This window comes from Meriones unguiculatus, chromosome 10 (genome assembly GCF_030254825.1).
Source record: "Meriones unguiculatus strain TT.TT164.6M chromosome 10, Bangor_MerUng_6.1, whole genome shotgun sequence".
Lineage (NCBI taxonomy): Eukaryota > Metazoa > Chordata > Mammalia > Rodentia > Muridae > Meriones > Meriones unguiculatus.
In genome coordinates this window covers 16,238,191-16,308,395 of record NC_083358.1, presented here as the reverse complement: position 1 = coordinate 16,308,395, position 70,205 = coordinate 16,238,191, and the positions used below count along the sequence as shown (strand labels likewise).

The 70,205-nt window shown below is 51.6% G+C and overlaps 2 protein-coding genes across 6 annotated transcripts; both read right to left on the bottom strand.

Moving 5' to 3' along the window:
• Window positions 1-12,579: 12,579 nt before the first annotated feature.
• Window positions 12,580-17,327, bottom strand: LOC110554750 (chymotrypsinogen B). Its single transcript, XM_021647579.2, has 7 exons — window positions 17,260-17,327; window positions 14,925-15,028; window positions 14,759-14,838; window positions 14,574-14,652; window positions 14,231-14,411; window positions 13,185-13,318; window positions 12,580-12,796 (listed from the first exon to the last, which is right to left on the bottom strand). Exons 1-7 carry the CDS (start codon window positions 17,309-17,311, stop codon window positions 12,635-12,637), a joined length of 792 nt encoding a protein of 263 aa, XP_021503254.1. The 5' UTR covers window positions 17,312-17,327; the 3' UTR covers window positions 12,580-12,634.
• Window positions 17,328-35,180: 17,853 nt separating this feature from the next.
• Window positions 35,181-69,124, bottom strand: Bcar1 (BCAR1 scaffold protein, Cas family member). Of its 5 annotated transcripts, XM_060391942.1 has the most exons (8): window positions 66,301-66,345; window positions 65,463-65,525; window positions 46,487-47,119; window positions 40,361-40,522; window positions 40,039-40,155; window positions 37,996-39,093; window positions 37,255-37,344; window positions 35,181-36,107 (listed from the first exon to the last, which is right to left on the bottom strand). In XM_060391942.1, the coding sequence occupies exons 1-8, from the start codon at window positions 66,328-66,330 to the stop codon at window positions 35,595-35,597; spliced, it is 2,706 nt and encodes a 901-aa protein (XP_060247925.1). In that variant the 5' UTR covers window positions 66,331-66,345; the 3' UTR covers window positions 35,181-35,594. The 5 variants fall into 5 exon arrangements, with proteins under 5 accessions (XP_060247925.1, XP_021503247.2, XP_060247926.1 ...); XM_021647572.2 differs by lacking the exons at window positions 65,463-65,525; window positions 66,301-66,345 and adding an exon at window positions 68,958-69,124; XM_060391943.1 differs by lacking the exon at window positions 65,463-65,525.
• Window positions 69,125-70,205: the final 1,081 nt, after the last annotated feature.

Below are 70,205 nucleotides of genomic sequence, written 5' to 3'. Positions count from 1 at the left end.
CTCCAGCCCCAGGTTACCCTTGAACTCGGGGTAAACCGCCCCAGTATATCCTACTACACCCCACTTCCTCACTCCACCTCCCCACATCAGCCTCTCTAGGGCTGGGGCTCCATACATGACACAGCACACCATCTGAGTCTGCTTCTTGATTGTAAGTTTTGTAAAAGTTAAATACAGAGCAAGTGGACAGGCGGTGCTGTCACATGCCTTTTAACCCAGCACCTGGAAGGCAGAGAGAGGCAGGAGGATCTCTGTGAGTTCGAGGCCAGCCTGGTGTAAAGAGCAACTTCTAGGACAGCCAGGGCTACACAGAGAAACTCTGTCTCAACAAAGAAACATAAAAAGGGGCTGGAGAGATGGCTCAGAGGTTAAGAGCACTGGCTGCTCTTCCGAAGGTCCCGAGTTCAATTTCCAGCAGCCACATGGTGGCCTACAACCATCTAAATGAGATCTGATCCCCTCTCCTGGTGTGCAGGCACATATGCAGGCAGAATAATATATAAACAACAAATCTAAAAAATTTTAAACCATAAATTAATTAATAAAAAATAAAAACCCAGAGCAAGTGTATTTGATGAAAATTTAGCATGTAAGTAGAGAAGTGTTGGAAATACAGATTACACACTGGACAGAGCTTGGTGGTACACGCTTGTAATCCCAACACCTGGGAGGCAGAGGCAGGCAAATCTCTGAGTTCAAGGCCAGCCTGGTCTACAAAGCAGGTCCAGGACAGCCAAGGGTACTCTGAGAAACCCTGTCTTGAAAAACTATGACCAAGTAGGCTTCATCCCAGGTACACAGGGGTGATTCAATATACGGAAATGCATCAATGTGATCCACCACATTAACAAGCTGAAAGAAAAAAACCACATGATAATCTCCCTAGATGCTGAAAAAGCATTTGACAAAATCCAACATCCATTCATTATTAAAGTCTTGGAGAGATCAGGGATACAAGGCACATATCTCAACATAGTAAAGGCGATATACAGCAAGCCTATAGCCAACATTAAACTGAACGGGAAGAAACTTAAAGCAATCCTGAAATCAGGGACAAGGCAAGGCTGCCCACTCTCTCCATATCTCTTCAACATAGTTCTGTAAGTCCTTGCTAGAGCAATAAGACAGTTGAAGGAGATCAAGGGGATACAAATTGGAAAGGAAGAAGTCAAATTATCACTATTTGCAGATGATATGATACTATACCTGAGTGACCCCAAAAATTCTACCAGGGAACTCCTACAGCTGATAAACACCTTCAGCAAAGTGGCTGGATACAAAATTAACTCAAAAAAAAAAAAAAAATCAGTAGCCCTCCTGTATACCAAAGACAAAAGGGCTGAGAAAGAAATTAGGGAAACAACACCCTTCACAATAGCCACAAATGACATAAAGCACCGTGGTGTAACCCTAACCAAGCAAGTCAAAGACTTGTATGAAAAAAATTTCAAGTCTCTGAAGAATTAGAAGAAGATATCAGAAGATGGAAAGATCTCCAATGCTCATGGCTTCGCAGGATTAACATAGTAAAAATGGCCATCTTACCAAAAGCAATCTACAGATTCAATGCAATTCCCATCAAATTACCAACACAATACTTTACAGACCTGGAAAGAAAAATTCTCAACTTCATATGGAATAACAAGAAACCCAGAATTGCTAAAACAATCCTCTACAATAAAAGATCTTCTGGAGGTAGCTCCATCCCTGATCTCAAGCTGTACTATAGAGCAACAGTAATATAAACTGCATGGTACTGGCATAGAAACAGAATGGTGGATCAATGGAACCGAACAGAGGACCCAGAAATAAACCCACACACTTATGGACACCTGATCTTTGACAAAGATGCCAAAACCATACAATGGAAAAAAGACAGCATCTTCAACAAATGGTGCTGGTCTAACTGGATGTCTACATATAGAAAAATGCAAATAGATCCATATTTATCACCCTGCACAAAACTAAAGTCCAAGTGGATCAAAGACCTCAACATAAAACCAGACACATTAAATCGGTTAGAAGAAAAAGTGGGGAATACCCTAGAACTCATTGGTACAGGAGACAACTTCCTGAACAGAACACCAACAGCACAGGCTCTAAGAGCAACAATCAATAAATGGGACCTCATGAAACTGAAAAGATTCTGCAAAGCAAAGGACACCGTCATCAAAACAAAACGACTGCCTACAGATTGGGAAAGAATCTTCACCAACCCTTTTTCTGAGGGCTAATATCCTGTATATATAAAGAACTAAAGAAGCTGAAAAGCAGCAAACCAAGTAAATTAAAAAATGGGGAACAGAGCTAAACAGAGAATTCTCTGTAGAGGAATATAGAATGGCAGAGAAACACTTAAAGAAATGCTCAATGTCATTAGCCATCAGGGAAATGCAAATCAAAATGACCCTGAGATTTCACCTTTACACACATCAGAATGGCCAAGATGAAAAACTCAAGTGACAACACATGCTGGAGAGGTTGTGGAGAAAGGGGAACCCTCCTCCACTGCTGGTGGGAATGTAAACTTGTACAACAACTCTGGAAATCAACCTGGTGCTTTCTCAGACAACTAGGAATAGTGCTTCCTCAAGATCCAGCCATACCACTCCTAGGCATATATCCAAAAGGGGCTCAAGTACACAATAAGGACATTTGCTCAACCATGTTTGTAGCAGCTTTATTTGTAATAGCCAGAAGCTGGAAACAGCCCAGATGCTCCTCAACTGAAGAATGGATGCAGAAATTGTGGTACATCTACACAATGGAATATTACTCAGCAATGAAAAATAAGGAAATCATGAAATTTGCAGGTAAATGGTGGGACCTGGAAAGGATCATCCTGAGTGAGCTGTCCCAGAAGCAGAAAGAAATACACGGTATATACTCACTCATATAGACATATAACATAGGATAAACCTACTAAAATCTGTACATCTAAAGAAACTAATCAAGAGAGAGGACCCTGACTAAAATGCTCAATCCCCATTCTGAAAGGCAAAGAGGATGGACATCAGAAGAAGAAAACAGAAAACAAGCTAGAAACCCACCACGGAGGGCCTCTGAAAGGCTCTGCCCTGCAGACTATCAAAGCAGATGCTGAGACTCATGACCAACTGCTGGGCAGTGTGCAGGGAATCTTATGTAAGAAGTGGGAAATGGTAAGATCTGGAGAGGACAGGAACTCCACAAGGAGAGCAACAGAACCAGAAATTTGAACACAGGGGTCTTTCCAGAGATTCATACTCCAACTAAGTACCATGCATGGGGATAACCTAGAACCCCTGCACAGATATAGCACATGACAGTTCAGTGTCCAAGTGGGTTACATAGTAATGGGAAGAGGAACTGCCTCTGACATAATCTGATTGGCCTGCTCTTTGATCACCTCCCCCTGAGTGGGGAGCAGCTTTACCGGGCCACAGAAGACGACAATGCGGCCACTCCTGATGAGATCTGATAGACTAAGATCAGAAGGAAGGAGAGGAGGACCTCCCCTATCAGTGGACTTGGGGAGGGGCATGCGTGAAGAAGGGGGAGGGAGGGTGGGATTGGGAGGGGAGGAGGGAGAGGCTTATGGGGGGGATACAAAGTGAATAAAGTGTAATTAATAAAAAAATTTGTGAAAAAGCAATCCTTTAAATCAATCACTATCATAGGACATTCCTTAGGTAACAAGGAAGGTAATGGCATTCCAGACTGTAAAGATCCTATTGGCTGAATAATTTTATTAATTTCTTTAAGATCTGTAAACATCCTCCATTTGTTAACAGATTTCTTTTTGATGACAAATACAGAATTCCAAGGGCTGGTGGACTCCTTTACATGTTTAACCTCCAACTGTTTTTGTACTAACTGTTCTAGTGCCTGTAATTTTTCTTTAGTCGTAGGCCACTGTTCAACCCAAATAGGTTGATCAGTCAGCCACCTTAGCAGTAAGGCTGTAGGTGTTTTGTGAGCAGTGGCTCCCTGTTGGCATATTTTTCTTGTGGCATGTATGCCATTTACCCTTGCTCATTCAAATGCTGATTTCTCTACCCCACTATGTGGTTTCAATCTGGACATTGCATCATGATGCTCATTCTAAGCATCACCTGTCTCGACTCTGTAAACATGCCACCATTTGTTCTCTGTATTGCCAATAAAACAAACAACCAATGCCAAGCAATGGAGAGAAGAGGGTGGGACATCCTGGTCCTGAGGGGAGGAGACAGAAGCAAGTGGGAGGAGGGCTCTGGGAGAGAGATCTGAGAGGAAAGGATCTGGAAACACCAGGAGAGATGAACCAGACCTAAGATATGACTAAAAGATATGGAAGATCTGAATAGGAGGAAGCTATGAGGGCTTGGAGTTTTAGGATAGAGTAATTAGTACCCAGCATTATGCTCAAGGTTAATTAAGTACATCCTAGTCTCTTTGTGGGGACGTGGGTATACAGCTGGCTTAGGAATAACCAGTTTAACCAAAAGCTAAATCAATATTAAATATTAATCATCAAGAGCTCCCCAACATGAAGTTGTCCTATCTTGTTGATGGACAGCCTGGATACTCTGTAACTGTCCTTGATAACATTTTTAATTGATTTAAAATTCTCATCAGTAGTGTCACCTGTTTTCTGGCTTGTCTCTGAAATTGGAGGGATGTTGATTTACATTTTGCACTGTTGTAACACATCTCTTCCCCATAAGCTTATGGTTGTATCAGCCACTTATGGCCTTGACTTTCCTAAGTGACCTCCTGGCCCTGTACATTTATACCATCTGGTACTTTGTTTTATCCAATACAAAGTTCCAAGTCCTTGAAACTGGATATTTACCCTTTGAAGTGGCCAATCTGGTGGCCAGGATTTAGGAGAGATAATTGTGACGTCAGCTTCAGTATTTACCATGCCTTCAGTTTCAATACTCTTTGTAATTACCTTTAATTTTGGCCTTTGATCATCTATAAAAATTTGCCAAATATATGGGTTTTGGCCTCTTAAAAAAAAAAAAAGAAAAAGAAAGAAAAACAAAACAAAACAAAAAAGAAACAAATTACACACTGTAACGATATTTTTTCTTGTGAAAAACTATAATATTAATAACTTCAAAATAAAATTAAAATAGTTTAATGTTGAAGTGCTAATATTTGAATATATTGGTGTGAATATATTCTTAAAATTGATTCACCTATTTCTTTTTGGTAAGGCACAAAAGCCGGGTTAGAAATGGATTATGCAATTATCATAGTGACCACCAGGTGGCAACCGTGTCCCAAAGCTGCTGTGCTCAGGCTCTCGCAGAGATTACATGTCTGCAGGAAAATGGACGAACATGTTTGTTCTGTTTACATATTAATTACATTTATTTTAACTCTCTCTCTCCCCTATAGAGCTGCTGGACTTTCTTACAAAGTTCCACTCTTGTTGGAGGTGGAAGTGTGGGTCTGAGAGAAAGGGATTGAATATGACCAAAATACATTGTATGAAACTATAAAAGAATAGTTTTTTTTTTTTTTTTTTACTTTAACCCCTGAAATCAAAACAAACATATTGAACTTTTTAAAGTGTATTGTGTGGGTATGTGTGAGTGTAGGTGCTTGAGGAGGCCAGAAGAGGACGCCACGTTCCTAGGAACTTTACAGGCAGTTGGGGGCCACCCAGTGTGGGAGCTGGGATCTGGACTCAGGCCCAGTAAATGCTCTTAACTGCTGAACTGTCTCTCCAACTCCAACCTAAAACAGGATTATTATTAAATCTCTCTTTTTCCATTGGGAACAAACATGCCAGGCAGGCAGGCACTCTACCGCTAAGCTACCTCTTCAACCTCTAGTCCTGATGTTTGTTAATTAATTAATTGTAGTTTTGAGACAGGGTCTCACTATAATAGCTCCTGGCTATTATGGAAGTCCGTATGTAGAGCAGGCTGGCTTTGAACTCGCAGAAGGCTGTTTGCCTCCTGAGTGCTGGGGTTAACACCATGTTCTGTCTGAAGTGTTGCAATCTTACTTCAAGTTTGCAATTCCTCGGCTTGGCCTTTCTCCTTTTGTTTTACTTCTTTTCACAAACTCCACCCCAAATCAAGGCTGTTTTCATGTCCTTAATAAATTAAATTGTCCAGGCAGACTTACCTGGACATCAGAATGTTGATGCACTTTTAAAAAACTCTTTTACTTACATTTCTTATAGCTCTTTTTCCCTACTCCACCCCAATCCCTTTCAACACCCCAACACCAGGCAGGGGAAAGAAAGGGTTAGTGGGAGAGGGAGTCAGTTCTCTTAGCTGCTTCCTGCTGGTTAGGGTCATCGGGTTCCTTGGAGCCAGTCCTTGTTTCAGGTGATCTCCAACTTCTCTTCTCACTGCATCAACAGCAACAGGAGCTGCAGGGAGGAAGCGGAAGCAGCGAAAGCAGCAGCAGCAGCAGCAGCAGCAGCAGCAGCAGCAGCAGCAGCAGCAGCCACCGCCTTGTTTTTTCTCAGTGTTTCTCCACACTCTCTGGGCTCTGGCATTTATTCTCTCTCCAGAGTCCTCAGATTTAAACTACATGCAGCTGGCAAGGAGCTCCTCTCAGAGCCCACACAAGGCAAATAGTCTGCTGCTGTGGACCATCTGAATCAGTCTCACATCCCACACCTGGGATTAAGACAAAAACATGTTTCTAGCCACAAGATCAGAACATCTACTGTTCTACAAGGCAGAAAGAGGAGGATGAAATAGGAAGGAAAGCGCCCGAACCGGCTGTTTCCCTCCACTCTGATACCTTAGGCAAGAGGTGCCTGCCTCAAACAGCGTCTTCACTGCTCAGAAGACAGGGGTCAGGTGCAGCTGAGGAGCCAAGGATAACAGGAAGATCTCTTCCTTGTTCCCATCCTGTCCCTGCCAGTCCCCTCGGGTTGCCACTCAGAGACGATCCTTGGTGGGAGGGGGAAGTGTTTCCTGGAGTGGGGGTGTTCTGGAGTGGGGACTTTTCAAAGGGCTCACCCAGAACTTCTCCCTGCTTGATCTGGGGACACGGCCCTCTTCCCTCTCTGCTTTAGCAGAGTTTTAAATAACGAGAAAAGAAAATACTTGAAAAGAAAACCCACCCCTTGGGATTACAGATTCTGTTAGATATAGGAACATCAGGGGATGTGGGCAAGATTCAAAACAGCTGAAATAAACATAGTAAATAAAGGGAGACATTAGCAATATCAAATAATAAAAACCATTAAAGAATCCGATAGAAGCCACAGCCCCAGCACTCGGGAGGGAGAGGCAGGCAGATCTCTGAGTTTGGGGCTAGCCTGATCTACAGAGTGATCTACAGAGTGATTAAGAGCAGCCAGCGTTACACAGAGAAACCCTGTGCCTTAGCCAAGATTCTCTAGAGTCATAGAACTTATGGAATTAGTATCTTTCTCTACATATAAAAAGGGGATTTATTGGAATGCCTTAAGGGCTGAAGTCCAGCTAATCCAACAATGGCTAGCTGTGAAAACAAAACAAAACAAAAAACTCCAAGAAGCAGTTAGGACTATTAGTTGTTCAGTCCCAGAAGGCTGGGTGGCTCAGCTGGCCCAGCTGGTCTTCTGTCTATGTTGGAATCCTGAAGAAGGCTCCAATGCCAGGGAAGGGATGGATGTGCTAGCAGGGTGAAGGCAAGCGGGCAGAGGCTTCCAGCTGAAGGTGTGGGTCAGATTAAAGGCTTCATCTTCCTGCTTCAGGTTCTGAATCAGAGAGGTTTCTCCTACCTCCAAGGTCTGGATTCACCTGCTTCAAACCAAGCAGAAAATCTCTCACAGGTGTGCCCTCCATTTCTGGATGGTAGTTCATTCCAGATGTAGTCAAATTGACAACCAAAACTGGCCATCACACCCTGTCTCTCTCTTTTTTTTTTTTTTTGAGAGAGGGTTTCTCTGTGTAGCCCTGGCTGTCCTGGACTCACTGTGTAGGTCAAGCTGGCCTCAGACTCACAGAGATCCACCTTCCTTTGCCTCCCAGAGTGCTGGGATTCCAGGCATGTGCCACCATGCCCAGCTCACACCTTGTCTCAAAAAGCCAAGAGAGATGGCTCAGAGGTTAAGCACACTGGCTGTTCTTCCAAGATCCTGAGTTCAGTTCCCAGCGTGGTGGCTCACAACCATCTGTAATGAGATCTGGTGCCCTCTTCTGGCCTGTAGGCATACATTACACATAATAAATAAATTTAAAAAGAAGAAAAGAAGGAAACACTCTCAGAAACAGCAAAGAGAAACCACAAAAAAGACAAGTGATGTGAAAGATACAAGAAACAAGGTCAAATGCCAGTATCTAGAAAGCAGGAGTCCAGGAAAGGATAAAGAAAGTCAAAAGGGATCTCAATCTCCATTTCAGAAAATAATGGAGGTAAATTCCTCAGATTTCAGAAAAGATTCAATTTACCCAGAGGTAAAGCAGGTGGATGGAGCCCTGGAGACCTGTAGTTCCAGTTTTCAGGAGCTGAGGAAGATGGACAGGAGTGACCCTAGAAGGCTGAGACGCGCCTGGGCAAGAGTGAGATCCCATCTCTATCTCTCTCTCTCTCACACACACACACCACACACACACACACACAAATTCAAAACAGCGAATGCCCCCTGCTGTGTCCCAAATCACGCTACACTGGGCACAGCACCAGCGTCGTTCAGCCTAGGCATTGATTGATAAATAATAAGGTCTCAGGGTTGTTATTTTGGGAACCGGAGCGTTGGCGAAAAACAGGGTTACAAAGATTACGGGTGTGAATCGCCGCCCCCCAGCTTCCTAAGTCATTCTTAACCTTCCTTTCTCCAGTTTCCATTCTTCCATACCTTGGTGCTTCAGGCTAGGTCCCCCAACGCTTTGCTTCTTCTTAAGCCGTTCAACCTAAGCCCATCCACTGTGTTCTTAGCTTTCGTTTTTGTAGTTTGCCACTTCAGGGTCTCTGAGTGTTTTCGTGGCCCACCTGTAATTCCAGGCTAGGGAGGCAGACAGGGGATCCCTAGAGCAAGCTGTGCCAGGCTGGTCTCCACGAAAGCTCTGACGGTCCTGAAATCCAGACCCGGCCTCTATGAACAAGGTGGAAAAAGAGCTATCCCACCACCAACCCTGAGCCTCCGCACAGGCATGCACACACATAGAAACCCACAGGGGAAATATGCTAGCCCTCCATTATCTAAATACCCTGTAGACATTTCTTTTACTCAACCCCTGACCCACCTCTTCAGCCCCTCCTTTCCTTTCCTGAGACAAACCTCACGTGGCCCAGGCTGCTCTCCAGCTCCCCGTGTGACCGAGGCCGTCCTGATCCTCCTGCCTCTACCTCCCCAGGGCTGTGAGAGCCACTGCACCTGCCTCTGAGTGTGATGTAATCTGTGGCGCTCTTTCTTTATGAGGCCCCTTTATCACGTCAGGGACGTTTTCTTCTAGTCTCCCTTTCTCTGCCTTTGATAACGAAATGAAGTTGGCTTTGGTCCAAGGCCCTTTCTGCGTCAACTGAGACGATCGTGTGGTTCCTCTTCCTTCATTCTATTGACATGGTACATTACCCTGATTGATTTTCTCATGTCAAATCACCCTTTGCACACTTGGGACAAATCCCACTTGGTCATGGCACATGATCTTTTTAATACGCTATTGGATTCGCTCAGGTAGTGTTTTATGGAAGATTTAGTTTTGTCTATATTTACGAGGAACATTTGGTCTGTAATCGCCCTTTCTTGGGATGTGATATTGCTTTCCTGATTCATTTGCAAATTCCCAGTTTCTGGTATGGTGAGGATTACACCTCACATCCTACCAACTGAGTCTCTAGACTCTGTGGAGTGCGTGCTCGTGGGCCTATGTGTGTGTGTGTGTGTGTGTGTGTGTGTGTGTGTGTGTGCGCGTGTGTGAGCATGCGCATGCTCCTTTCCAAGCATGGAGGACAGAGGAAGCGTTCTGATGTTATCCTCTGTTACTTTCCACCTTATTTTGTTTGAGACAGAACTGCAGTTTGCTGTTTCAGATAGGCTGGCTGGCCAGCAAGCTCCTGGGAGCCCCCTGCACCCTAAAGCTGGGGTTCCAGGCACGTGCAGCCGTACCTGACTTTTAACTGGGCCCCAAGAGTTTAACAACTGTCCTCTTGCTTCCACAAGAAGCCTTCTTCCCACCGGGCAATCTTGCCCTCTTCCTCCCGTGGGCTTTTCAATGTGCACACCTCAGGAATGTACACTTGGATGAGCTTTTAACCCGAGCATACATTCATGCTACTACCAGAATCCCAGGACTGTGCAGTCACTGGAGTGACTTTCACGCCACAGCTTCCTTCCTTCGGCCTGGGTGGTGGAGCTCCTCCTCCCGCCTCCGTTAGTGTCTACCCTCATTTCCCTGGGCTCCCTCCCCCTTCCATAAATAAATAATCTTACTATTTCTTTTTCATTTAAGGCCATCCTCAGGTATATAGAAAGTCTGAAGCCAACTTGGGATACATACAAGGCTCTGTCTCAAAAACAAACAACACGGGGCTGGAGAGCTGGCTCAGTGGTTAAGAGCATTGTCTGTGCTTCCAAAGGACCTAGGTTAATTCCTAGCACCCACATGGCAGCTCACAGCTATCTGTAATGCCAATTTCAAGGGATCTGACACTGTCACACTAATGCACATAGAAAAAACAAAAACAACAAAAAAAGACTTTCTTACAAAATAGCATTTACAAGTTCCAAACACAAGGATGAAATGCCCCCAGTGGCCATCATTTAACCCGTTATAATTAATATGCATAAGTAGGTCATCATTTAACCCCTTTTAATTAATATGCATACGTAGAGTCCCCGAGGCAGCAGAGAACAGGCAGACTTAGTATTTGGGAAGAGGATGGTTCAGAAAACTTCTGAAATGAGTTTTAAAAAGCAAACAATGTTTTGGATGCTCTAATTTTTGTTGAAATTTATTATTATTATTATTATTATTATTATTACTATTATTATTATTTAATGTTTTTCGAGACAGGCTTTCTTTGTGTAGCCTTTGTTGGCCTGGTCTACAAACTAGAACTGAAGAGTTTCAGGTCAGCCAAGGCTACATATTAAGACCCTATCTCAAATTTATGTATGTATTTCAGTGAATTTCAAGAAGGATGAATCACAGAGGAAAATAATGGGCAGGGGACGTGGCTCAGTGACAGAGTACTGGCCTGATATTCACAAGGTGCTGGGGTGCAGTAAATGAACAGAACCAAACCTCAACCGGCTCAAGCCAAGCAGAGTCTTGGAAGCATCCAAAGAAAAACGCAAAAACCCTCTTAAATGCACCAAGGAGGCCTGATGTGATGGCGCACACCTTTGATTCTGCAGACAGCAGAGGCAGAAGCAGAGGCAGAGGCAGAGGCAGAGGCAGAGGCAGAGGCAGTTGCATTTCTTTTCGTTTGAGGCCAGGCTGATCTCCACAGTGAGTTCCCAGCCCTCTGAAATGACACAGTGAGAGAGACCATGTCTTAAAAAAACAAAACAACAAAACAAGTAACAGTGAGGGCTGAGTATATAGCTCAGTCATAGAGCGCTTACCTGGCAGGCAGGCCTTAGGTTCCATTCCCAGTACAGATGGATAGAAAGATAGAAAGAAAGGCGTTGGGCAAAGGCCAGAGGTAGGCACATTTAACTGTGGGGCAGTTTAACCAGGTCCTTTCCTGAGCTAGCCTTGGGCTGCCTCTACTGTCTTTGCTCTGGGACAACCTCTCAAGAAATAAGAGAAAACAGAGGGCAGGGGAAAACGTTCATGCAAACTATGGCAAAACATCCTTCAAAACTATGAGTGAGGTGGCCAGGCATGGTGGCACAAGCCTTCAGTCCCAGCATTTGGGAGGCAGAGATAGGAGGATCTCTGTGAGTTTGAGGTCAGCCTGATCGACAGAGAACCCTTGTCTAAAAAAACAAACAAAAGAAAAGAAATAATTCTGCAAAGAAAACAAACAAACAGAAAAACTGAACAAATAAAAAACAATAACAACAAAAAATTATGTGACTATTGAAAATGAGAGGCTGTGTGCTGACTCACACCTTTAACTCCCCCAACCCCCAACATTTGGGAGGTGGAGCCAGGAGGACTGCAAGTTCAAAGACAGCCTGGACTATGAAATGACTCCCTATTTTGCTTTGTTTGATGCCAGATGGGAGGCTGGCATCACACAGCAGCCTCTAAACTCCCCGGGGGCGGAAAATACTGTGGACCAGGAGAGGCGGGAGCATGGACGCCGACAGGATGGTGGAGTTCACGCGCCGGGCTGCGATGAGGAGCTCGCAGTCCGGAACAAAGGCAGGGGTGGGGTCTGAAGCAGGAAGGGCGCTTTTAGAATGTGGGGAGAAAGAGCCAGAAGGCAGAGGAGGATGTCTCCAGCATGAGGTTTGCCGTCAGGCCTTTGTGGATGGCAGACTGCCCCAGGACCACTGCCTTCCAGAGAATACTGTGGGTCTAGCTGGTTCCAGCAGCCTGAGTTCCGACCCAGGGAGGAAGGAGGTAGAAAGAAGGGCCGTCATGGTATATGTAGCCTAGAAAGGGACCAGTAATATGACCCCCTTGGTGGATGACGGGGTAATTCCAGTCTCAGGCCGTACCCCCTGGCCCACAAAGACGCACAGGGAGTCAGTGCTCTAATTCGATGGTTTTATTGTAGATGCTTGGATGGGGAGACAAAAACCATGGGCTCAGTTGGCTTCCAAGATCTGCTGCACCCAGGGCATGAGGGCTGTGACCCGGGCATACACAGCGGGAGTGGAAGTAGAGCAGACACCGCTACCCCAGGACACAATGCCCGCCAGCGTCCAGGCGCCATCCTTCTGGCACACAAGGGGGCCACCAGAGTCACCCTGCAGAGAGAGGAAAACGACTTGTCTTCCAATCTGACCTGGTGGGGTGCAAGGGAAAGGGTAGGGAAGTTCCTCGGGGTTCACTGACAGCCCCAGCTGCCCAGCTGTGCCCGTGTCCTCCTGGGCACGGCTAGCGTCCCTCTGTGAGTAGGAGACACATACAATTCACAGGGCTGGTGGCGAGAGTGCGTATTCTTTGGGTACTGTGGCACCAGACTGGGCAGAGCTGCCTCTCAGGGGTGCCTACCTTTTTCCGGGCACTGGGAAGGAATGAGGTTCAGTAGGGAAAGGCAGAGGGAGGTGGGAACAGACTACCGGGGGCCTGGGCTCCCCACTAGCCTGACCAAAGCTAGGTAGGTCTGTGAGTGGGTGGGGCGGGAGGCGGTACCATGCAGGAGGAGACACCACTGGCGCCTGCGCAGATCATGACATCGGTGATCTTGGAGCCCCAGAATTGCTTGCACTCAGCGGCAGACACGATGGGCAGGGCAGCCTGCTGCAGCTTGTCGGGAGTCTTGGCGGCTACAGGGACAGAGGGGTGGAGTCAGGGTCCCTAGGCCCACCAGCCTGCTCGGTACCACCACGGGTCCTTCCAGGCATCTGTTTGGGGCGCTGCTGTTAGGTTCCACACAGGCGGGGCCCAGGCCTCAAGCGGGGCTGTAGCATTGGTCCTGTGTGGTCTTGGGTAGGGACTGTGCAAGGTTTCAAGAGAGCACAGACCCCACCCTGCTGGAGTCTTAGAGACCCACGACCGGGCTTACAATCGGGTCTAGGGTCAGAGAGGAGAACACCTCCTGCTGAGCTGAGGGCTTCCTTCAGGCCCCATCTTATCAGCACCCCTTTGTGTTGGGTGAGTTTTAAAACATTAAGTCTTAACTGACACATGATAGCTGTTTGTTTTATAGATTACTAGTTAATAATTTTTCTTTTTCAGTGTCACATTATATAACTCTGGCTGGCCTGGAACTCACATGATGTGCCCGCCTCAGCCTCCCAAGGGCTGGGATTAAAGTGTGCCACTGTGCCCAGCCTTAATTAAGAAAATTCTAATTAAGAAATGGGGGAAATGGGCCGGAGAGACGGCTCAGCAGTTAAGAGCATTAGCTGGCCTTCCAGAAGAACCAGGTGCAATTCCCAGCTCCCAACATGGCAGCTCCCAACTGTCTGTAGCTCCAGTTCCAGGGGCTCTGACACTCGCAGACAGACAGACATGCAGGCAAAATACCAATGGACATGAAATAAAACTGAATTAATTATTTAAAAAAAGAAATGAAAAGATGTATTCATGTTGAAATTTAGACCAAAAAAAAAAAAAAAAAAAAAGGAAGGAAGAAAAAGCACCATGGTGGTCACAGCTGGAGAAGCCTGCCCCTCTGGGCAGCGGGACCCGAAGCCAGCTCCTGCTGTGGCCAGGCCACACAGCACACCACTCACCATTGTACTTGGTCTTGCCCCAGCCAGTGGTGGCACACAGGGTCCCAGCAGGGAAGTCATCGTCAGCGCTGGGCAGGCACACGGCAGACACAGTCTCAGAGAACTGGGCAGGGGTGGCCAGCTTCAGCAGGGTGATGTCATTACGCACGGTGAACATATTGAATTTGGGGTTCTTGAAAACCTGTGGGGACCAGACGTTCAGCTGAGATCTGGGAGGAGCTGGGCTCTGCTGAGGTCCGGGAGACCAGTTCCTTTCCTGTTGGCCCCAGCTCCTTCCAGCAGCTGCCTGGGCTTGCTCCTGGCCTGTGGGCTGAGCCCCTCACCCACCCAGCAGCCCCTGTACCTTTGCGATCTTCAGGACCTGGATGTCTTCTTCGTCGGAGCCCTGGTCGAACTCTCCAGCCACCACCACATCAGACGTCCTAGCCATGGAGACATCCAACGATGAGGCTGAAGAATGGGTCTGACCCGCTCCCCAGCCCCAAATAAAGCTGGAAGCAGAACCCCAAGGTAAAGCCAGGGACTCACTTGACCCCACAGTGGGCAGCAGTGACTACCCAGTCTTCACTGATGAGAGAGCCACCACAGAAATGAAAACCAGTTTTGTCCTGGATGGGTGGAAAGCGAGGTCAGTGGCTTCCATCCCAGCAGCACCCCAGAGAGTGCATTCATGCTCCCAGAATGCCCCTCTCACCTGCAGAGACACCTGCCAGGGCCAGGAGCCAGGAACAGCGTCCTCTCCATTGACGATCCTGGACAGACCGGTCAGCACGGGTTGGATTGCGGGCACCCCGCAGCCTGGGGAGATAGGGGTGCTGTGGTAGAACTCCTTGGCCAACTCAGGACCCCACAGAGGTCAGGCCACCTCTCCTGGAAACAGCTGGCTCCCGTCAGCCTCGTGGCTCAGGGGTCCCTCAGGCACAGCCTGCTAGCTCCAGTTATCCTCCCAGGAACAGGAACGGAGAGGCATGGCCGCCCCCACCCAGGCACGCCGCAGGGGAAGGAACAGAAAACAGGCTAGACAATCAGGCCGAACTTCCTTGCCGGCCATTTCCATGGTACCTACATATTTCAGTAACTTCACCACGTGCAACTTGGTTCCTTATTTCTTTAATTGTGTTTATGTGTTTTTTTTTTTTTTTTTTTTTTTTTGAAACACAGTTTCCCTGTGTAACCTGGCTGTTCTGGAGTTCACTCTAAAGACCAGGCTGGTCTCTTGCTGGGATTAAAGGGGCACACTACCACCGCCCGGCCCAATTACTTTTGTTTATGTTTGTTTTTCAAGACAGGATTTCTCTATGTATAGCGCTGGCTGTCCTGGAACACACTCTGTAGACCAGGCTGGCCTCAAACTCACAGAGATCCACCTGCCTCTGCCTCTCAAGTGCTGGGACTAAGGGTGTGTGCCACCATCACCCTGCTTGGTCCCTTAATTTAAAATTAGACTTTGTGCCAGGCATGTTGTTACACCTCTTTAACCTCAACACCGAGGAGACTGGAGACTGGCAGGAGACAGGCAGGCAGCTCTCTGACTTTAAGGCCAGTTTGATTTACACAGAGAGTTCCTGGCCAGCCAGGGCTGCATAGTGAGACCCTGTCTCAATTTTAAAAAATGAGGAAGGAAAGGGGGACATGATTCTACACCATGAAGAATCACCTCACAGAAGAGGGAGACAAGCAGGGAGCAGTCAGACATCGTGGGCATGCCAAGATCTGCGCAGAGGCTCCGCAGTTTGGCTGTGCATTAGAGCAGTGTGGCCCTGTGACCACTTCTCTTCTGAAGTCCTCTGACCTGCTCAAGGGCCAGCACCAGTCCCTCTTATGCCCAGAGACCCAGAAATGGGCAAGACCCCTCAGTGATGACTGAGGTACCCCCCACAAAGTCACAAAACCTATTTTTAGACTAGCCAATAAATGAGGAATAAGGGTGACGTATTCTCACAGCAGAGTATATTTAAGTGAATGAGCTGGGTCTCCATGGCAACATGGGCCAATCTACAACATTCTGAGTGGGAAAAGAGCATGTTGTAAGACTGACACAGTCAAATACTATTTGTGTGGTTTTAAGGGTCTTTGCTTATGGGTTTATAAGTATGTAGCGTATTTTTATAAGCCTGAAGAGAAATGACTCAGAACAGGACGGGGGAGGGAGCAAAGGGAAGCTAGGCTGAATCTGGGTTAAAATCTCGTTTTTAAAGAAGTATCTGAGGCTGGGTTAGTGGCAAATTCTTGCAGTCACAGCTGCTCTGGGGGCTGAGGCAGGAGAATTGCTTGAGCCCAGGAGCTGCCAGGCTGAGCAAGAAGGTGAGGCGGTGTTTCAGAACAAAATAAGCAACAGCAATAAAAAATTAAAAAAGAATAAAAAATGGGAGGGGTAGAGATTCTTCTGAAATTGAGTTTGGTAGCACAGGCCTGTCGTCCTAGCACTTGGGAGATGAAGGCAGGAGAAGCAGGATGGGCTTCAAAAGACATTGTCTCTGCAAGAAGCATTTATTCCCCAAGTGCTAGGACTGCAGACACACACCTCTTTGCTTCTACTAGCTATTTTGTCTTTAGTAGCTATTTTCTTCTTTTTAGAAATGAAAAGCAGAATGTTAAGGCGGAAATGCTGGTATAAGCACTTGGGAGCCTGAAGCGAAAGGACCACTCTAAGTTTGAACCTGCCTAGGCTAACCAGGGCTACAGAGTGAGACCCTGTCTCAAACAACAAAACAAAGCAAAGCAAACAACAGAAAGAAAACTGAATGCTTAGCACCTGCCAGCTGGCTTCTGTTGTCTGATAGCCCCTCTACCTCAGCCACATCTGGATCTACAGACCACAGCTGGACCCAGGCTTGTCTTTTTTGCTCCTGAAGAGAGGCATAAGACCCCAGAAAGTCCTAGGACTCCCGTCCTCCCTGAGGCTTCAGGGTACTAGTCACTGGATGAGGTTCAAACCGGAAGGATGGGGTTTCAGCTCTCAGAACAAACCCCCTCTGTTCTCCCCCCTCTGATGGGGCCTAGCCAGCCACCTGAGCCCCAGCACTTACCAAAGGTGGCCCCTACGAGGGCAAGGCAGGACAAGAGCCACAGGAATGCCATGGTGCTGGTCAGGGAAGTGAGGTTTGCCTACTCTGAGGCTCTTTTTATGTCCCCTAGGGTACTCAAGCCCTACCCAATCCCTTCGACCCTATCCAACCAGAAAGGCCCAAGAGCCACCCTCCCTGTTATCCAGAGACCTTGGACGGAAGTGGGGGCCAAGTCCCTTATCGCAGTGTTGCTTGGCTCTTAGCCTGTAATGCCCAACCCATGGGAAGAGGACAGCTGCCCTGATAGAACAGTGTCCGTGAATGTTGGTACCGCCCAGCGTGCCCAAGACCCCCGCTGAGCAGGAGCACATCCTGCAGAGCCCTGCTGGCGCACTCTTTCTGGCAGGTGGACATGAGACTCAGTGCCCGTCCTGAGGACACAGGAAGGCTTCCCAGCTCCTAACCGAAGGCCGTCCCAGGACGGACTCAAAGAAGCTGGTCTCTGGGAGGCCTCCAAGCGGGTGGATGGCCCATGACCACAGATGTGTTTCACTCACTTAACACGAAGGATTACAGTCAGGATTGTCCAAGGATCAGTCCCATCAAACAGCCTGAGTGCAGAGGGGAGGAGAAAGGATGGTCCTAGGCAACAGGACAGTAACAGCAATGAGGCTGTTGTGATCAACGGGGTTTACCCCTCTGATAATCCACAATCTATGGGATTAGCCTTGTGCCTGCCTAACTCACATGAAACCCTGGGTCCAACCCCACCACCTCATACACCAGATGTAGTGGTGTACACCATAATCTAAGCATTTCAGAGACAGAGACAAGAGAATCAGAAGTTCAAGGTCACTCTTGGCTACGTAGCAAGCTCCAGGCTAGCCTAGGCTACGTGAGATCCTGTCTCAGAAGAAGAGGAGGAGGAAGAGGAAAAGAAAAAGAAGAGGAGGAGAAGGAGGAGGAAGAGGAAGACAGACAGTTTTTGTCTTTGTATAAAGGTGTAGTTTCTTTTTTTTTTAAAAAAAGATATATTTACTGCACCGGAGTAACGGCTGAAGGGTTCAGAGCACTGGCTGCTCTTTCAGGTTCGAGTCCCAGCACCCACATAGCTGCTCACAACAGTCTGAACCCCTAGTTCCAGGGGATCCAACTCCCTCTTCTGGCATCATTTCTTTACATATGGGGGTAGGCACACGGGCACGGCATGGTGTGCATGTGGAGGCCATAGGGCAACTTGTAGGGGTCAGTTCTCTCTGTCTGCCACGTGGGTCCCAGGGATCGGACTCAGGCTGTCAGGGTTGGTGGCAAGCGCCCCCACCCACTGAGCCCTCTCACTGGCGCAGAGCCTTGTTTCAGTAAAACGAAGCTCTACTTCTGCACAGAATTACCCAGAGGACAGACTCTCTTCCTTGCCACAGAGGGCGCGCTGGCAGGAAGTGTCCTCAGCAGGGTGCATGCAAGTCCCCTCTGTCCTGTGGCCATGCACTGTCCTAGGCTGGGCCCCAGAGCACATGGCATCCCCGCCTGTGTGGGACCCTAAAGCGATGAGAACATGAAGCAGTGAGGAGAGGGGTTTTGGCTGCTGCAGAGGCCTCACTGTCCACATAGGTGACAGAGCAGGGAGAGCAGCTGCAGTGACACACGCCTATAATGCCAGAGCTGTGGAGACAGAGGCCTGCAGATGGTGAGGATAGCCTAGGGTCTGGTGAGCCCCGGCTAAGGGCTTTTTCTTTTTCTTCTTCTTCTTTTTTTAATTATATAAGAGACTTGAGAGATGACTCAGCAGTTCAGGCACTTGCTGTTCTCCCAGAGTCTGATTCCCAGCACCTGTGTCTGGTGGCTCACGACATCTGTAACTCTAGATGATCTGATGTCCTCTTCTACTTCTGCCCTCTGAGCATACACACATGTGCACATTCTTGGATACAGACACAGCCGCACCCCCCCCCACACACACACACAAATAAGGAGAAATAAAATATTTAGAGGCTAGCCCGGATTACCTAGCGAGTTTGTAGCTAGCTTGGGTTGGAGAGCGCGTCTAAAAGAATAACACTGAAAGGAAGGATGAAGGATAGGCAAGAACTGAGGAGGAGTGTTCTTCTAAGAAGGCCCTGGGGCCCTTTGGTCATCAAGCCTCCTTGACAGTAGCACAGTTGAGTCTGAGTCAATAGGGACACGTGCCACTAGGGCTGCTGGAGCAAAGCTGTTCATCTGAATTTGTTTTGGTCTTTAACTCAAGGTTCAGTGTGAGCAGATGTCCCTCAGGACAGTCAGTATTCCAGCAGCTAGAGCAGCAGCCAGGCCGCCCGGGAAGGGCCTGCAGACCCTGAGCCCTGGGCCAGCAGATCTCCCTAGCCGCCACTCAGGCTTGCCCCATTGGAGTGGCTGTGCAGCTGACCGCGGGGTGTGACCCTTAGCCACTTTGATGTGAGAAATCCATGCCTCAGCTCCAAGCCAGGGTGACTTATTGAAACCTCTCAAGAGCTACACTCTTCTCATTAGCCTTTCCAAGCAGGTGGCTGAGACATTTGGACTATTGTTGCCTAGGGGATTTTTCCAGGGCAGAAGACAAAAGCAGCTGTAAATCATTGTCTCTTCTGGCTTCTGTGAAAGCTAAGCTCATCCCAGACTCCAGGACAAGGGTTGTCTGGCTCCCAACTGAAGAGGCTCTAAGTTACATCCCAGAGGGCTGCCTGGGGTCTCTCTCATCTCTCTCTCTCTCTTTTCCTTCTTTTCTTGATAAGTAAAATTATAGGGTACCTTGGATGGGATTGCAGTCTGATGAGATAAAGCCCTGGGTCCCAAGGGTTGCACAAGGGAGCGGGGACATGTCTTGTACTGCAAATGGGATTTTGCTTATCTATCTTCTCCTTTTCTTTTTTCTTTTTGAGATTCCTAGAAAATTGCAGGTTTGTGGATGGGAAGGGGCAAGGTCCACATAGGTCCATATACACATGGTTTGCAGCATGATTCACTGCCATTTTAACATCCTCATTTGAAATATCTCATACAAGAGAAAAATTGTAAGCAACTTCCACGGAATTCCTTATGCTAGGATTCTTGAGTCTCAGCTGGTAAAAGGCTTCAGTTGGGTGCTGGGTGAGACTGGCTTGCCTCAGGAGAAAAGGATTTCTTCTCTGTCTCCTACCAGCGGGGGTGGTAGGTGGCTGTCTGTCTCCTTAGGAGGCCCTCGCTACCATCCATTCTTTCTGTGTTCTGTAACCACCGTGATCCTTGTCCCTTTTGGGACTGTAGGCCTACTGTTGGCAGCCCCTGTGTCTTTTGCTAGCCTTTGCCGGCTTCCACAAGCTCCACCCACCTCTGCAAAAATAGCTTTGTTAAAACTCTTCCATCTACCATGCTGTGACTCTTTTTTGGGGGGCTGGAGAGATGGCTCAGGAGTTAAGAAACTGCAGCTCTTGCAGAGGACCTAGGTTCAGCCACCAACACACACATGGCGGCTTACAATTATCTGTAACGTCAGTTCCCGGGGATCTAATGCCTTCTTCTAGCCCCTGCAGGCACCAGGCACACACAGTGCACGTACATACACGCAAACACTCATATACATAGCACACAACTAAATTCGAAGTAATGTTTTCAAACCTGACATGGTGGCCCACACCTATGACTCCAGTATGCTAGAGGGTGAGGCAGGGGTATTGCTGGGAGTTTGAGGTCTCGACCAAACAGAAATCCTCCTCCAATGACTTGGAGAATTTTGTTTTTGCTTTTGGAGACCAGGTCTCACACTGTAGCTCAGACTGGCCTGGAACTCACGATGTAACCCCGGGTAGCTCCGATACACACATGAAAAGATGGACAGAAGCATCAGTGATAACAAAATGCAAAGCAAAACCACAGCAAGGTATCACTTCCTGTGCCTTCAGGGTCTCCCTTTGTAGCCCAGGCTGACCTAAAACTTATCATGTAGCCCATGCTAGCCTTACTTTCCTTGCTAGAATTAGATGCATGAGCCACCACGACTAGCCTATAATTTGAAGCACGAACATGGGTCTGGGGATGTAGCTCGTCAATAGAGCAAACAAACAAAAACACAGGAAAGAATGAATGCTGGCCAGAATGCAAAGGTATGTGAACGGAGCAGCTGCCGTGGAAGAGTTTGCTGGCTCCCAGAAAGCTAAAGATAGCAGCGTTTTATGACCTAGCAGTTCAAAAAAAAAAAAAAAAAAATCCACAAAAGCAAGCAGTTGAGCAAATAGTCACACACTGATGAACACAGGAGCACAGTTCACACACAATGCCAGTGGGAGCACCACCCACCCCTTGCCAATTAACCAGTGAGTAGCTGGGTGCATAAAACACAGACCAGACACACGACTGGGTATTATTCAATTATAAGGAATCCAGCCTGCCAACACAGACAAGTCATGAAAATGCGAAGCCAGCGAAGGAAGCCAGACAGATGATGTTCTCTGAGCCCCTTATGGAAACACGGGAAAGTGTGAAGTTCCTCCAGGGAACTGGGTTAGAGGTTAACAGGGACTAGAGAGAAAACTCTAGATTTTGATGTAGGAATTCAGTGGGTAAAATTAATGTTAAGAGTGATCAGAAGAAGTTTTGAGCTGGAGAGATGGCTCAGCTGTTAGAGCCCAGGCTCACAACCCAAAATGAAAGAAGCTTTGAGTACTGGCATGGTGGAGCACACCTTTGATGCCAGCACTCAGGAGGCAGAGGCAGCAGATCTCTGAGTTTGAGGCCTGGTCTACAAAGCAATTTCCAGGCCAGCCAGGACTGCATAGTGTGACCCTATACATACCAACCAACAAACCAAAACTAAGTGCAGAAAACCCCCCCACCAGATCTGTGTGTTGAAGTTGAGTGATAGCCTTTACGAACTGGAGAGATGGCGCGGCAATTACAAGCACCGGCCTCTCTTCCACAGGACCTGGGCTTGATTCTCAGCACCGTGGTTCATAGCCATCTGTAACTTCAGTTCCTGGGGAGACTCCATGCCCTCCTCTGACCTCCGAGGATACCAAGCACACTGGTCGTACACAAATAGACGTATAAGCAAAACCTTCATACACATGAAATGAATCTAAAAATGGTTCAGATTCTTGCCCATGGGGTTAAGGCACTTGCTGCCAGACCTGAGGACCTGAATGTTCCTTGCTGACACTGGCATCCCTTCTCCTCTCAGGGCACCAACCTTCCTCTGTACAAAGGCTTCCAAAGACAACCTGATTGGTGGCCTCATAGGAAGATGTCAAATCTCAGAACTGGCCCTCGTGGGTCCCATCTCTCATGCTCTTAACAAGAGTAGATTCTGCAGGAGAGTGGAAAGTGGCCCCGCTCCTTCCACCTCCCTGTGCCCATAGTGTGCCAAGAGACTTTGTATGGAAAGAGAAAGCCTGGAAATACAAAGGAACAATGTATAAAAGCAGAACTCTGGCCCTTATAAGAGCAGCAAAACCAGGAAGTGGAACTGTTAATGGGCTCCAAACAATGACACTCAGGCCAAAATGGCTGACACTCCACATCTGAGGAAGGCAGGCAGAGATGGTGCTGGAGAAGGAGCAGAAGAGTTCTACTCGTGACCTGCAGGCAGCAGGAAGAGAGAGAAACCACTGGGCCTGGCTTAGGATTTTGAGACCCCAAAGCCTGCACCTGGTGACACACTTCCTCCTACAAAGCCACACCTACTCCAGCAAGGCCACACCTCCTAATCCCTCCCAAGTAGTGCCACTCTCTGATGACTAAGCATTCAAATACATGAGCCTCTGGGAGCCATTCTTATTCAAACCACCACAGCGTCCCAGTTTTCTCTTTATTTCTGATTTAGGAGAGAGACAGCACAACCAACCCGGCAGGATGCCCCACTTGTGTTAGTCTGTGCCTGCATCGGTCTGGTGCTGCCACAACAGAACACCCATGTTGTGACTATCGGGGTAAAGGGGAGAAAGGTACCTTGGCAGGTTAGCAGCTGAGGTATGATGCTAAGATGATCTAAGCAAGAGGTTTGTTGGGGGAGGCCGGGAGAGCGAAAGGCCATCTCAGAGAATTAGAGACAGACGGCGAGGAAGACAGTACAAACAAGATACAGAGAGCGATCCGGGCTGGAACCTTTTTTTTAAATTTTCGAGACAGGGTTTCTCCGTGTAACAGCTCTGGCTGTCCTGGAACTCGATTTATAGAGACCCACCTGCCTCTGCCTCTGTCTCTGCTGGGATTGAAGGTGGGCACCACCGTCACCCCGCTGTGTCAGGGACGCCTTTGGACGCACAGCTCACAGCATCAGTGGAAATGTGCTGCACCTGGCCGTGGAGGTGAGAACTTCAGCTGAGTCACTGGAAGGCAGGTGGAGATCACCTGATTTACAACAGGGACAGCTCCCAACAAACAGAAATTGAGTTCTGCCCTGTCCTGGAGGCTGCAAGTCTAAGATCAAGGTGCCAGCCACTTTAGTGAATCTGAGTCCCAGACTGCCCTGTGAAGGCCTTGCTGGTCCCCACTCGAAGAAAGGAGGAAGGGCCCAGAGAGGCAAAAATGGCTCTTTCGTAAAGATTTTAGTCCCACCTGTGAGGGTAGAAACCTCAGGGCTCATTTTCCTCTGATGGGAACTGACTGCTCTGTGTTGGGCCTGGGCCTGGGGCTTTTGAACTTGCAAAGTAGGTACTCTGGTGTATTCAAGTCGTTGTCCATTCTGAAGAGAAATTTTCTAGTATTTGGGCTAGCTCAGCAGTACAGCGCTCGCTCTCTCTCTCTCTCTCTCTCTCACACACACACACACTGCACATGAGAACCTGGGTATGCTCTCCAGCACTGCCCCACCCCCACCAAATGAAGGGATTTAGGAAGGGGTGTACAGCAGTGCCCGAGTGCTTGGCTGACACACAAGACCCTAGTTTGATTCCTAAGACTAAAAAAAAACAAAAAACAACAACGACAGCAAAACAAAACAAAAATCCCTGTAAGACTTAAGACTAAGGTACATTTTTTTAAGCCAGCAAAATAGCTCACAGTAGAGGTAGCTACTGCCAAGCCTAATGATGATCTGAGTTCAGTCCCTGGGTCCTGCACAGTAGAATGAGAACTGATTCTAACAAGTTGTCCTCTGGTATCCAAATTCTGTGGTTGGGGTCGCCACAACACGAGGAATTAAAGGGTTGAAGCACTGGCTGTTCTTCCAAAGGTCCTGAGTTCAATTCCCAGCAACAACATGGTGGCTCACTACCATCTATAAGGAGATCTGGTGCCCCCTCCTGGTATGTAGGCGCACATGCAGGCAGAATGCTGTATAAATAATAAATAAATAAATCTTTACAATGTCTTGAATGGTTGGGGCTGGAGACGTGGCTAAAGCTCAAAGCGCTGGCTGCTCCTGCAGAGGAACCGTGTTCAGTTTCCAGCACCCACGTGACAGCTCCAACTGCCTTCAGCTCAAGGTCTAAAGGATCCGACGCCATCTGTGCACCATCCTACACCAGACGTGCAGGCAAAACACCCATAGACATAAAATATAAATAAACAAATCTTTAAAAAAATAAATAAGCAACGGAGACGGGCATCTCAAAGAAGGAGCAGCAGCCTGGCTTCCACAGTGCTGACGGCAAGGTTGCCGTCCCTAGCTGGCTGGGTCCCTAGCTGGCTGGGTCCCTGGCGCGCTGCAATTCTATAATTCTGCCTTTATCTGCATGGTGGCTTCCTGTGGCACCAAGAGCCAGCTGGAAAGAAGAAAGATCATGGAACATAGGGAGGCTTTCCTGGGCTGGGCTGAAAAGTGGAGAACATCAGACATTCCGCGGTCCAACCTGGATCACGGGACCATGACCTCAGCTGAGAACTGTAGGAATGTCTACTGGCTGGAGGAGGGGTGTCCAGGGACAAGGAGGACCGTTTGTTTTGGTAAACATTCACTTAGGAACACTGGAGTTGGGGACATGGAGAGTCCCTCCCTGATGATCTATCTGCAGTGTTGGTGACTGTAATATCTTCTTGGCACAGGTTGGGTGTTAGGCAGGTGTGGACAAGTTATTATATTTGCTTCTCTCACCTCTTTACATACATGTGTAAATGCATGTGTGTGTGTGTGTGTGTGTGTGTGTGTGTGCGCATATGTATGTACTCGTGCAAGTGCAATACACGTCACACGTTATCATTATTAATACAGGGGCCAGGGGCCCGCTCTGAAGGGGACAGTCCCCCTAAGAGCATGCGAGCAGTGAAGGCATCTCTGGAGGAGGTGGCGTCCAGGCCATCAGGACAGCAGGGCAAGCGTTCCGTGTGGAACCCTCCTGTCTGAACCTTCGGAGTAGCTGGGTTCCAGGCCTGTTGCGCCATTTCCGTCCAGTGTGCACAGGCGCAGAAGGGTTGGGGCAGGGTGGGCGGATGCGTTGTGTGGATCACACCAGGGAGGGGATGTTTCACACAGCGGGATCTCCGGGTGGTTCAGGGAGGGAACTGCGTCTTCACTGGGGAGGATATTTCTCCAAGCTCACTTGGCTGTAGATCAACCTGCCAGAGAAGGCAGTGGCTGCACACTCTATGCAAGGCCCCAAGTCTTGTGCAAGCCTAGGCCCCAAACATTTCGCTGTTCAGACGCAGGGAGATTTCATGAAGGTGATTCTTAGCACGGGGGCGGGGGGGGGGAGGGCAGGGTTTGAAGCTTTCTGTAGCCTATTAAAAGAAACTGCTAGATAATGAGCGTGGAAAACTGCTAAGAGTTTCCACTTCGCAGCACAGCACAGCTCAGGTGCGCACCTTAGCACCTGGCTGCCGGGAGGGGGCAGGGTGCTGAGCAAACAGACCAACTAAATCATCTGTCCAAGGTCCTCCGGTCCACAAGCAACCAGGCGGGGGTTCCCTCTAGACTCAGGCTTGGGAGGCGGGGACCCCTGTTCAGCCCCGCCTTTGCCCTTGTTCCCAGGCTCAGCTGTGGGCTGCAGCTGCCGTTCTCCCAGGCTCCCATGCCAGCTCTGCTTTGGACCATCCTGTCTACCCAGGCACAAGCCCACCGGAAGGGTCATCACTTCACGTCACTCTCTGAGATAACAGCCTGCAGACGAGGGCTATCGTAGGCCTCCCAAACTTCCACACAAGCACAGTATAAATTTGAAACAATGGCGCCGTGGCCGGCCTGTGGCTCCTCTCTGGCTGGGCCCTCTTGGGCACTGCCTTTGGTAGGCACCCTACCTGACCTAGGCAGAAAAGCTGACAGATGCCTTTTGTCTTTGTTCAAGGGTTCTCCTGAGTGCTGCTTCTACAATGGGGACACTGGGAGGTGGCTTTAACTCCCCCCCTCCCCAATCCCGAAATCATCTCAGCTTCGGGTCCTACTGCCTTCCTCATGCCCAGCCAGTCAGCGGATCCTTCCTCCTCTGAAAAGTTGCTCACTTAGGGGATTAATTCATTGTGACACGTGATGGGTAGGAAGACACTGAGGACTCGGACTCCCACTGATGTGAGGAAGGTGGCAGGCCTAGGCTTTGAACCGAGACCCATTGGTGTAGTTCGACCACTCAGCACACAGTCTCAGTTTCAACAGCTTTCGGGGGTGGGGGGAGGGAGCACCCCACTGCCTGCTTCACAAGAACGACTCGAAGGACTGGTGTGAGGATGTGTGTTCTCACTCTGTTCTTGGTGAACATCAAAGCACAAACTAAAGAGGTGCGTGTTTGCATGCATGTGCTCTGTCTCCCTGTACACCTGCATGCCAGAAGAGGGCACCAGATCACGTCACAGATGGTTGTGAGCCACCATGTGGTTGTTGGGAATTGAACTCAGGACCTCTGGAAGAGCAACCAGTGCTCTTAACCACTGAGCCTTGTCTCCATCCCAAAGTATAGACATTTAAAGGGCCAAATATTGGGCTGGAGAGATGGCTCAGAGGTTAAGAGCACTGTCTGCTCCTCTAGAAGTCTTGAGTTCAAGTCCCAGCAACCACATGGTGGCTCATAAGCATCTAAAGGAAGATCTGGTGCCCTCTTCTGCCCTGCAGATGGACATGCAGACAAAACATTGTATACATAATAAGTATTTTTTTAAAGGGTTATCAAGGTGCCAAGCCACCAGAGCCCACATGCTTACCCCAAAGTGTTGAGACTCCTCTGTCCCTCCAAACTTGTCTTCCCTGTCCCATAGACCCAAAGCCTGGGGTCAGTCCTAGGATCATCAGCCTCCTACCCTGGGGAAGGGAGTGGGACCCACAGCTGAGCTGAGTCTGGGGCTGGGACAGGGTGTGAGATCTGGAGCCATTCTCTGACATCCCCGTTGTCGAGGCAGCACTGGAGAGATTCAGGAGAACAGACTCATGTGGGCTCTCTCAGCTGGGAGAACTGAAGACAACGGATCGCTCTTCCTGGGTCCCAGATATCTGGATAGGTCAGGGATGGGGAAGAGGCAAGACTTAAGAGGCCCCGGAGTTGACTCTGGGTCCCCCCTCCACTCCCAGGCTGTGGAGACTTGTCACTCAGGAAGATGTTGTCCCAGGCTCTTAGCCCTGGTAGCTGTCCCTCCTCCAGGTGAGAGAGGCACTCTGGGGTGTTGTTTACCTGAAGTTGCTGCAAAGGTGGGGGTTGACGCCCTCTTTTTTCCTCCCTAGGATAGCACTGGTGTCCATTTCTGTGGGAGTTCCCTCATCGGGGAAGACTGGGTGGTCCCTGCTGTCCACTGCAGAGTCAGATGAGGCCTGTGTTGCCTTGGAGGCTCTAGTTTTAGCTCCATTTGGGGTGGGAGAGGGGAGCAGTCCATGTTTTCATTCTCATACCCCATGTATCTCAATGCCTAGGACGTCGGACATGATGGTGGCTGGGGAGTTTGAACCTCTTGGTTCTGAAGATTGCAAAGAAAAACTACTACTGGATAGGTGGCTACTGGATAGGTGGGGGCTGGCCGAGGGACAGGGGGGCAAGCCTAGGAGGGACAGGGGGGCTGGCCGAGGGACAGGGGAGCAAGCCTAGGAGGGAGAAGCCCCTGGGTGCGTGAAGGATGGGGCGCAGCGAGGCCGGGACTGGCCCTGAATTCTCTTTCCAGGCTCAGAATCTTGTCTCCTCTTTCTCAGGGCCCCAGCTCTCCCAGGGTCTCAGCTGGTGATCTGGTTCTTAGTGGCAGGTTTGCAGGACACCGCATTCACCATGGTCACTCTCTACAAAGACCTATCCTGCTTGAAGCCGGCCCCTGAGAGCGACACAAGACGGTGTCTTCTGGGTAGCTCAATGAGGAGGTAACCTCCCTGCTGGGACACTGTGTGCCTATACAGGCTAGGGCAAGACAGGCCATACCAGTGAGCGGCTGACATGGTGATTCATGGGACGTGGGTACTGCCATGCTGGAGGTGGCTACTGACCACTCGTTTTCCCCACACAGACACAGACACCCCGGCCAGGCTGCCCTGCCCCTCCTACTATTTACTGTAGAAGGTTCAGGCAAAAGCCTAAGGCCAGGTCTTGGGCAGAGAAGGCAATGGAAATTCTAAGCAGGCCTTTCCACAGGACCTTCCCAGCTCTCTCTGGACATACCTGCCCAACTCAATCAAAGAACCAGGCCTCCAGCTGGATTATTGAAAATGGTAGCAGAGAGAGCCAAGACAGGGGTTCCGTTTTCAGAGCCAACATGTTACAGAATTTCACAGAAGTCAACGAGATGGCATCTCCTATGTCGTGCAATGTGCACGGTTTAGACAGTGGATCAGGGCAGGCCAGAGAGTTCCAGAAGATGCCCGGGTCTGCCCTCTGCCAGTGGTCCCATGACCTGTCCCACTTCCTTTCAGTCAAACCAGCTCTACTGAATGCGTGTTACAGGATGCTGGCTTGGCGAGGGGCCTGACTTCCAGGGCATAGACCACACAGGAACTGGAACCATTCATAAACTCACCTAGTAAGCATGTGCCCAGTGTCTGCTGGTGTCAGGCTTAGCCCTGGGCTCTAGAGCCATGCCCAGCAGCTAGGCTGCCTGATAGCCAGATCAAAGCCCCTTCCCTTTTTCCCACAGTGCAACTCTGGTGGCCCTTGGGTCTGCTGGAATGATGGAGCCTGCTCTTTCCTGGGGCGTCATGTCCTGAGGCCAGTGACACCCACTCTACCGCCACTCCTGCCATGTACGCCTATGTATGCCCATGTCAAAGTGCTCATGCCCTGGGCGCAGCAGATCCTGGCAGCCAACTGAGCCCACTGCCTCTGCTCCCATGACGCCTCAGAAAGCCGTGGAGTGTGAGTCGATGATGCCTGCCTCCTGTCTGGGGGCCTCCAAGCCTGCACTCAGCTCCACCACTTGAAGCTTCACTGGGTTACATCATACTGGGCAAGGTCAGATTAGGTGGGAGTTTCTGGAAGGGTCCCTCCTTGGTTCTTGCCCCCACCATGAAGGCTCTACCTCTCCCAGAGGGTAGGAAGGGCAGACACAGGCAGATGAAACCAGGGTGTCACAAGGAAGGTGGGATCTAGGTGAGAGGAGTTCAGGTCAACTTGGCTTCTCCACACAAAAGGCAGGAGGGTTGCTGCTTGCTAGCATGCTCGGGGCCCTAAGTTTGGGAGAGAGGGTTGGGGAACTAGCCCGTTCTGACTCTTCCTCATAGTGCCCTCTCCAGGCCTTCTCTTTCCCAGTGTGCTGGAGTCACGCCGGCTTGTGACTCAGACCAAGGACTTGTGATAAGGCGGAATGTGGAGGCCGGCTGTGGCAGGAAAGCTCAGGAGGCCACCAGGTGGGGCTCTCCCAGCCACACACGTGGTGACCTTCTGGGTGGTTCTCAGCTTTCAGCTCTGGTGAGTAGAGGCCCAGATATCTGGAAGCCTAGGTCACACCTACCTATTGTGGTCCCAATACCCAGAAACGGGGAGTGGGGAGGACAAGAACCCACCCATCCTAGGTGGGTGCTAGTAGCCAGATGGGCCATCTTACACAGGTCCCTCTACATAGTCCTGGCTGTCCTGGGACTCACTGTGTAGACCAGGCTGGCCTCAAACTCAGAGACCCACCTGCCTCTGCCTCCCAAGTGCTGGGATTAAAGGCATGGGCCACCATGACCGACTTACAGGATTGTCTTAGACCCAAGTGTGCACCCCTCTTGCCTTGATTTTGTCCATTCATTCAGCCATCCACAAAGCTCCTCCCTGCCTTCAGCCCCTCCTGTCTCCTCATGCTTGCTCAGCCCTGTCACACATGGATTGGGGCAGCCTCCTGGTTGTCTACCCAGGAGTCTCAATTCTCTCCTGACACGTGCGCTCAGGACAGAAAAGCAGCAAGGACCTCAGGAGCAACATGTCTGAGGACTCGGCTCTAAAAGGGCCAGACATTCCCCTTGGGGACACAGCTGGGCAGAGGTATCCCCGCTGGTGCTCCTGAACCTGGCATCCTAGCCGCAGATCTCAACTTTAGATGCCCGGAGCCTTCACCCCTCCCCCACACGGGGCCTCTCTGAGGATGGCTCCCGGGCTGAATACAGAGCTACTGCCTCCCTCGGAGAGACCGAAGATCTGAGAGTCAGGTGGCTACACAGGTCTGGAAGCCAAGTCTTTGCTCTGGCCTCTGTTCATTAGCGGCCCTGACCTTTCAGGACTGTCAATGGGGAGGATGCTGTCCCCGGCTCTTGGCCTTGGCCGGTGTCTGTGAACATAAGAAGGGGGTTCTGGGCATGTAGGGGCTGCTCGGAGCTGAGAGCGCTGTCTAGTTGGAATTTGTGACTTCCTGTTTTCTCACCAGGATAGCAATGTTTTCCTCTTGTAGGGGGACCCACACCGGCAAAGACTGGGTGGTCACTATTGTTCACTGGGGGTCAAATGAGGCCTGTCTCAGGCAGCTGGAAGGCCCTGGGAGCCAGAGAAGGTCATGTCTCTAATTCTAGTCAAAACAGTGTCCAAAGAAAAATGATCCCAGAGACCACAGGCTGGGGACAAGCTACCCCCTCCCCCAACCATCCCCCAGTGGCAGAGCAAGTCCACCAGACATGCCTACCCACCCAGTGGTGCCACCCACCACCCTCGTGTGCACCCTGAGTAAAGGCGGTTTGCCTAAGGTCTCCCGGGACTCAGGTCAAGCTGCGGCTCACCCCAGCAGCACACTTCTGCAGGGAGAGCCACCTTACGGCAGCCAGAGCACCTGCCGTTGGCTCTGTCCAGAGGGCAGCTGGTTGGTGGTGGGCTCGTGTGACAGGGGTCTTTGGGGACAGGGGATGCATGAGTGCCTACAGAACTTTCCTCTCTGCCTTCCCCAGACGAAGCCCATTCACACAGGCGGCTGCTTCTGACTAGAAGACAACAGGGAGGGAGGGAGTAGAGAGCTGGCCCAATGGTTTACTGCTGGCCCAAGTGTTTGCTGCTCCTCTGGAGGACCTCAGTTCCATTTCCAGCACCTGTAAAACGACCTGTAACTCCAGCTCCAGGGGATCACACTCTCTTTGACCTCTACAGGCACCAGCATACACATGGTATACACTCACACAGAAATAAAAATTATTAAAAACAAACAAACAAACAAACCCCCAAAAAACTGGTTTGGGCTCGGATGGGACTCAGTGCGTGAAAGCCCTGGGCTCAATCTCCAATATTAAAATAAACAAGCCTGACTTATTGGGAAACGTGTACATAAAAACTGAATATCCCTGTATGTCATGATGCCTGCACCAAGGCTACTTCATCTCTGTCCCAGAATTTTGAGTGTCCTCCACTCAGGTCTGCCCAGCCTCGCAAAGGAACTTATCCACCTGTTTCAAATGCTGTCTCTGAGGCTTTCTGCCTCTGTTTGTTAACGTAGGACCCCTAGGCTAGAAGCCTTGGAAGCTTCCAGCCTCCGCACAATCTAAGCTAGGCCTAAAAAACGCTATCAGCCTCCGAGACTTACTACTTAATAAGCTCACCCTTAACTTTTTTTTTTTTTTTATGAGCTCTGGGCTGGGTGGTTCAACTGTTTGGTTCAAACTCCTCTCCCAGCTGATTTATTCAATCTGGCTTTTCTCTTGGTCTCTGAATTGCTATGCTTACCCTCAATCTAACTCAAGCAATCTTCCCTAATCTCCTGCTCCTTCTCTGGCTCCTTTGGTCTACACCTGAGTTCTCTCTCTGCAACCCATCTATTACTGTCCTGGTGAAAACTGCCTCCCCACCTCCCCCCTCTCTCTGTCTCTCTGCATTGCCCCTTAAGAAGCTTACCTTTCTCCTGAGAGTTGGGTGTTTCCTAATCCGTCAAGTCTCTGATTCTTCACTGTTTCTGCCACTCAATTAGACATCACTTTCAAACATGGGTGCTTCCTTCTATAAATTAATTTTACCTTCATTGTTTGGGATTAAAGGTGTGTACCACCATACCTGGACCTAAGTTTTTTTTTTTTTTTTTTTTGTTTTTAACCTGATACTTGCTCTGTACTTGGCTGGCCTTGAACTCAGATTTGCTTGCCCCTTACCAGTGTCCCTGCAGGATCTTGTGAGAGCATGAGATTTGTCTTATTTGGGGGCCAAAACACCAAGTGTCTTCATAAACTGTATTTCCCATTTCTTTAAAATCCTTTAATTAAAAACCTAGCAAACATGGGGTCTGTGGAGATGGCCCAGTAGTGGTTAAGAGCACTTACTATTCTTGCAGAGGACCCAGCATCTATATGGTATTTCAAAAACCATCACGTAACTCCAGATCCAGGAAGTCCAAAGGTCTCTGACTTCTATGGATACCAGGCACACACGTGGTGCACAGACATACATGTAAGCAAAACACTCGTATATATAGATAATCTAAATAGAACAAAGCAAAAAAAAAAAAAAAAAACAAAAAACAAAAAACAAACAAACAAAAAACCCAACTAACCAAATAAAAACAGTTCCACCAAACTGGGAGATGGCTCAGCAGTTGAGAGCTCTTGCTGCTCTTCAGAGGACCCAAGCTCAGTTCCCAGCACCCACATCAAGGGTTCACGACAATCTAGGACTCCAGCGCCAGGGAGTCCAAGCCTCTGGCTACTTTAGGCATCTGCACTGATTATACCCACATATTATACCTACAAATTATACCTACATATAATTAAAAATTCTTAAAAGTATCCAGCACACAGCTGGCACGGTGTTGCACATCTGTGGGCCTGTAAACCCAGTACTCAAGAGCTGGAGGTAGGATCAGGAGCTCAGGGTCATCCTTGGCTGAGCTGGAGGCCAGCTTTTGCTTTACAGTCTCCCCACCCTGCAAACAAACCCATCAAATACAAACAGAAAAAGCTAAAAACAGAGTCCTGAAGAAGGCTTTGCAGAAAAGGTGGCAACCACCCAGGAGGCCTGCACATGGCCTGAGGGCCCCAGCTCTTGAAAGGTGCGATTGTGCTGCCCTGTGGTCTCAGCTGGGAGGTTTTGTTTTTGTTTTTCAAGACAAGGTTTCTCTGTGTAGCCCCTGGCTGTCCTGGAACTCGAGACCAGACTGGCCTCAGCCTCACAAAGTGCTATGATTAAAGGCGTGTGTCGCCACCACCCAGCCTCCAGCTGGGAATCTTCTGGCTTGGTAAGCAGTCCCAGAGGGTGGTCTCTGCTCACCTTGTTAACACAATCAAGTCTGAGGCTGCGCTCGCTCCTCAGGCTTCACCTCACCATGGATCCTGTTTCCCATTACTGACAGGAGCTTCAGGAAAGGGGACACAGATGGTAGGTCCCCTCTATACCTATCAGGGACCTCCACCCTCCACCCATGTACCTCAGAGGGCCAGAGCTTGTGGCCACAGGGCCAGGGAGGGAGGGGTCAGTGACAGCCCTGCTTGAGATCCAGGTCTGGCCTGTTCTGGGAATGACTAACAGGAGGCTCTGTACGGGTACTGACAGGGTCTCCTGCACGCTGCAGCTTCTGCCGTCTCCACGCACACTGACCTGCTGAGACCTTGCAGAAGGACCACAGGCTCCCTGGGCTCCCAGCTCCCCTGGCTTCCTCTACTGAACCTCCATCCTTCTCGGTGCAGCAAAGCCAGGGCTGCTGCTGAGCCCCAGGGGAAGCCTTTGTTTGGGAGGGACTCTGGGAGGGACCTGGTGTGCCTTGTGATCACTGAGGGAAAACCAGGTCCCTCAGGTTATAAGTTAGAGATGGGGTTATTACTGAACCTTGACCTGCCTCACGAGTAAAACCAAGCCACTGTACCCACCACACTCCCAACTTCTCCACACCCCTTCCCTGTTGAGACACCCACAGACTTCAGCAACAGGCCCTGTGACCCTCTATGCGGGGTTCTCTGACGGTCCCCTGGTGGGCATCATGTCCTGGGGAGCACCACCCACCCCATGCCTTTTCCAGCCTGCTATGTCCAGGTCTGAAAGGTTCTAGAAGCGGAACCTCTCCTATCCCCGAACCGGAGTAAAATCGAATCTGAGTACTTGCCCTTGCCCCTCCACTCTGCTCTCCGGGGCAGCTATGGGGTAGGTCGCTAGGTACCCTCAGTGGGGTTCCTTGGTGGCAGAACACCTCTTAGCTTCTTCGTTATATGAGGCAGGGAAATGAGACCACATTCATATGTGCAATGGTCAAAGCTGAGACCACCATCGCCAGGGTGCCAAACACACACTCATGTCTTCCCTCCAGGCTGAGGCCGCCAAAACTCCCAGGAGTGCAGCCACCCAGGTCAAGGCCTGTTCCAGGCCTAACTTCCCAGCTTGGAGGTCAAGTCGTGTTTAATTTAAGGAAGACACTTTGGGTGTCCCAGACTGGCAGATGAGGTTGTTCTGTGCAGTGCCTTAGCTTGTAAGCTTTCTCCTTGGGTACAGAAGACCCAGCAGCACCTTGCTGACCTGGGCCTCGGTCTCTGAATCTATGACACGTTCCAGCCGGCACAAAGGACACCACCACCTTATCTCCCTGACTAGAGCAGCCCACCGCAGGTTCCTGGGCCTTCACTTTCTTCTAATGGGACCTGCCTCTCTTTTACCCTTCCCAGAATCTTCACCATTTGTGGTCACTTTGGTGGGTCACGGATACATCTTCCTTCCTACCTAGAGGCAGGCTCAAACATCTTTGTAGGCCGATTCTCATTTTTAAAATTTTATTAAATGTAGACTATTAGTCAAATGATTGGAAAAATCAATAGTGAAAAATAGTTCTTTAGGGTTTTTTTCTTGGTGCAGAGGTGACACCATACTGTATCTGCCTGTCACAGAGCACTGTGGTTGGGGCCCATGTGCCCCACCCTGGCAATTCCCAGTCCACGGTGCCCTCTCAGCTGGCTCCTCAGCCACTCTGAGAAGGCATCTCACATCCTGCCTTGCTATAAATATGTACAAATCCCTGGACAGTTTAGGGCACCAGGCCCAAGGCAGAGCTGGGGTTACCTGTCCCCAAACCTGCAGGATCTCTACACTTTCCACTTTCAAGATGAAGGCCTGGGTAGCTCAGACCATCGCTGCCCCACTCCCCAGCCTCCACACCCTTGTCCTCTGCTCTCAGGCAGCAGCCAGCTGGCCCAGGACCCGGCGGAACTGCTGAGTGCTGTGGCCCAGCTCCTTGACCCTGTCTACCATGTCCTGGGCAGCGGAGGGTGAGGGGTACTGCAGGGCAGCAGCCTTGGTGGTGGCCACAATGCCACGGAGGAGGTCACACAGCAGGTTGCTGTAGTGGGTCACCTGGCTGCGCACATCAGCTGCCTTTGCCTGCCGGGACAGCGTGTCCCCAATGAACACCAGCTTGTGTGCGCTGAGGATGACAAACTTGCTGTGTGCCACAAAGATCTTGGGAGGCTGGTTGGTGGCCACTGCAGCGAAGAAGGCATCTACTGCATCCGTCAGTGTGGTCAGGTTGGCTTCACACTGCTCCAAGTAGAAGAGCAGCAGCTGTCGGTCTGAAGGCCCCAGGCCCCCCGTCCGCCCGGGCACCAGGGGCTGGGCCGGTGTCCAGTTGGCCAGGTCATGGTCTATAGGACGAGACACCTCCTGCTCCAGTCGCTCAAACTGTTTCAGCTGTGGGAGGCAGGACAAGGTTAGGCTCTCAGCTAAAAGACACGTGCAAACATCTGTACTCATCAGAACACTGCTCATCAAAAGAAAGTGCCCCACAGGGTCAGCAGCAGCACCGCTGCCTGAGGACATGCTGGGGAGTGGACAGGAAAGACATGTCATGCCAACTTCTCGAAACAATGGCACTCCAGGGCTATACACGTTTAGCTATTTTAACTATTATTAGGGAGGGGTATTTTGCCACATATCCTGGCTGGCCTCAAACTTACGATCCTTCTGCCTCTGCCTCCTGAGTGCTGGAGTTACGAGAGTAGGCCTGGCTTCTTTCAGTCCCCTACATGTCTCACCTGTCATGCGCCACACACTCCCCACGCAGTTCACACATGACTATCTACTTCCAGCCTCATATCCACAAAGCAGCGGCCAGCCCGGGGCTGGGGAAGCTGTCGCCTGCCTGCCTTTCCTATACCCAGAAGGGGGCTGGTGAGTTTCCATATTTACTTTGAGTTATTAGTTTCACAATCAAAACTGAATGTCTTTAGTGTTTTTCAGAAATTCTTCCTTATTCTGAGAAATGATTCAAAATACGAAGAAAACTATGGCTAAACACAGCACTATTATCTGTAAGCACTGGATACATTGTAAACATTTGACAATAGACATTCTATGGTCTATAAAAAGGAGTTATGCACAACTTTAAGGCCCGGGAGTGCTGCAGACAGCCGAGTGTGACTGCTCACTAGTGTCACCACGAGCAGGCGCAGCGAGGCACGGCCTGGAGAGAGCAGCTGGCTGCTGGGCAGCAGCTTGCCTCAAGCTCCTGAGATGCCCATGGCTGCCAGCGTTTCTGACCCTCCACTGCTGTGTTCTCTACAATGAACATGTTACTGACAGGAACTTCACGTGTGCTTTACTGCTGTGCCTGTAATGCCTCAAGCATGCAAGCCAACTGCTGCAGTCTCGGCTCCCTGATGACAGCTTCAAAATAAGCCACAGCAGGCTGGTGCCGTAGCCCTAGCTACCAAGAGGCTGCAGTGGGGAGACTGAGCTCAGGTGGCCCAGATGAGGCTGGGCAACAGAGACTGCTAGAGGCCGTGAGGGCCACGATGCTGGTGACTGGGTCCCTGGCAGATGAGCCCTGGGGCCTCACCTGCTGCAGCTCCAGCTGGCCCTTTCCCTGCCGCATGATGTTGCCCTTCTCCAGCAGCTCCTTCTGGGTCTTCTCAAATTCCTCCTTCCCCTAGAGGAGACAAAACCCAGACTGAGAAGTCTCTTCCGGGACAGCGCACAGCAGGTCCCATAGGGGCAAGAACCAGGGAACCACCAGGTGGCAGTGTAGGTACACCGGGCCCAGGAAGACAGCTTCTGATGGAAGCGCAGCGGCACAGGAGGGTACCCATGCAAAGGATGCACTCACTCCACACGGCCATGGCCTTCCTGGAATGGCTCCCACACCACCAATCAAATCCAGATTCTGCCCTTGGCCCACAAATGAAACGGCATTCAGGTTTTCCTCAGAGGTCCATTCTCACCCACCCTCCACCCCCCTCATCTTCTTCCCCCTAGATCCCAGTGTGTCTCCTTGGAATGTCTGTACACAGAATGACCCACATCTGTGGCCACCAGAGAAGCCTATTCTCAAGGTTTCTGGAGCCATCCCATCCCGGTAGGCACTTTAAGCCCCAAGGACATAGCCATGTTCATCATCAGCCTAAAAATAGGGTAAAATACAGGGACGGCACTAGGGTTCAACAGTGACCAATCCTGGAGCCCAGATTTCCCTCTGACTACAAGATCTCTCTATGTGAGAAGAAGAGAGAGGGGAAGCAGAGGATCCTGCAACAACAGTGGCACAGTCAGAGCTCTTGGGGCTGGCAGGGTGAGCACGCACCTGCAGGTGGACGTAGTCATAATCCTCCATCCAACCCCCTTCACTGTTCTCATACTGGCCATCTGGAGAGTCCTGGGAGGTGAACTTGGGAGGTGAGGGTAGAGGGCGTGACTGGATGCTGCTGGCTTTATCAGTAGGGTTGGGATGCAGGGAGCTGCCTCCCTCAGGCCCCGGGCCAGGGGCTTTGGTCCGTCTGAAAAGCAGCGAGGCATTGCCATGCAAAAAGGAGGCCAGCTGCTTGGCATCCTCGGGCACGGCCCTCGAGCAGGCCACCAGGCGGTCCAGGTCTTCGAGGGTGAATCCTGGTCCTCCCCGGCCACTGTCAAGGACCTGACCATGGACCACCAGTGTCTGATACACATCCTCCATCTTCTGTAGCTGCCGGCTCAGCTTGGCATGCAAGGTGCGGTCAGAAGTGTGGGTGGCATTGCTCACAGCACTGCGGGCAAACTCCAGGAGCTCATGTACTGCCCCATGAACTGCAGCCACTGCAGCTTTCAGGTCCTGCACGGGAGGCTCCTGGGGCTCCGAGGTACTACGCCAGCCCCCAGGCCCACTGGCACTGCCCACCAGGTCCAGAAGGTGGGCTACAGTGGCGCTCACTGCCTGCTGCAGCCGAGCCAGCGACTCCACAGCAACCTCCAGCTCCAAGGGCTCCCGGCCTGGCACCACGACCTCCAAGGAAGATGCTGACTGGCTGCTGCGTGTGCTGCCTGTGCTGGAGGCCGACAGGCGCTTACCATCTGTTGGGGCCTCTCGCTCGGCTGGCGGGGGCACAGCATACACACCGTCATCGACTACACTCCCATCAGATACCTCGGGAGGGAGCGCCCGTTCCCGTGGCACGTCGTACAAGGTCCCGGGGCCAGGCCGCCGCAAACCAGGGGGCACATCGTAGAGGTCAGGGGCGGGGGGCGGCACGTCGTACACATCCTCAGCTGGCGGGGAGCCGGGAGGGGGCGCAGCAAGGACCAGTGGGTGCCTGGCTGGGTCAAAGGGCTTGGGCTTGGTGAAGGCAGGGGGTATGTCGTATGTCTCCTCACGCTGCAGTGGGCCATCGGGCACATCCTTGCTCACAGAGGGAGGGACGTCATACACCTAGGGGACCAAGCGGTGGTTAAGGCTGTTGTTCGTGTGACCAGCCCTGACCCAGCCGGCGTACACGTCCAGCATGGGATTCTCAGGGATGATGACTGACTAGAGCCTAGCCTGGGACAGAGGACCAACCTCTGTGCCCGGCTATTCACCTACAAGATGGGGACTCCCTCACATATGACAGCTGTACGTGTCAGGTGTGTAGTGTGCAACTCTTAACTGCAGACATGTAGGAGAGACTCGCTACCATACCGGCACTGCTGCCTCCATTATCCCCACCACCACCTGACCTCACTGTCACTGACAGACTTTCCTTTCAGAAGCGCGCCTTTAGCTGGGCTTTGTGCCTGATATTCCGGTCGGATCTTAAGACAATCCCACGTGATGACTAGTCTCCTTTCACATCCCAGGTGCCCTAGTTTGGAAGACGGAAGACAGATTTGGGGGTCTCCTTGCTGATACCTCTCAGAGCACACATAATGAGAAGGTCTGGCAATGGGACATTTTCTGAAGCCCAGAAGGGCGTTCAGCTTCTCTTCTTTCTCTCTTCTCTTCTTTCTCTCTCTCTCAATCTCTCTCTCTCTCTATCAACGTGCTTATTTTACACTGTCTGGGTGTTCTGTCTATATGTATGTCTGTGTACCACACACATGCCTGGCGCCAAGAGATAAGAAAGAGGAACTGGATCACCCAGGACCACAGTGACAAATGGCTGCCACACACTGCGTAAATGCTGGAAATTGATGGTGGGTCCTTAGGAAAAGCAACCGGTGCCCTGACCACTGAGCCACCTCCACAGCCTGGGCATTCAGTTTCCATATCTGTCCCCAGAGCAAGTAAGGGCAGAGCCAGGGTCTGCAGACAGCAGTCCCAACCAGCGCACACACTCAGCCATGCCTTTCACCACCTCTAGAGGCCTCAAAGCCTCAGCGTTTGCTGACTCCTTACCGAATGATGGTTGGATGGTGGCAGGCCTTTCTCCACACTAGGAGGCACGTCATACACGTCCAACAATGGGTCTCGGCCATTGGGGCCTTTGACTGCCATGGGAGGGGTGTCATATACCTGGAGGGCACAAAAGAAGGCACAGTGATACAGCTGTCAGGGATCCCTGGTTTAACAGGAAAAGTGTAAGTCCCCCAAAACCTGCCTCAGGTACCTGGGCTATGGCTGCTGTGCTACCCAGGCCCTGGTCAGGCTGAGAAAATGCAGCTCACAGAGCAAGGCCCAGTTCGTGCCCTTTCCCACACCTCTGATCCCCAACACTCACCTCCTGGCCATACTGGCTGGGAAGCAGTCCTCGAACGGGGGGCACATCATAGATGTCCTGGGGACCTGGAGCTAGCAGGTGGCGTGGGGTGTCATACTCGTCCTGCTCCGGCTGGGAGGCCTCGTACACATAGCCCTGTCCCACTCGCGTAGGCACCACCACCTAGGAACAAACAGCTGACTGCACCACTGGCCCTTGAAGCTGGCCCCTATGACCCATCCACAGGCCCACAGGCAACTCCCGAGAGGTGGGCAAGACACCCAGATAGTGACAGGTGCTGTAAGGGTGGGCCTGCAGGCACTGGCTTTCATTCCCTGTGTACTCCCTTTCTGGAGTGAAATGCAGTGTTTGGGAAATAATTAGACCTCTAGGTTTTGTTTAGAGCTGTCTGGCTCTGGGCCATGAAACATCTCTCTACAGCTGGATGACCCAGTAGATTCCACAGAATAGGATGAGAGTGTGGTTATGCACAGATGACAAGATGGAACAGGAAGAGTAAAAGGCCTGGCTCCAGAGGCAATGCCAGTCTGCAGCAAGGGGCCAGTCTACACTACAGTCCTGAGCACGGCAGGACCACAGACAGGCCACATGCTCCTGTGTCATTCCTGTTGACACCTCTTAGCTGCCCTGCCTCAGAAAAAGAATGACCTGATCACTATCACCTCCAGACTCTGGAAGCAGAGACTGTAGTCCGGAAAGGAGCAAGCAACCCTACCTTGCCCACAGCATCTTAGTGGGAACCCTGAGCATAACGACTTCAGAGCTAACTCTTGAGAAGCCACACAGGGCTAGGATGTAAGGTCAGCTACATAACAGAAGGATTCTAACTAGAACCACAACCCTATGCCCTCTGAACCCACACCTATAGCTGCCTTGCCCACCTGAGAGGATAAGGCCTCAGTGGGAGTCGCTGGTCAGAGGGCCAGCCACTTCCTCCCCAGGGCCCTGACCCGGGATCCATGGCAATGGGCCACAGGAGCAAAGCCATGGCTCTGTGTGGGAGTCAGCAGGGGTCAGGGGTATACTCTTGGATGCTCATACACTAACCCCCGGACCATGTTGTCCCCTAACGGCAGCACTCAGCCTGGAAGAGACAGAAGTGTGCCAGGCACTTCCCCTTCACAAGATTCTCCGGCTAGGCTCAGGGTAGCCTCCCCCATGGGGCTCCCTGCTCAGCCTTCTTCACAGAAAGGCCTTTTGTTTTCTAATCAAAGGGGATGTCTGGGACAGGGTTGACTCAGGGCCTCCATACACATAGCCTGCCTCCTTCAGGCTCAACATCCTAGAGCCCAACCCAAGTGTCAGTAGGCACACACCAGTGCTACCCCCCCCCCCCCCCCCCCAGGACACAGGGACACTCAGCAGACCCAGACCTGACAACCTCCCAGGCAGCACATCTGAGCTAGGCAGTTGACATTCAGGCCAGCTGGGCTTCTGGGCTGCCTCTGGCACACAGCCGGGCAGGCTGGTGTGTGCCACTGTAGCAGCGTCAGGGTCTCCTCTGTGGGGTGTCCCTTCCCACCAATAATAGGGCCTGGGGGCGGAGTTGCAGCTGCCTCTCCAGACTCATCTCCCTGCTCAGGCCCCAGACTTGAGTCTCCTCCAGGGCTATTTTTAGATGTTGGAACCTACCCATGGCAAAGCAGACTGGGGCTAGAGGGACGTGGCAGGTTAAAGAAGCCTGTGGCAAGGCCTGAGGCTTCTCTAGGCCCAAAGCCTCTGAGGTGGGAATTCAAATCCCAAAGGGGCAGGTAGTGCACCCCTCGGAAAGAGGCAAGCCTGGCCTCAGTGTAGAGAGCAACTCTGCCTTGTCAGCACCCATCTGGGCCTCATGTAGACAGGGCTGCAAGCACAGGCCAGAGGGTCTCACTGACAGGCCCCTAGTGGTCAGTCCTAAGGCTAAAGTGTTCCTAGTCCTACACCTGAGGCAGGTGACAGCAAGCAGCCATAGTGGCCAGCAACTGTTTATCTGTTAGCAGGAAAAAAAATCAGCTCATTAGGGAAACGGACTCGTCAGGGAGCTGCTGAGCCCTGCTAATCACAGGCCACACTGTTCTGCACCTGATGCCCCATTAGCAGGGCCTGGAGGGAGAGGCAGAGGCAGAGACACACGCATACGTTAGGCTGGGCTGGAAGGGGTTTTCCTCTCTGCTCTACACCACCCCACAGGTTTGAAGGGACAGACAGACTGAAGCATACCCCGCTTGTCAGTCCTAAATGGGGATGAAACCTCCAGAGTATCTCTGGCTCTACAGGGACCAAGGCAGGGATCCAAGCAGCAGTCAAGCAGGAGGAACAAAGACAAGAGGAGTCTCTCTTGGCTGTTCCTTCTGTGTTGGGGCCCCACCTCTCTAGACAGCTTGGCGGCTTATCTCCCCTCCTGCAAAATGGACATCTCACTAGCCTGAGCCAGATGCTGGCTTGGTTGCTCACAATCTAGCCTTCCTCCCACAGAAAAAGATACCTTTTCCTCCTCCAGGAATAAAGCATACTATTACCCTTTGTTGGCCAGGAAGTGCTGCTTCCTAGACAAATATACCTAGTTCACATGAACTCCCCGCCTCCGGCAAGCTGTGGTTCCTGACCCAGTAATTCTCCTTCAAAAGCGGCCTTGTTCAGATAGATGTCTGTCCTGCTGAGGTCCTAACTGCATGTTTGGAGCCTCTGTCCCTCAGCCTCTGGTGTCCATGCGTAGCCAGAGGACCCTGGGTACTCCTGACCTTGCTTTCTCCAGCCATACCCCAGACGGTCACTCTTAACAGGGTGTGAGCTCTCCTGGCCCCATCCTTATCACTTACTCCCACAGGCACTACAAGCTAGGGCACTATTTCCTCAGTACCTGGAACAAGGCATCTTAGTTTCACAGACACCGAAGGGGAAGGCCAGACGCCACTGAAAGCAAGACCTGAGGATGGTAGGTGTCTACCACCATGCTCTACGTAATAAAAGAAGCTAAATGATAGACACAGAATATAAATTAAAAAACAGAAAGTAAGTTGGGTGGTGGTGGTGTATACCTCTAATACCAGAGGCAGAGGCAGGCAGATCTCTATGAGTCTGAAGCTAGCCTGGTCTACAAAGCTAATTCCAGGACAGTTGAGGCTATAGAGAAACCCTGTCTTGAAAAACCAATACAAATAAATGAATAAATAAATAAATAATTTAAAAAGAGGTGGGAATGAGATGGTTCAGGAGTTAAAAGTGCTTGCTGATCTCTGAGGACCCAAATTTGGTTCCCAGCACATCAGGCAGTTTACAATTCTTTTAACTTCAATCTTCTTTTGGCCTCCCCAGGCAACCATAAACACATGGCATATAGACAGACAGACACACACACACACATACACACACACAGACACATACACCTTTAGAGAAAGCTACAACAGAGCAGCAGCAAAACCTATTAGTCACCCCTCTCAATTTTGGGGAGAAATTTAGTAAGCAAGAAAAATGCTTTTGGTGTTTTGATGGACTTACAACGTCAAAATGCAAAAATAACACACACAATGCATATAATCACAGATTCTGGAAGCTAAAGCAGGAAGACTACTGTGGGCCCAAGGCCAGTGGAGGGTACAGGATCTAATGGGGATATAATTACTGGTCAGTGGTGATACAGCACTTGGGAGGCTGATCTCTGAGTTTGAGGCTAGCCTGGTCTATGGTACGAGTTCCAGGACAGCCAAAGCTACACAGAGAAACCCTGTCTAGTAAAACAAAACAATAAAAAGTACATATCTAGAAACGTAAAAGATAGAGAAGATGCTAGACAAAATATGCCAGCATTTCTCAGTGATTATCCCTTGAGTGGGGATTATCTCTAGAGTTTTCCATTATGCATTTTCTATGGCAAACAAGCATTTATTTCATGTTCATAAAATAAAAGCAGATTCAATGGCTGCCTAGCCTGGGAATGACAAAACTTCCTAGAAATGGTCACAGGGCTTCTCTTCCTCGGCTATCAGTCAGGTCAGAGTTTTCAGAACACTGGCCTGGACAGTGCCACCAAAGTCTGGGGCAGACGAGAACACAGCTAGTGAGCCTCTGGGTGAGTGAGGGCAGGCTGCTGGGCCAGCTCCCTGAGCTTCCTCCTCCAGCCCAGAACAGCTGGCCCAGGACAAGCTTTACTGCAAGGGCAGGAGGGGAGGAACTGACTAGGGATGAGTGTGCTAGGTGTGCTTATACACTTGAGTGTGGTGAGTGAATGTGGACGGGATGAACCTTGGCCTGTCTCAAGGCTCACTGGACGGGCACTACTCCCATCTCTCCACAGGATAACCACCCACCATCCACGCATGCTCAGACAAACACTCGCAACTGTTGGCAGGGCCTCAGTGGTAGGCTTCTATTACCTGCTTTTCTTTGGTCAAATGTACTAAATATGGTCCAGGGACCACTGGTGGTCAGACCTGTGGACCAATGTCAGCTCATTGAAATGTCATCTCAATGAAATCTCATCCTCTGCAGGTCCATGACTCCTGGTCAAGCCACCTGGATGAAAGCAGGGATGGAGACACTACATGCTTTCCAATTAGGTTTCAGCTTCGCTCTCAGTGGCTTTGAAGACAGAGGCTCAGTGCCATGGCTGAGCAGGCAAGAGGATAACACTGCAGCAGACATAGGTGGCTCTGTACTAGACATGATCAGAACAGGAAGCTGACATAGCTGGGGTTTTACTGTTCTCTTAAGGACTGCTGTGCCCACCACAGTTGGCTGTTTCCACCAAGGGCTCTGGGACACCTGCCTAGTCATTAAGGCCTTCTAGGGGACAGTAGATGAAGGCATGGAGATATGGGGAATGGGATATGGCAACTCTATCCTCAACATCTGGAGGACAGGACCAGGAATTTCATTCCCTAGTTTTTTTGTTTGTTTTTTTCAAGACAAAATGTCTCTGTGTATAGCCCTGGCTGCCCTGGAACTCTATTTGTAGACCAGACTAGCCTCAAATTCACAGAGATCCATCTGCCTCTGGCTCCTACATGTTGGGATTAAAAGTGTAAGCCACCACCAGCTGGCTTCACTCCCCAGTTCTTAAAAGCCTCTACAGGAATACAGGCCAACACAAATGGAAGGAAAAGTGGCTCCTGGTTTAGTGTGAAGCCAGGGAGCCTCTCCTTCTGCTTCAGTCCTGCTGATTCCATGAGCAGAGGGGCAGAGGTAGCATGGAGGAACTGAGGGACGAGACACAGCCTAGAGCCCAGAGGTCATTGCCTCAGAGACGGAATTGGTCTGTGGAACCAGGGACAACTAGATGGGCTAGGTCCAAACAGCGGATCACTCCTGAAGGATTGGTGCAAGCCCCTGAGCAGAAGGTAGCTTCCCTTACTGCCATGGCCACAGGAACCAGTGACTGCTGAGCCCTTCAGGAGCTTCCTCAGGAAGTCCCTTTAGGGGGTACCCACCTGACAGGGCTCAACTGCCAAGCCTCCCAGACAGCTAGGTGAGGCAAAGGTCAACAAGTAAGCATGTAGTCGCTTCTGTCCCCTCCGCCTCTTCCTGTTGGCCAGAGGGCAGACCCAACAGTGGGCTCTCAAGCAGCCCCATGCTGGTCCTGGTCTGCTTGCCTCCAGAAGTTATTTGTAAGTGGAGACACGCCGCTCTTCTCCTTTCTCCCCTCCGTGTTGTCACCCTTACACAAGGTTGTCACCTTTTCCTGGCCCACAGGCTTGATGGTCTGCTGTACTTTCCACTTGTGCCACCAAAAGTGGAAAGTGGTACTTTCCACTGACCTCCACAGGAGCTGGGACAGGTTCCTCCTACTCAAAACTCTTCACTTGAGCTTGGGTATTAGGCCCCCGAGACTGTCTATGGCCTGCTGCTCTGGCTTTTCCTGCTCTCTCGAACACAGGACACTCCTTCATACCTCTAGACCTGACGTAGGTCATAACCTGTGGTTAACATTCTCTAGTTCAGGGCAGACTACTGAAGACTTCCTCACCCTCCGTGGCCAGCTCAGTGCCACTTATACACCTAACCTGCATCAGATAAATGGACACATTTATCCATACACCTTTCTCCTTGGCCTCAGACCAAATACATAGTGATACTGGACTGTGGGTACTGTGGCGGCCAGGGCCTAGGTTAACCCCATGGGGTTTCACAGCTGTGCCAAGCTGGCCTTACCTTTGCCGGTGGCTTTGTTCCTTCCCAGCTGCGGGTGTCCAAAGATGGAGGAACTTGGTAGATGTCATTCCCTATGCCAGCGGAAGGTGGCACCTGGTAAATGTCCTGGGCTGGACTTCCAGGCGCTGGGGGCACCTGGTAAAGGTCTGTGGCTGGGCTGGGAAATGAGTGATGAGGTGTTTGCTTTGAGAATGTGGATGTCTGTTTGGCTGGGGGTGACTGGAACTGTGGGTTGGTCCCAGGGGCTTGATAGAGACCTTGCTGGGCCTTGCTGGGAGTGGGTACCAGGTACACATTGTCAGGCTGGGGCTGGTATGCAGTGGGGAGCATGGGACTATACTGGGAAGCTGGGGGTACTGGGGCATGGACACCCTGGGGGAGGCTGGGCTGGGGCTGGGGCGGGGTGGCAGGTGGGCCTGGTCCAGGCCCTGCTGGCTTCTTGTCATACATGCCAACCAGGATCTTGAGGCGGTTACCAGGCACAATGCCCTGGCGCCCATGCAGTGAGCAGAGCCACCAGCCATCCAGGCCCTGTGTGTCCCGCTCCAGCACCGTCATGATGTCACCCTTTCGGAAGGAGAGCTCATCTGGTGATTCAGCTACGTTGTCGTAGAGGGCTTTGGCCAGCACGTTCTGGGGAGAGAAAACACAGGTGGACATGTAGGCAGGAGGACGGACACATGCCTCACCTGGCTCCCACCCATTCCACAATCCGTCAGCTCCCAGTTTTAACTTTCAAAATGGGACCCAGTTACATCTGGCAACAGCAGGAGGTGGTGTGGGGATGGGGCTTTGCCCTGTCTCTGCCCCTCCCCCAGCAGCAAAGCAGAACTGACCCCAGTGTATCTTTCAGCTGAGCTAGGGCCCCTCAAATGCTCGATGACAGCAGCTGCTCTCAGCTGCCGCCAACACTCCAGAGATGGCTCTCAACACGTTACTAGAAATCATTCCTGGGGCTGGAGAGATGGCTCACGGTTAAACGGGAGCTTCCTGCCATTGAAGAGGAGCTGAGTTTGGTCTCCAGCACTGATAGTGGGTGGCTCACAACCCAGACCCAGGGAATCCAATATTCTCTTCTGGAGTCTGGAGGCACCTGTACTCACTTGGGCATGTATGCAGACACATGCATATCACACGTTTAAAAAATAGTAAAATAAAATCCTTTTAAAAATCCCTGAGGTCAGATGACAGTGTGTACCAGAAAATACAGCCACCAGGTCACCAATAAATAGTTCAGTAGAGTCTAATTTGACAAAAATCAGTTTCTCTGTGTAGCCTTCGCTATCCTAGAACTTAACTTTGTAGACCTCAAACTGGCCTCAAACTCATAGAGATCTACCTGCCTCTACTTCCAGAGTAGAGTACTGGGATTAAAGGTGTGTACCACCACAGCCTGGAAACCACAGTCTCTTAAGATAAAACATTGAGGGTTGGGGGCAGGGAAGAAAAAAATTTTCCTAAGTTCATCCTAAGCCAGTAATTACGGAGAAGCTTAAAATGTGCCCCTTAAACTGAAAAATAAGGTATTTTCCCCATTCTAGCTCCAAGGTTCAGACCACTGTGTCCAGGACACTGCAATTCTCCACGAGGAAGAAAACGATGGAGCGGGGGAGGAATACACCATCACAGGGGGACAAATGGTCACCGCCTGCAGATCACATGATAAGTGTTCCAGGCAGGAGAACCCAAAACTGATAAAAACGTCCCAGCGAACACAGAACAACACAAGTAGTTATCTACGGGCTTACCACACACACCTTGCACAAGCCTGGAGAGGGCACGTTTTTTCACTCAAGTGAAAACTTGAACAGAGGGAAAAGGTAGCAAGTTCTCAGTGGGACCACCTAACCCTGTACAACGCTCCTTGTCCACACTCTCTTAGTAGAGCAGCCTGCCTGTCACCCACGGCTTCACTTTCTGTGGTTTCAGCCACTACAGTCAGCCGTGGCCCAGAACAGTAAAGGAAAAATTCTAGAAACAATCCATAAGGTTTCGGTCGTACCCACTGGGAGAAGCATGACGAAATCTCTTGCTACTATACTCCAGCACTCAGGAGCAGGGCATCCATCCTGCCTGTGCTGCTTGCTTGTTGGTTGCCTGGTGGCTAGTCAGGCTATCAGATCCTCTGAGCTCTTGCAGGCTTGCTGTGCTCAACCTACTGGAAGCACACAAGCAGCAAATCTACTTTTCTTTCTTTCCTTTTTTCTTTCTTTCTTTCCTTCCTTCTCTCTCTCTCTCTCTCTCTCTCTCTCTCTCTTTCTTTCTTTCTCCCCCCACCCCTTTATTTGTTTTTTGAGACAGGGTTTTTCTGTGTAGCTTTGGATGACCTGGACTTGCTTTGCAGACCAGGCCTGCCTCTGCCTCTCTGAGTGCTGGATTAAGGCATGTGCCCTGCGCTCAGCAGCAATTCTTATATTCAGATTTGCCAAAGAGAAGCTATAAAGGTGCTTCTGTTACGTGAAAAGGTGAAGTCAATAATTTATATTTTGGGAGGGACCAATCACCTAACTTTCATTACACATACTGCAATTGTTCTATTATTGTTATTAATCTCTTATCATACCACATTATCAACTATTATCAATAAAAGCCATATATGGCAGTGCACCCCTTTAATCCCAGTACTTGGGAGGCAGAGGTAGGCGGATCTCTGTGAGTTTTAGGCCAGTCTGGTCTACACAGTGAGTTCCAGGCCAACCAGGGATATATGGTAAGTAAGACCTTGTCTCAGACAAAAAGAAAAAAAAAAAAAAAAAAAACAAAAAAAACACAAACAAACAGAAAAACCTATTACAGCCAAACACATATTAGAAGAAATATAGTATACAGTGTTCAATACTAATTAATCTGGGCTTTGGGGCATTCTTCGGGAGTCTTGTAATGCACTTCAGAGACTGAGGGGAGACTAATGTGAACTCAGTATAATTTAACAGCACATCACAATAATTCATCATGATGAAAGTACCATAGGGCTTTTTTATTTCATTTCTGAGGAATTCCTTTAGAATGAAATGAATTAACAGAGTCCAATGAATGAACAGGCCACTTCTAAAAGGCACAAGGCACTCTTTCCTAGTTATGAGGACAACTCCAAGCAGGAGTGCGGCAGGACAAGGGCTGGGGAGCAACGGGGAAAGGCAAACTCCCCCAGGAAGCAAAAGTGGGAAACACTGTAGGAAGACAGCTAGTGTGGACACTGACCTAGTATTACAGACCACCAATTAGAAAGCAAATACATAACGCCTAGTGCTAGTTAGAAAAGTTAATAGGAATTTGGGGAGTTCATACAATCAAAAAGGAAAAGACAAGGCCAACAGAAAACCTACAATCTATAAAGAGGTTGCCCAAGGGAACTCAAATGGTCAAGACCTGCTGACGGATGCTCAGAGTTCCATCAAGTAGAGACACAGAGGGACCGTGCCACACGGTCCTTCAGGTGTCCTGGTACTTAAGGAAGTGGTGCAGGCAGGAGTAGTGTTCATAGGGTTTACTGCTCTCAGGGGTACTCACTTGCCTGTCACACAGAGGGCCCACCTGTGTTGACCATGGAACAATCAGGGGGTAAAGGTGAGGTGAGTCAGCCCTGCCCTAAGAAACAGATGTGCTACGGCCTAGAACTTTAAAGCTATAAGCATCTACAAAGCAATACCCTCTAGATGTCAAAGACAATTTCCGGGAACAGATCCCAGACATATTACTAATGTGGGTGCTTCTGGGGCTTGAGGGAGAAGACACGGGAAAAACAAAGGCACTCGCAAAGGGAGATAGTACCACCCACCTTTACTGAAGCTCTTGTCAACTGTCATAGCTACTACAAGAAATAGGTACTACTACGGCCTTTCTATATCGGGGAAAACACTCCCAGAGCAGAAACCTGCACTTTGTGTGGCCAAGTAGCCTGTGCTGGGGCTATGTGCCTTAGGGCAGGAGTACAACAGCATGGGAGACAGCAAAGAGGCACAAGAACCGAGTGGGGAGGCTCCCCACTGCCACTGTAACTTATGCCGTCCTGCTGTACTGCCTCCTGGCCCAGGAACTGAGATGGCAGAGGGCAGGGGCAAGAAAGGAGTATGGGCGTGGCTGGAACATCTGTCTGCCTCGGCAGGGCTGCCTGAGACACCACTGGGCACTTAAGAAGGTCAGATGCACCGGTGTGGCGTCCAGCCAAACATCAGTTCTGGGTGACCTATGTCTCCCGGTTCTGAGGACACAGAAAGATCTACATTTGAAAATGGGACCCAGCCTCTGGCTACTTGCTGTGTGGCCTTGCCTACTTAGACCCAAGAGGTAAAACCATCCTTTGGCCAGGCTGGTGGTACACAACCTGCAATCAAACCAAAGCTAAACTAACCAAACAACAAAAACCACCCCTATCCTCTGGACCTCACTTCCTTCATGGAATCAATTAGGAGCTGGAATTCCAGGCAGCAGGAAGGGCCATGTCCCTGGACAGAAATCCAAAGTGGGAACCCAGGGTTTGAGGCAGAGGAGTCGCAGAGGGCTACCTCTGAGCCTACCACACCTCAGGCCTACCACACTGACAGGTAAGAAGCAGGGATGAAGAACTGCCCCGGGGGTCACCAGCTGGCAGCCATTTCTCCAGGACAGCTTGGAGTGTCCAGTCCCAGAAAATGCAAGGACAGAGGAGCTAGTCCCAGAGCTAGTCCCAGGGAGGAGCCAAGCAGGCAGGCGACCTAGGGAGGGCAGAGACCCTGAAACTGCCACAGCTCCTGAACTCTGCTCAAACCAGTTACAGAAGAGTCAAAGCACACGGAATAAGCTGGGCATGGATAGAATAGTCTACCACTTTCAGCACTGAGGAAGCTGAGGGAGGAGGACTCTCAGTTTTAGGTCACTTTGGTCTATAGTGATATCCCCACTCCACAAAAAACACTCTTCTACAATAAAACATCATTTGAAATTTTAAAATGAGGTATCAGAATACCACTGAAAATATTCAAGACAACGGGAGTGAATATTTTCTCATTTGCAGAATTTTTCAACTTGTATTTAATAAGTATTTCTTATTTTGAAGTTGAAAAGTATGTTAGAGGGGGAAATCAACCAAACTAAATATGTATGAAAATGTCACTACAAAAAAAAAAAAAAAACATTATTTTGAATGTGAATTTTTTTAAAGGAAAGGAAAAAAAAATACTTTTCCAGGAAAAGAAAATAGTGGGCCAACTCCCAGGCTCTGGGTCAGGCTGGAACAGAGGCAGACAGACAGCTAGAGTGGGTCCAGAGGCCAGAGCTCCGAGAGGAGCAGGCCAGGGTAGGAACTACCTAACAGCCCCCCAGGCTCACAGTCCCCATCCCCAAGCTGCAGACAAGAGAAGCAAATTTCCCAAATATGGTCTGTAGCCTGCCTCCAGGAATTACCAGGCCCACCCTCCCTCAGTGACCCCAGAACATCAAGCCGCCTGGCTGGGTCCCCCAGCCCCTGCCCTGGTGACCACAGGAAGTGCCAGCAGAGTGAGTCACAGGGAAATTCCCTCCAGCCAAGTCAAAGGCGGGTGGAAGTGTAGACAGAAGAGCCCCACTACTGAGTCCCCTCACCTCTTACGATTGCGGCCCAGGGAAGAAGGCTCACAAAGAGGTCCCACTGGGTAGATCTGGGAACACCAGGAGAGAGCAAAAACATGAAGGCAAGAAGGGTCTGTTGCAGGAAAGGTTCAGTGAACAAACCAAGCAAGAGAGGCACTGCCCAGTCCAGGTAAGCCACTTGGCGCTTCTGGCCTCCCAGAGGTGCTAGCTCTACCTAAAGCTTACTGAGTGCCTGCCAAATACGCCTTGGCCAAGTAGGATTGTAACTGTACAGTCAAGGGCAGCTGCAGCCAGGCTGGAAGCACCTCATAGACTAGGCACGTGGCATAAAGAGCCTGGCACCGGGAGTTCCTCTGCCTGTGTCAGCTGGTATGCTCTGGCCCAGAGCCCCTGCAGCAGCCTCTCTTCTGCCTAACCCAAGTCCTAAGTACTGCCAGTGCCTGACCTATCGGCTTTTTTAGCTGGCTAAGCAAAGGCCCTTTCAGCCTCTCTGCCTCCCTAGTTGCTACTCAAGGACACATTGCTCCTTCCCTCTCTCAAGTCACCAGACAACAGCTCAGCCCCAGACCAGGGTCTAGCTCTCTCTCACTGCTCTGTGACCTTGGGTAAGTCCCTGCTCCCCTAAACAACCAGACTGCGGAAGCTAAGACGACACAGCCGGCTTCCTAAAGATAGTGTATACTATACACCTATACTCTTGAGGTCAGGTCAGCGCAAGGTTTACAACTGCCGTGGAGCAGAAAGACAACCACCAATAATTGCCATGCTTAGAAGTGTGGCTCAGGGGCACAACACTTGCCTGGCTTATATGAGGCTCAGGAAAGTAATAATTTGCCAAGATGGGGGAGGGGGAGAACGACAACAGTGGGGTACCAGAAATAATGAAAGATAAGTGTATGCTTTGTTTATGTGACTTCCCCAAGGAAGTACTACTGCAGCTGACTTATTAAGCACATGGGGCAGAGCAAGGGTAAAATCCAAGATGCTGGAGCAGGAGCAAGAATGGAGACTTCTGACCCCAGAGTGGATGCTGGGCAGGCGCTGATTACTGGAGGGTTCCACAGATAACCCCTCTATCATCCCAGGGCCAATAAATGTCATCCGAACAATGGTTTTCCACAGCCAAGTAAGCCCAGGCGGGTAACCGTCCACAGCGGCCTGAGCATTCATGCTGTGGACATGCTTCCAACCACTGAAGCTGGAGAAGCAGTCAGCCTCCACAGCCCATTTTCCCAGTCTCCTTCAGCTGGATAGCTGTATGGCCCATGATATGCTATACATGTTATGTCCCCCAAATGGGCACACCTGGGACTCTGAGGGATGCAGAGCCAGGTTACAACTGTTGTCGAGATGTGTGTGTGTGTGTGTGTGTGTGTGTGTGAGTACAACATAAGGAACTGTATTAAAGGGTCACAGCACTAGGAAGGTTGAAGTTGCCAGTCACATCCAACACCCCATGGAGGCTGCTGCCTGACTTGGCAATTTCTGGCCACCTCATTCTGGGAACCTTCTGTTACATTGTACACCCAGATCAAATAAGACATCACCCCCTCTCCTCCTTCAGGAAGGCCCAAGGTCTATCTGATGGCACACACTTCCCCTTTTGCCGCCTCACAGATTGGCATTTCTTGTCCTATCCCAAGCATGGGAGGCCCAAGTCTGTCTTCAGAAGAAACCGGGGTGCTAGAGCAACAGGCTTGCCACAGAGGTGCCACAGCAAGTGCTTGCTGAGTGAGCAGAGCCAAGGAAAACCCCCAGCCTGATGTCAATGCTCCATTCCGCAGAGCCATGTTGTGCATGGAGCCAAGAGAATGGCCCACAGGCACTGCCTGTTGAGAATGGCTCTCATTGTGTCCTGGGGCCTCTGAAGGTTTTACACTATCAGGGTTTGAGTTAGCCTTGTCATGATATTCATTCTTAGCTCTAGCTGCCGTGTGGGAGTCCTGGAGGTGCTGCGCGATTTCCCAAAGATATGGCAGGGTGCAAGCTGGGGGCTTGGAGGGAGTGTTGAGAGAAGACACCACAGTTTCCTCTCCACAGAGCCTTTAAGCAGTGCCAGCCTTGGCCCACTAACCTTAGGACCCCCTGCATGCAGGCCTAGCTCCATAGAAGGTTCATACTCATTTACACACACAAAAAACTATGTTCTCAGTAGTCCTAAACCAGCTCAAGGTGGGAACCATGGGAATCAGAAAAGGAACTGGGCAACATGGCACAACTAATAGGTTCCTAATGAGAAGAGCAGTGACTTTCCCACCATGATCATCTTCAAAACAACCCCAGCACACCCAGAATTATGTCGATCTTACCTGAAGGAAAATGAAGTTCAGAACGGGCACACTTGTCTCACCCAGGTTTAGAGACAAGACAGGTGTACAGGGGCAAGTCTAGGGCTCTGAGATAAAAGTGGGGCTAGGGATTCATGGGAAATGCTGAGCTTCACAGAAGTCTTAGTTGCACAAGCCTTTCCTACCCTGCCGAGTCCCACCCTCAATGCATACACACAGGCACCCACTCCAAGCACAGAGCCTCACACACAGCAGGCACTGAGGAAACACTGGCTCCCTTCATACCACTGCAAATGTGAGCCAAGTTTATTTCTGGGATATTCTGTTTGCTTGTCCCAGAGAGACCATCCGTTCCCACAATCCACTGCCCCATGGCCAACAGATATAGGCACAGTGAGCGCGTGCCCAAATGGCAGTCATCCTCAACATTTCTCCTCATTCATGCCCAGGCATCCACCTGGAAGAGCATGCAGCCATGGACCTACAAGCTAGGGACCTGGCAGCCTTCCTTGGCCCACTGCAGGAGCCAATGGAGCCCTGAGAGATGGCCCTTCTTCCCTCCCTTCTCTGTGCTAATATCTGGGGTAGAATCCTAAGATAAGCTAGCATGGCAGCACTCTGCCTCAGTATTCCCATGGACAGCTGAGCAGCCAATCCATGTCCCCAGTACGCGGAGAGGGAACAGGAGTATGAGAACTAGCGCTCAACATGGCCTGTGCATGAGCCCCACATTCCAGAGCATCCCAAGGGAGCTACAGCTCTAGTCTTGCCTTCCGCAGGGGTACATTACAGGACAGAGGCAGGGAGGGCATAATGGGTAGCTCCCACTTCACGTCTAACACGCTCAAGCCAGGGCAACGGTCTGGAAAAGGACAGAGGGAAAAACCACCTGCAAAGCATGGCCACTGCCAGGGATTCCCCCACATATACAGATGCTGGCCTTGACTCCAGTAACAACCAATGACTGTGTTCAGGTCCAGCCAAGGAGACCAGGGCAGGTTCCTGCTTCATACCTGCCAAAGTGTCACAGGTACTGTCTTTGGGAGTCTGGGAGGAGGGAAAGAGGCATAAGAAATTCTCCTGCTGTAGAGGATGGCATCTGCAAGCCCCCACCGCTTCCTTTCCGGCCCCGAAATTCTAATAAAGGATCTGTGAAACCATCAGCGGGTTGACTCTAGTTCACCTTTGTGATTCGGTGCCTTAGCAGAGAAGTTTGGTAGAAGGCTGACCGACCCTTCGAAGGGTGCGGTAGTACATGTCTGTAATCCCAGCACTCGAGGAGGCAGAGGCAGGTGGATCTCTGTGAGTTCACGGCCAGACTGGTCTACAAGTGAGTCCAGGACAGCCAGGGCTACACAGAGAAACTCTGCCTCAGGGGGAAAAAAAATAGACTGATCCTTCACTTCAGGGTCCCAGAATAAGGGATCCCCATCCCCGACTCTGTCATCATGGAGGGATCCATATCAGAGCAAAGGACAGGAGGATCTTAGTACAAGGCCTCGGTTTAAGGCCTTCAGGCCTTACGCCCCCTTTGACACTGCCCGGGTACACAACACGATCCCTCCACTCTGTACCACTCCCACAAAGGCCCTTCTGGTGCCTCACCAAGGGAACGTGGAGCCTTGACTCTTCCCAGAGCTCAGAGGCCCAGCCCCATCCTCTGGGTCTGAGACCACCCTGTAACCCCTCCACCCTGGGGAGAAAGGACTACTCAGTATGTCTACTGGAGAATGATCACCACCCACTTCCCATGCCCCAGTATCAATCCTGACTAAGCCTGCCTCTTTTCAAAGGCCTCCCAGACTGAGCAGGTTGGGTTGGGAGAGGAAACAGAGAATAAAGCTGTCCAGGCTTGGGGAAATTTTCTGCTGGGACCCCCTAAAAGAATGGGTGCTAGCACAGGGCCACAGTAGAGCCTGACAGTTCCTCAAGGCCAAGTTCCCTCATCCCAAACAAGGAGTGGGGAGCACAAATGGTACAGTACACAGGGACCAGGTTCTGGGCCCTGAGCTCAAAGGACAGACTGACTCTCACACTGCCTCAGTCTCCACTTACAACCTTCCAGCCAGGGCTGGGAGCAGCAACAGACTCAGGGGCCTTTCTTGTGCAGACAGATTACCCTTGAGACACGGCCCTAACTTCAGTGCCTCGGCCAGATCCAGGGAAATCACACAGCACTCACTCTTCTGCTCAGACACGACCACTAACGGCCAGCAGCTCATTTTCCTCCTCTGACCAAAGGTGACTTTGCAGGCACAACCTGGGACCGCCTTACCCTGACGTGTCTCCACCCAGTTTCCAATGGGTTCCTTCCTTGCTCAGGGCAAAGGGGAGGTGAGTCCTAGTGCCAGGAGGGTGTGCCGGCAGTTCCTCCTCCCTAAAGGCTCCCTTCCCCAAGGCACCACCTGCCTTCTGGCTCCTGATCCTCTAGTCACCCACACCTGCTATTCTGGCCCATCAGCCCTGGCCAGTCACCGTCCAACTCTCCACCCGGATAAAGGAGGGCGTGTCCCCTGGCCCAAGACTATTGGAAACTTTCTCACTTAGCAAGGAACGGACACATGGTCGTGTTGTGAAGGTGACCAAAATCACAGCAAACCCTAGCTCGGGAGCGTCTTTCAGCCTAGACCTTTCTACATCGCAGAGTCGTGAAAATAAGCTGCTGTCCTCCCTGGGATTCTCAACTCCGCAAATGCCCCCAGGTCCTAACCTGTCGCGGCTCGCCACAGCCAGTCTGCAGCCCTCAGCAAATCTCAGCTTCTCGGTCCCTCCGCACACCTCGGACGGTGCCCGGGCCGCCCGAGGACGTCAGGTCCCCGGGGCTGCGGGGGGTCGAGGGCGGACCGACGGAGGGACTCGCTTACCGCCGGGCTGACTGGGCACTCGGCGGGGCCCGCAGGAAGCGTCCTCCTCGCCGCCCGCCCGGCCCCGCGCCCACACTCACCAGGTACTTCATGGTGCTCGCCGGCCGGAGGCCGCACCGCCCGCGTACCGCCCGCCGCCCGCGCCGCACGTCTCGGCGGCGCCTCGGCCGCCCGCCCGCAGCCCGTCCCGCTTCGCTCCGCCCGCCCGGCTCCCGGCATGCCCAGCCTCGCTACCGTTGGCTGCCGCGGGCCCCCATGCAAATGAGCCGCTGGGGTGGGCGGGCCGAGCACGCTGCCGCTCGTTGCGGACCTCCCCGCCTCCCCGCAGCGCCCGCAAAGGTCCTCGAAGACACCGCCTGGCCCTGTGGTTCGGCTTCGGTGCAGCCCCTACTTCCCCTCCACAAGCCGGCCTTTTGCCTTCCGCACCCACAAACACTGGAGTATTCCCACGCGTGCCCGCGGCATCCGATTCAGACCTGAATGCCAGGGCAAAGTGGAGAGAGTATGTCCCAAGAACAATTACTGAAAACAATAGTAGTGCATGATTGTGGACAGGCCTTTCTGTGTAAAGACCCCAGGGACCCGGCGTTCACGGTTCCTCTCGAAGGATCCCAGCAATCGGGAGGCAAGGCAGGAAGCCAGCATGGGCGACAGGGTAAGATCCGGTCTCATAACAGAAAACAGAAAACCCCAGGGTTGGCCAGCTACAGCCTGATCTGCTGTTTTTAATAGGCAGCATCAACTCCTGCCCCGCTGTATTCCTCGACCTTTGGGGGTTCCAGCCTGTCCCCTGAAGCCCAGGGGGCGTGAAGCCGAGGCTATGTCCACTCCACATAGGCCTCTGGGCACCAAGGAAGGAGCCAGAGACTGGCCAACTCGTGCGCCAGTTCTCTACTGAGCTGAGTCCAGACTGGAAGCAGGGTCTCCAAGATCAGGTCACAGCCATGCCCAGGAGACCCCCGGCCCCATTCCTGCGTCAGTCCTGTCCAGACATAAGACTCGTGCCCAGCAATCTTCCTGAAACCTGTTCCAGCTTGTCTGGCTCAGCAAGTCCAAATGTGCACAGTAAGAAGAAAGTCCCCGGGGAAACCAGTGGACAGAGCCTTGGCTCACCTCAGTGGCTCCTTGCTAGGTTGCAGTTCAGTAATCGTCACCCCAAGCAGCAAAATCTGGGTGCCAGAATCTGAACACAGACCGCTGGAAAAACTTAACTTCAGATCACGCTGGACCTTGACCAGTCAGCTGGCCCTGGCCCCTCACTGCACGCTACCAGGCCCTGCTGATGCCGGGAAGCAGTGAGGCAGACCCCACTTCAATTGCGCAGAGTTCTGGTGGACAGCGGGTAACATCCACACATGCTCAAGACCAGCCTCCACGGGACAGGTTCTGGGCAGGCTTTCTCCAGAGCTCCTTCATGAGGGCTGGGTCACAGCAGCCCGGAGTGGCCAGACATCCTCTGAACACCTGGTCAAACCAGATCCCAGGGTCTTAACCCTCCTGAAAAGCTAGACACCTGCATGTCCCCGGGGCTTCTGGCTTAGAAACCAGGGCCAGAGCTCACAGCATGGGGGGTTGGGGGGCTGGTAAGGAGAAATGACCCCCCCCAGTCCTGGAGCACACCTGGAGCATTCCTTCCTGCTGTTCACCATGCACTCTCTCCTACACCCTCCGTCTCCATCCAGCTACTCAGTGGGCCTAGGCCGGTGGGAACGTGCCTGAGCACTTGCCTACTGTGATGGGGTGTAGGGTCCTCAGCCTGTCACTGAGTCTCTACCCTGGAGGGGAGGACCAGGACTCACTGCTAAGCCAGAAGGGCAGGCCTTCAGGTAGGATGTCTCTGCAAGGATGGACAGGAACACAAAAGGCTTGGTCCTCAAAGTGGGTCGCCTCTCTTCCACCCCTGGCCAAGGGAAGGCACCACAGGGAGGCGTGACTAGCTAGGACCTTGGGAAAAGGAGACCCTTCTCTCTCAGAAACAGATTAAAGTGGCACTGGGGATGGGGCTGACGGTATGAGTGTGGAGGTGGGGGAAGGGAACTGGGCTCAGGCATTTCAAAAATTCGCTCCTTTCCCACTTAGCACTCCCCCCCCCAAGCCTGTGAGCCTTGGAATGGCATTTCCGCTTTGGAAACAAGACCCTAGGATTGACACCCCACTGTGCTGGGGCTACCCCTTCCCAAACTATTGGGGAAAGAAGCACCCATTAGGGTGATTATGGCTGGAGTGTATGCAAAAGTGCTGACAGAGACCCTACTATACACAGGAGGCTTCTGTGCTGGCCTGGATACATGTGCTCATTGAGGTAACCCTCCCTTCCCCCACACTGACACAACCTCCACGCTGGCGTGGGACCCATGTGCTCATTTCACGCCCACAGCAGTGTTGCGACACAAACTTTACTGCTAGCTGCACTTCACAGGTGATGAGAGCGACACACAGTTTAGGGGTCCTTGTCTCATTCTGCACAATCTGTGCACAGGAAGGACAGCGCTGACACTCAAGGGAGGAGGATGGTGGAGATGCTAGACCTTAACCCACACTGACTACTCCGCAGTGGAAATAAAGGGAACTTAGGGACAAGGACAATCCAAAGCTAAGGACCTCTGCCACACTCAGGATCCAAAGGGACAGGTGGCTGAGACCCAGACACCTGTTCTTCCCCACAAAAGCAGAACAACCCTGCACTCAGCACCGGGCCAGCGCTCCTCTGCAGTGGACCTGCCCTGATGAAGCGTGCGTGAAATGGGGTGGAGCCTAAGAGATAGCTCTTGCATGAGAAGCCGGCCTGAGAGAAAACCGAGTTTCAATAATATGGGAGGTCAAGTCATGCGTAACCATGCCTGAACACGCGCAGGCACAGGCACACATGAGTACCGCTACCCACAGGCGCGGCACACACAGGCGCAGACACACACAGGCGTACATGTAGAGGAGGGCCTGAAGGAGGGCACCGCTGGAGAAAGACTGCACGGGTAAGGCCAGACAGCTCCCACCCTGCAGGCTAGCTGGCTGTCAGTCAACCCAGGAGTGGCCCGGAGTCTCTCCACCAGGTTGAAGATGAGCTCACGGGCTTCAGGGGGACATACGCAGCCTTTGGGGCACGGAGTGGGCATTTGCACAGCTAGCACAGCAGGCCACCCAACAGCCTATTACTGCTTGTCCTGGACTCGTACTGAGGAGAAAAGCCTGGGAGAGGGTTGGAGCCCACTGGCCTTCTGAACCTCAGAAGCAGTATGGCCTCACAGATGAGCCATCATCCCTGCTTAACACCCTGCAATGTCCACGGTAGCACTCACAACAGCAAAGACAGGGAACGGTATAGTGGGGAGACCCACCTCTAGGGGAATGGCTGGACAAAGCGGCCCTCCAAGGGGACCATGCGGCCGCACGGGGAACCACTTCCAGGTTACACTTCCAAGGTTACACTTCCAGGTTACACAGGCTCATGACTGAGAAGGGTGAGCAGGGCTGGCCTAAAATGCCTTGCGTGTGATAAGGCACGCAGCCGCTCCCCTCCTGAAGCCTGGGCTGGACAGGTCAGCTGATGGCCAGTTCTGGGAGCGGCAGCAGGAAAGGATTTCCTGAGGCCGGAGGTTAGTACTGCAAGCCCCAGGGACAGGAAGACGTGTTGTCCCTGAAGGGCCACAGGGTCTGTTCCCTTCCCTCTGAGAGCCAAGTGTCAAGCTCAAAACCTGGACAAGGCTGCCGGGACCCTGAGGACACAGCCTATCTATCACATTAGTCAATGCTCACCACTCCGGGGACCAGAGAAGAAATACCCCCAGAGGCTCGGAGGGCAGTGCCTCTGCCACTCACACAGCCAGGAAGTGGCGGTAAGTGCCTGTTCAGCAACCTGGGCATGTCTGTATGGGACAGCACCCCAGCACCGCAGCCAGCAGGGCGTGCACCCGTGGGGTGGGTACTGGAGCTGTTAGCCATAAAGAGCTTCCCTGTGTTCCAAGGCTGGAATGACCAATGAGGGCTGACTCTGTAGAATGGTGGGTGGGCCCTACAGCTGGAAGCCAGATTCTTCCTGGTTAGCCATGTTCTTTGTCATCCTTTTGGCAAGTCCCTATAAACCTGGAATACAGAGTCAGGATCAAAGGACATAAGGCAATGCTACCTGTTATGGAAGGACAGAGCCCAGGGGTGAGAAGGATACAAACTGACTTAGGCCTCCCAACAACCCTCCCTGCTCCTCTTCCTCCCTCCAGGTGTGGACAGAAGTGGGTGGGAAGAGCGAACCCCTTTTCACATGTTTCTGCAGCAGTGGCACCTTCAGGGATGAGCTTGTTTCAGACAGGCCTTCCCTCTGGCAGAGGCCTCACTGGGTGCTGGCAGACAAGAGTGGGCTAGGCCTGAGTGCCATTGCTCCATGTGTGGACCAGAGGCTGGGCCTAGTGTGCCCGCTCTTGTCGATACCACTTGGATCTGGCTCTTGCCTCCTCAACATCAGGGAAGAGTTAGACTAGCAGAGGAAACCTGTCAAGGAACAGCAGGGCAAGGGATAGGAACAGATCCCTATCCCTGGAGAGAGCTCAGCTGCCAGTGGCTGCCCGGCTTCTGTCAGCTAGGCTGGGTGGGCAGGGACAGGGTGTGGTCAAGAGACCTCACTAGCTGGGCCATCTGCTCTCCCTCTCCCATAGCAACCAGCAGTTCAGGGAGAGGGGGTGACTTCACATGCCATCTGCTACACGCCCTCAGCAACTTCCACTGAGCACCAGTGCCCACACTCACAGATACCCACAGATGGGCAGAGAACAGGGCTGTCAGCCCTTGGGGCTGGAGTCAGTGATCTGCAGGGCCAGCAGGGTCACAGGCAGCGACCCAGGGACTCCAGGGTATATATACAACCAGACCCTTCCTTGTAAACAAAACAAAATAACAACCAACCAACCAACCAAGCAAACAAACCCCTCACCCCCCAAACCATGGTGATCCCACATGAGCCTACTCAGCCTACACAGCAGGACCCAGCTGCTTCATCTAGACTAAGCTGACATGGACAGGAGCCTATGGTAACCTCAGCAGGTCACTGAACCTCAGCTGGTCATGCACATTGGTGAAGGCAACCATTACCAGCAGCTAGGCCCACCCTCTGGTGCTGATAAGGATGCACACTGGGCTACACCAAGCACAGGGCACTCTGGTGTGTCCGTGCCAGCAGCACGCCCACAACCCATACCACCACACACCAGGTTCCACCCACCAGGAGCCAGGACCCTCTCCTGCATCACCTCGCAAACACAAGTGCACGTCTCTAAGCCCGTTCCCCAACCCAGCCTTCCCTGCTCTCCCTCCTCCCTTTTCAGATGCTCAGAGATTCCCCCAAAACCTCGTTTGAGGATCTGGGTGCAATCCTTCCTTGGAATGCAGCTGCCCCAGATCCACAGGCAAAGCCAGGGGGTGGGGGAAAGCTGGGGCTTCCCTCACACTGCACTGAGGCTGGCTGGTTACGGTATCCACCCATGGTCTGAGCCTCAGAGCCATATCTTACTAGGACACAGCCATGGAAAGAGTCCTCTCCTCAGAGAACTGCAGGAGGTGGCATGAACAGGTCATCACACCTGTCTGTGGTGACAAGGACTCAGGGAGAGCCAAAAAGGTGGTGGGGACTGGGGGGGGGTGTCTATGCAAGGTGTTTGGGAGCTTCTTTGAGGAGGCATGTGAAAAAATGTGTGAATCTTTTGCAAAGGTTCATGATGCAGAAAAAAAAAAAAAAACAGTGAAAACTGATTTAAAAAGAGGGGGCTGGAGAGATGGCTCAGTGGTTAAGAGCACTGTCTGATCTTCCAGAAGACCTGAGTTCAGTTCCCAGCAACTACATGTGGCTCATAACCATCTATGTGATCTCATGCCCTCTTCGGTCACGCAGGCATGCACTCATGTCTACAAATAAATAAATCTTAAAAAAAAAAAAAAAGTACAGGTGAGTGAGCTGCTTGGGAGTGGAAGAGCAGACTCAGGGCCAAGGTGCTATGAGGAGGCTCTTGGCAAGCTGGTTCCAGCTCTGGAAGGGTTAAGTATGCCCTAGACTTGGGCTCTCAGAGCTGCTTGCCAGCAGGAGTACCAAGCAGGAGCGGCTTGGTAGGATGTCTGGGTCAGTCCCAACTGGGGAGGATGGAAAGGACCTGGCAGCTTGTGTCCAGGATTTATCTTCTCTGATCTGCTATCCTTGAAGCCTTCCAGCCAAGACCTTTTTCCCCAGGGACAGAATGAAGCCCTGGGGAAAAAAAAAATCACAGGTGACTCAAAAGCCTGTGATGACTGGGGAAGAGAGAATGCAAACTCTTAAGGCCAGCTGGGAGGGCTGTGAACAGGGAGGACTGTGGTCTAACCACATTCTGAGCAAACAGATCATTTTAGAAGATGCAGTGTTTGAGAGCATGGACAGTTCTCTGGGAATGACCCAAGGTTGCATGATGAGAGATCAGATTTTCTAATACCAACAATATACCAGTGTTCTGATACTTAAAGATTCACATTAAACAAAAGCAAGGGACAGCTATCCATCACCAAGAGGATGGCCTAAGTGCACTGTGGTATGTCCATAAGTAGAATATTATTCAGCAACCAAGAAGGAACAAACTAGGGACACTCCCCACATGGATTGCAGAATGAGAGAACCAAAGAGAATGAACAGGCAGATCCAGGCTGAGTAGTGACTGCCTGATGGGGGCCTGAGAACTTCCTGAGGAGATGATGACATCTCTTATCTTGACGGAGTTCTTCATTATCCCAAGCTTATCTATTGTACATTTAATGCCTGCACATTTCATGACAAGTAAAAGTCTACCTCAGTTCAAAAGTCTCAACAGATAAAAATGAAACAAAGCACAGAAACCCCAAAGCAGGTATAATGATCCTAAACCCACTGGATGGCAGGGTTAAATTTCTATGCCCACTTAGCCTAAGCTTCCTGGAACAGTGTTTCTCTTTCCTCCCTTACTACATAGCTCTGGAGGTTTTGATGAGTCCAGACTATTTCTGTCTTCCACTATAATCTGTTTCAAATCCTTCTTGGAATTTGGCAGGGTTTAATAATAAAATTACTGAAAAGCCCCCTCAGTCTCTAATCTTCCCCCACCCCTCCACCCCGAAAAGAGATTAACTTTAGAGCCTCAACTTGTGACCATCTCTCCTGCCAGAATGGGCGTCCCTCATCCCCTCTGCTGAGGACCTGGCTCGCTCTCTTTGGAGCGCTGAAGACAATGCTGTATCAAACAATGAGTAAGAGCACACAAAGGCAGAGGCCCATGAGGATCCAGGGCATGCTGGGCAAGTCTGACAACCTCAGTTCCATCCCTGAGGCTACATAAAAAGCAGGAGAGAACTGACTCCACAAAGTCACCCTCTGAACTACTCTTACACACTTACACACGTACACACACACACATACACACACGATGACAATGGTGAGAATGATGATGGAAAAAAAAAAAAAAAAGAAATGAAGTCTGGCCAGGAAACAAGGAAAGCAAGAGGCTAAGAGGTAAGCCTGAGGCTGGGGGTTGGAAAAGATCCTTAAGGGCGTAGGTAGGAGGGGCAAAGCTGACTACAAGGAGTGCTAGTGTTCCCCGGGCCCACTCACCCTTCCTCTGCTGTCATTAGCCTCTTAAGGTACTGATTTCCACAGGATGGGGTTGGGGTTCTGCCTGGCTACTTCCACTACTGGACCACGCTGCTGCAGATCACGTCTGAGGACAAGCCTGTGCACCAGTAGCTTTACCCATTCGTGACCCTGTCTATTCCAGATGGCATGACAGCAGAGCACCCAGCTGGCCTGAGGTATGGTGGGGCAGACAAAGGCCCCGTCAGAGGTCACTCAGTTGAAGAAATGAGGACAACGACCTGCCTAAGTTTAAGAGGATGGGATCCCACAGGCTGTGCAGAGCAGGAGAGAGGCCAGGGTCATCTCACCACTAAGGCCTTGGCAGGAACTGAACTGAACCACAAAGAAAAAGCCACCGGAGGGAAACGGTAGACCACAGAAGGTTGTGTAGGGAGGGAGACGGTAGCCCACAGAGGGCTGTGTAGGGTGAGTACGGGGTCCTTGGTTGCACAGCGGCCAGCCAAGGCTGGCAGTGGTGACTCTCAGGGGCAGCACTGCACAGCTTCTCATGGGGAGTTGCAGGCATCCCTCGCTAACTTCCTAAACACTAGGGCTCGCTCAACGCATTTACGGAACACCCTCAAGGAAACTGAAGCATAATGAGGTTCTGTAACTCACTGTAGAATCCAGCATGGTTCCCTCCAGAGCCCTTAGCCCTGACCTACCAAAACATTCCCCCATCCTGAAGCAGCCTCTTCTGATCCCTGCATGGCCTTCGATGAAGTTCCCTGGAAAGAGACTGAGCAGTCTTAAGGTTTCTGTAGTGCCATCATTACCTGCCCTGGCATGGTGGAAGAAAGGGGAGATAAGAGGTGCTCTCCATACCCTCAGCAGGTAGCTGAGCTGGAGCAATGACAGAGAGAGCCTGAGGGGCCAGGTGGTCCTATGAGGCCTGCAGTCCTGTGACAGAATCCACTAACAAGCACATCTTTAAGTACACAATACAGTTGAGGCCGGGAGGTGTCCAGGGGCAGAGCTGTATGGGTGAGCAGGGCTGACCTACCTGGTAAAGTAGGTACAAGGGGTGAGACCAGTTCCAGTAAAGGGAAGGACAAGAAGGACCGAAGTCCAGTACCAGGAGAGGGCCTGGCACGGGGACTGAGCTGAGGACAGTGTTCCTCCCCATCTTCTGTGCCCCTTCCTGTGGGCTGCAACCAGGCCAACTCTCTCAAGTACAGAGGGGCCCTCAGCATCATTCCAGGTTCAATCAAGGGCCTACTGATTTCTCCTGGCTGCTGCTACATTCCTCAAAATTAGACAAACCCTGCTGCCCAGCCACGAGCAAGCTGCCTGGCCTCTGTGAGCCCAGGACGGCTGTCTGCAGGAACAACAGAGAGACTCTGGGCTTGCTCTTCAGCATAGAAAAAAAAAAAAAAAAAGTAAAGCCACAGAAAACTAGCAACAGCTCTCTGGGCTGCAGCCCTGAAATTAGAGTGGCCATGCAGGATGACGGTCATTTTACCACTAGAATGTTGCCAGACCATGGTTCCCACCCTGCCTTACCTCTCGTTGGCCATGTGACTGCGGCCACATATGGTCCTCCCTCAAGCCCTGTCCTGTCCGTGGCCAGCACATAGGACATGCTTACACATGGCAGCATCTGTGTTCCTTGGAAGGGGCCATCCTCCAAGGCAGCTCTTCACCTTCCTGTGACAGGGAAGCCAGGCTCTTGTCACTTGTGAACATGGGTCTGGCCAGCCATGCCCAGAAGGAAGGCAGATGTCAGAGGAAAGTCAGAAAACAAGTGACCAAGCACTGTCCCAGGACCTCTGTTCTCAGCAGAGGAGGAAGAATGAGCCAGCAGTCAGGGCTACTGTGGGGCCTTCCTCCCTCTAGCTCCTATATCCATAGGGATCAAATAACAGAGTTAAGACCCTTAGCACACCTTTCAGACCAGCACTTGGGAGGAGGCAGAGGCAGATGGATTTCTGCGTGAGCTCAAGGCCAGACTGATCTACATAGCAAATTCTAGGCTATTCAGGGCTGTACAATGAGATCTTATCTCAAAAAAAAAAAAAAAAAAAGCAAAGCAGAAACAGAACCCCGTACAGGCCCTGCTTGGGTACCCAGGAAACCACATCAACTCAACCTGGTCTGTCCCATGTTCTCTCCACCATCACCGCCATCTGTAGCGTCTTGTAATTTATGTGGGCCGAAGTGCCTGCGTCAGCTCTATCCAGGAAAAGACTGCCCAAATGAATGGGTGTGCTTAAAACTCAAACGTGTCCCTCTGTACCACATGGCCCAGTCACCATTCTGGGCTCCCTGAGCAGGGAGGGACAGAGCAGGCAGATCTTTCCAGAAGCCTCTACCAGGGATTCTGGAAAATGAAAGCTATTTTCTGCTTCAGAATGCCGCAACCCCACATACTACCAAGGTCCCAGGAGAGAGGGCAGCGGTCTGACAGCCTAGGTACGTGTAGGCCATGGGGAATTACCGAGGGCCAGGGGTTACAGCGAGAGGGAGAGAAGTGACTTGGAATGGACCGTGGTGGGGGCAGAGCCTCATTTTAGTTCTTCAGAGGGATCCTTAGCTATACACGCCCCACCAGACCCCTTGCCCTCTCTAGTTACACTGTGGCACAGCGGAGAGTGAGTACCTGAAAGATGGTAAGGGTCCACGTGCCATGTACGACTCCACGTCCAGAGCTCTGTACTGAGTCTAGACAGTCAAACCAATCCCGGACCTCCCAGCCAGAGGCCTCTCCAGAGGGGCACACCCTGTTCACTACTGCCCTGGAGACCCTGGTCCTCCAGCGTTCTCAGCGGGTCTGTCTTGTTTCTCTGACTGGTGCCCATGGGGGTGGAGCTGGGCTGGTGCCCTATGCCCTAAGCCAGACAAAATCCTGAGCTTTGCAGAACAGCCGAGCAGAACAAGAGGGGCTTGGCAGGCTTTCTCTGTCTCGTCCTCGAGATGAGGCAATTATGCTTTGAACCAGAAGAGATGGGGGTGGGGGCGCCCATCAGCACAGCCTGGAAGCCCTAATTTTTTCATCTGTAACTCAGCATTACCGCTTCTGGGGGCGGGTAGGAGCTGGGATCTTTAATTTTGTAATAACAATGGTTTGCACACATAGAACCCTCTCTTCTCCAGGAATCTCCATGCCCTGTGGTGGTTAATTAAGAGGCCATTTGCCCTGCCAGGAAGCTTCAACTATGTGCACTATAGAGAGAACCCGGTCCCCAAGTGGATGAAGAGCAGTTTCAGACAGGCTAGGCAAAGGCTCTGGCCCCTTGCCCCTTCCTGTCACTGGGCGAAATCCCTGACTCAGCTGGGCAATCACGGCTGCAGACCATTACTCCAGCGCAGACAGGATGAAGGTGTGGCCTCACACCTCTGTCTGTCTGACTGTAAAGTGGGCTGGAGCCGCGTACCTGAGTCCATCACCCTGGTGGCCACAATCACTGGCCACGTCAGGAGGAGAGACCCAAGGCCCAAGTGTTAAGCCCTGGACCAAGGGCTGCTCAAGTCTGTCTAATGGGTTGGGAAGATAGGATGCTAAGCAAAGAGGGGAGGGAATCCCCTACAGAATGGAGATGCTGGTCAACGGGCCCCAGGCTTCCACTGGCCAACAAAACTTCCCACAAAGTGAGTGTATAAACCAGAGGGAGGGGAGGGAGGCTGTTTCCATCAGCCAGCCAAGCCAAGCACTCTGGGGTAAGGGTGTCTCCGGGGACGGCACAGACCCCGCCCCACGCCTGGCCATCCCGGTGGGGATCCGAGAGCACAATAGGGTAGCAATCCCAGGGAGTTTTCTGGGGAGCAGCACAGCCCTCCCACCCTTCACCCGGCCCAGCTGACCCGGCCATGGGTTTCCAGGGAGTGACAGAGCCCTCTTCTCGGTAGGCCTGGCCACTCTGGTAGGAGGTCGGAGGGGGGAGGGCGGGAAGCGCAGACCCCACCATGCCCCCCAGTCCCAGGGGCTCTCAAGAGGCCCACAAACAGCTCCTGCCCAACCCAGCCGTCCCGGGGAGCTCCCCGTGGGGCCGGCACGGGCCCCCGTCTCTCCTGGAAGAAGCTGGAAAAGCAGGGTCAGAGAGCCGGCTAGGGGGCGGCGCCCCCACCATGTTTCCCACGTCGGCCGGAGAAGCACCTCCGGAGACCCCCGGTGGCCCAGGCCTGCAGCGGGGGGCGCGGGGTCTCGGGCGGTCAGCACTCACCGGCACGGTCATCTTGGCCGCCGCCCCCGAAGCCCTGCGGCAGCGGCGCGGGCTAGCTCGGGGCTCGGTGGGCCCGCGCCGCTCACAGCCCCCCGGCGCGGGGTCCCGGCGCTCTCCGCTGCCCGCCGGCTGCTCTCCGCCACCGGACGGTCCGGCCGCTCCCCCCGCGCCGCGCATGCGTCGCCCGCGCCGCCCCTCCCCCTCCCGCCTGCTCCACTGCCGGCCGCGTTAAAGGCGAGGAGACCCGGGACCCCGGCATTTTTCTGTCGGCACAACCGAGCAGGGAGGCCGGGTTCCCACACCTTGCCTGTCCTTCCAAAGGCCACCTCCATATTCACTGTTAGGAAATCCCATCCGGCCCGCCCACCCGGTTGGTTCTGTGGCCCAGGACCCCCACCCCCACGCAGCACGTCCCTCGGTGCGGGTCCGAAGGCTCCTACGTCCCTAGTCTGGGACCAGATAAGCTAGACACTCGGTCTGGCTGAAGGCGATCTTAGACGAGGCAGAATTGCTCTGCCCTCCCCCCCACACCATCCACAGGGAGCTCCAGACTCCCGGGAGGCAGCTTGACTTAACCTTGGGCCCCCCTGAAAGCAAATCCGGAGTGGTTTTTAGGGAAGGTCCCACAGTGGGGCCCCTGACCGAGGCTGGAAGATAGGCAGGCCTTCGGGGGTCTGAGCTTCCTCCTCCCGCCTGCTAATCACCCCTCATCTCTTGAGCTGTTTCACAGCTAGCCGGCGAGGAAATTTCTAGTATATCTAGTGATATACAAGGTTGAGGTGGTGGCAGCTGCTCCCCTCCTCGCCCCCTTCTTTCCCTCCTCCTCCTCCTTGTCTGGTTTGTTTGTGTGTGTGTTTGTGCACCCGTGTATGTACACCATGTACCTGCCTGCTGCTCAGAGGCCGGAAGAGGGCATGTGGTGCCCTGGAACTGGAGTTACAGACACTGTCAGCAGCCATGTGGGTGCCGGGAATGAAACCTAGGTCCTCTGCAAGAGCCAAGAGCTCTTAACCTAACGGCCGAGGCGGCTCTCCAGTCCCAGGGACAAGCTTTTTTGTCTTCCAAATAGACAACGGTTGGAAGCCCAAGTGGTTGGCGGAAGAGGCGAGCGTGGGTCTTTGACTTCCTCAGAGGCTCGGAGGTGGCCCCAGATCCTCCAGCTTTTCCCCACTGAGGGTCGTCGGGCAACCTTAGTCCCCTCAGCCCCCTGGTAGATTCTGAGAAGGAACCCAGCAATGAGAACAGACA

Excerpts from the sequence above, each read along its gene's own strand:
- Bcar1 (XM_060391942.1), bottom strand. The coding sequence starts at position 66,330 with ATGTGGCCGCAGTCACATGGCCAACGAGAG. Across the intron at positions 65,526-66,300 it reads AGTCACATGGCCAACGAGAG|GGAACTTCATCGAAGGCCAT; the intron begins GTAAGGCAGGGT and ends GTCTCTTTCCAG. Across the intron at positions 40,523-46,486 it reads GAACAAAGCCACCGGCAAAG|GTGGTGGTGCCTACGCGAGT; the intron begins GTAAGGCCAGCT and ends GTTTGTTCCTAG.
- LOC110554750 (XM_021647579.2), bottom strand. The coding sequence starts at position 17,311 with ATGGCATTCCTGTGGCTCTTGTCCTGCCTTGCCCTCGTAGGGGCCACC. Across the intron at positions 14,653-14,758 it reads GCTGCCCACTGTGGGGTCAA|GACGTCTGATGTGGTGGTGG; the intron begins GTGAGTCCCTGG and ends CTCCATGGCTAG. Across the intron at positions 12,797-13,184 it reads GTGGTGTCTCCTCCTGCATG|GGTGACTCTGGTGGCCCCCT; the intron begins GTACCGCCTCCC and ends CTCTCTCTGCAG.